The 72,089-nt window shown below is 35.8% G+C and overlaps 3 protein-coding genes across 4 annotated transcripts; 2 read left to right on the top strand and 1 right to left on the bottom strand.

Moving 5' to 3' along the window:
• Positions 1 to 44,014: 44,014 nt before the first annotated feature.
• On the top strand, positions 44,015 to 46,129 carry LOC133778480 (beta-carotene hydroxylase 2, chloroplastic-like). The gene is made up of 7 exons (XM_062218426.1): positions 44,015 to 44,619; positions 44,707 to 44,766; positions 44,878 to 44,949; positions 45,106 to 45,240; positions 45,390 to 45,515; positions 45,626 to 45,682; positions 45,798 to 46,129. Exons 1-7 carry the CDS (start codon positions 44,200 to 44,202, stop codon positions 45,873 to 45,875), a joined length of 948 nt encoding a protein of 315 aa, XP_062074410.1. The 5' UTR covers positions 44,015 to 44,199; the 3' UTR covers positions 45,876 to 46,129.
• An 8,133-nt stretch (positions 46,130 to 54,262) lies between these two features.
• LOC133780124 (uncharacterized) lies at positions 54,263 to 54,664 on the top strand. The gene is made up of 2 exons (XM_062219999.1): positions 54,263 to 54,448; positions 54,503 to 54,664. Exons 1-2 carry the CDS (start codon positions 54,263 to 54,265, stop codon positions 54,662 to 54,664), a joined length of 348 nt encoding a protein of 115 aa, XP_062075983.1.
• A 674-nt stretch (positions 54,665 to 55,338) lies between these two features.
• LOC133778479 (chaperone protein dnaJ 1, mitochondrial) lies at positions 55,339 to 68,757 on the bottom strand. 2 transcript variants are annotated; one of them, XR_009869109.1, is made up of 20 exons: positions 68,573 to 68,756; positions 68,378 to 68,483; positions 68,202 to 68,282; positions 67,790 to 67,881; positions 67,505 to 67,588; positions 66,983 to 67,021; positions 66,580 to 66,687; positions 66,433 to 66,474; positions 66,257 to 66,344; positions 65,533 to 65,597; positions 65,307 to 65,369; positions 65,146 to 65,218; positions 60,753 to 60,844; positions 59,973 to 60,044; positions 59,057 to 59,113; positions 58,377 to 58,425; positions 58,213 to 58,285; positions 56,667 to 56,756; positions 56,047 to 56,234; positions 55,339 to 55,716 (listed from the first exon to the last, which is right to left on the bottom strand). XR_009869109.1 is itself a non-coding variant. In XM_062218425.1 (19 exons), exons 1-19 carry the CDS (start codon positions 68,597 to 68,599, stop codon positions 56,243 to 56,245), a joined length of 1,329 nt encoding a protein of 442 aa, XP_062074409.1. In that variant the 5' UTR covers positions 68,600 to 68,757; the 3' UTR covers positions 56,128 to 56,242. The 2 variants fall into 2 exon arrangements, 1 of the variants encoding a protein (XP_062074409.1); XM_062218425.1 differs by lacking the exon at positions 55,339 to 55,716 and having other exon boundaries at positions 56,128 to 56,270; positions 68,573 to 68,757.
• Positions 68,758 to 72,089: the final 3,332 nt, after the last annotated feature.

Raw genomic sequence — 72,089 nt, 5'->3', positions numbered from 1 at the left:
GAGATCTCCAGCGTAAGTATTTCTTTGTTTCTCGAGTCTTTGTTTTTTCAGTTCTCGTGATGAGTCTTGACTTCTTTTTCGTTTACAGGCCTTACTTTCTGCCATTACTGCTCGTACCCGAGCCCAGGCCTACTTTGAGCAGATTGAGGTTAAAGTTCTCGAGAAACATCAGGTGAAGGCGGCTGAGGAGCTTTCGGCTGCTGAAGCCAAACATGCTAAGGAGTTGGGGACGGTGGTCCAAGAGCGGGATGCAGCGGTGACCAAACTGTCTGCGGCTGAAGCTGCTAAAGATGCAGCGGTTAAGCTGAGGGAAGAGTACCGGTCGTACAATAAAACTCATCTCCGCGAGATCAAGCATCTGGAGGGGGTAGTCAAGTCTAAGGACGAGACTATTGCCACTCTCGAGGGCAAGCTGCAGCAGTCGGAGCTCGACAACTCCAAGAATCTGGAAAAGTATAAGAGGGCGACACTCCGATGTTTCTATAACTTTTGGAAACATAATCGGGGTGCTGACTTTAGCTACCTTTCAGAGGAGGTCAGAGTTGCGGAGTTGGCTCGGTGCGCTGCTCAACTGGCTGAAGAGGAGGCGAGAGCTGCGACTCCTGCAACCCCAAGCGTCGTTGGTTTGGACGAAGAAACCATCGAGGAAGAGACTGACCAGGTTGTTGCCCAGGATCCTCCTGCCCCCCATGCCTCTTAATTTATTTAGCTGTTCTTCTTTCTTTTTAAACACGCGACCCACGGGTCGTAATGTAAAGACAATAATTTCTTTTTAAACTTTGCTGCACGGGCAGTAAGTCTTTTTGTTTGAACAATTACATCCAAGCAGCAATGCTTGCGGTGTAAAAGCTTAACTCTTGGTGTTATAATATTTTTACTTATTATAACGTTTGTCCGTATGACCGAACTTAGCATAGTACTTTGGCATCATATATTTTGAAAAAATACTCTAAGTACTTGAAGCATGCTTTCACTCATTTTGTTCATGTGTTTACATACCTTGGGAGTATGCTTTGCTATCGATGTGCCTTATATGCCCCCCAAGTGATCGAGGAGCTCTTAGGTCCTTGGTCACTTGCCTTGACCATGGCCTGTTCGAACATTACTGTTCGAGCGGAAAAATGATACTTGTAATACAGCAAAACAGCACACGTAATGAACAAATACTTGTAAATGTAAATTCACAAAGTTTGGCAAGAACGACTGGCTGAGCACAGTCCCTTATAATTTCGTATTAAAAATGGACTAATCATGTCTTTACGAATGATTCTGAAACAGAATCTTACATATACGAGCAGTTAGCCATACACCGTGGCTAACCCTCTTTGCAAAACTTGTAAAAATTAATGGGGAAAATTTGAACAAGCCAGTCCTTTAAGAAGGGCTGTTTATTGATAATACTTGCGCAGGTGTTCTCCATTCCAGTAACGTGGAACGAGATCTCCGTTTAAGCGTGCAAGTTTGTAGGTGCCTGGGTGAAGGACTTCTTCAATCTGGTAAGGTCCTTCCCAGTTAGGTCCGAGCACGCCGGCAGTGGGGTCGCGGGTGTTCAAGAAGACTCATCGTAACACCAAGTCTCCGACGTTGAATCTTCTTTCTTTAACTTTGGAGTTAAAGTACCGGGCGACTTTTTGTTGATAAGCAGCAACTCGAAGTTGAGACTTTTCTCGTATCTCATCAATTGAGTCTAAAGACTCCAGTATTAGCTGGCTGTTTTTCTCTTGATCATACGTTAAACGCCGATGTGAGGGGGGATCTATCTCGACGGGTATCATGGCCTCGTACCCATAGGCTAAGAAAAATGGGGTACGCCCTGTGGCTGTTCGATGAGATGTTCTATATGACCAGAGGACTTCCGGTAGTTGTTCTGGCCATGCTCCTTTCGCTTCTTCAAGTCTTTTCTTCAGGGTGTCTTTGAGGGTTTTGTTTACAGCTTCGACTTGCCCATTCGCTTGGGGGTGTGCGACTGAAGAAAAGCTCTTGATTACCCCATGCCTTTCGCAGAAATCGGTGAACAGGTCGCTGTCAAATTGGGTTCCGTTGTCTGAAACTATCTTTCTGGGCAAACCATACCGGCACACAATGTTTTTGATGACAAAGTCGAGAACTTTCTTGGTCGTTATGGTTGCGAGTGGTTCAGCTTCGACCCATTTTGTAAAGTAATCGACTGCCACAACTGCGTACTTTACTCCTCCTTTTCCTGTCGGTAGTGATCCAATTAAATCTATTCCCCATATTGCGAAAGGCCACGGGCTTTGCATCTGTTTTAGCTCGTTTGGAGCTGCTCGTGGGATTTTGGAGAACCTCTGACATTTATCACACCTTCGTACGTACTCCATTGAATCCTCGTTCATCGTTGGCCAAAAATAGCCCTGTCGAAGAATTTTTTTCGCCAAACTCTGCCCCCCAGCGTGATCTCCGCAGAAGCCCTCATGCTTCAAAATCTGATAAAAAAATCTGGATTCCTACATATCTGTGAGGGCTTCTGAGATTCAACAATATAGCTTCAAAATCTGATAAATACTACACAATCGGAGTAGAGTGAGAAAAAAACTCATTTAGAGAGAGTTAAATACAAAATAAAAGGAAATATATATATATATAAATATATACCTTGATTAGAACCTCTTGATAACTAAATCTTCTTTGGAGAGGAAGATTTCTCAAAAAACTATTGTTTGGGGGCGGAAATCCATGGAATACTTATTTGGGGGCGAAGAGAAAAAAAGTTTGGTGATTTTTACGTTTCAGAGGAAATAAATTCTACTGGAGAAGACGACTGATATAAAGGACTTCTAACGAGAACACTTGTTCTCGGTAGAAGTTCCAAAGTTCTTGGTATATCAACTTAAATGAAGAAAAAAAACCACGAAATCTTAGTGCAATTATGAGAATGTTTCTACCAAGAACAACGAAAATTGTTCTCGGTAGAGTATTCTCAGTATAGACATTGTTTTTTGTAATGTGCTTTTAACTCATCAAAAGCAAGTTTTGGTGATATCAACATAACCAATGACCAACACAAGAGGAGAAGTTCTTATTTTTTATTGTAGGACAAATATTTTTTTGCTTTTTGAATTATCAACTTCTCCAAATTATGTTCCCCGAATTTTTCGGTATTGCATGCATAAAATTTTATTGACTGCTTGTATACATTATTTTTCAAAAGTAATGTTACATCAGAATTTCATTTCATTTTTTTTAATAGAACATAATAAAAGGCTCTATTAATTGCTTGAAATAATTTGTGGGAGATTTATGCAATTCTAAAAAATTCGGAAGTACAATTCTTGAGAGATCAGTAATTTAAGGGGCAAAAAAAACTATTTGTTCTTTATTGGATTTAGAGAGATGAAAGAATGAGATTATGAGATGGAGTAAGGTTTAGAAAAGTATCTTGATTTTGCTGAGACAACACGTACGGGATTGAAGAGTTTGAAAAGAAAAGAAAAAATAGGCTAAAAAGCCATGATACCATAAAAAGATGAAAGAATTGAAAAGATGTTGTCTTTTTATTGAATAATATTAATCATATATATATATGCATTAATATAGTAGTAATCTTAGTCAAAATCCACTAAACTAAATATAATTGAAAAAATATAGCAAAAACTAGTAACCTGAATTGAAAGACATAATCAAAAGAATTCAAATTATACACATGACCCTTTTAACAAAGCCAAAACACCTCCCAAACTCAGCTACTATGAGAATAATTTGGAAAAGAAATATGATTAAAAAAATATTATATACATATACGTCATAAAAAAATAGTTATAAAGGTCATAAAGCGTTGGCTTTTATTATTTGGCACGTAGCTAGGAACAATTTGTACTTGTAGGACGTTATATCTTAAAATTATAATACATAATAATCATGTTCTTATAAGATATTAATATATAAGATAGTTGTTTGAGACAAAATAATTTTTGACACAAAATAATTTTTCACACGATGTATATATATTTTTTATTTTGTTAATTATTTTCAATTGTAAATATGTTAGCAAATTCAATTTTTATTCGAGCACTTTATTGTTTGAGCACAATTTTTGTATTAAATATTTTGTTTATGTGCAATACATCTATTAAAATCACAATTATAATATATGTATAAATTAATAAAACTTGTCTCTCTCTTTGAGTGAAATCGTTATGCTCCTTCTCCCCATTTGGTTGTTTTTATCTAATCCATCAGATAATAAGAAATTAAATTGATAAAATTACAAATAAAATATCCAACAAGTTAGACAATACTTAAAGAGCAGCAACCGATCACAGAAAAAAAATATGATCCTTACCAAGTATACTAATAGAACAAATCAATCAATCCGAGTACAATGAAAACTTATATCAATAAGACATAAAATAAGATCTAACCCCACAGCCAGAACATAAAGCACTGAGACGCTTTTTAAAAATATTACAATCTCTCGTGATGCTAAATACTAATTGGTACACAAAAAACAAGATGATGAGACACCATTATTCAATAAAAGAAACTCGAAACAAACCAAAACTACTACCCTAACAAACATAATAAACCAGGCAACAATAAATTGACTAAAAACTAGACCTAATCAAAACCACCGTAACCATGGCTAGAGAGGGATCCCAGGTGACCTGGACATGCCCAAACCCATCTCCATCGTCCAAGCAAAGAAGACAGCCACCTCATAGAGACGCCAGCTGAACCCAACACCAACGAGCACCACGCTTCTATTACAAATTATTACCAACCAAGTTTTTTTCTTTCCTTCTTTCTTGAAATTGCAGAGTTCATTATAAGTGGGACATAATAATAATAATAATAATAATAATAATAACGTCTTGTTATAACTTTACTTGGTTAAAAGCTTTCTGTCTGTCATCAATTACGATCAAACTTGCTTTTGTCTCATTGCTATTATTGGTCTTTCTTTTTCTTTTTGTTTCTGTGGCAAATGTTTTGTTTTAATAATTTATTTTGTTTATTTCGTTAATTTTAATTGAATATTTTTATATTTAACAAAATATTTTTATATTTAAAGATAGATAGTAAATATGACTTAAATTTAGATAAAATTAAATAAATTAATTAAAATAAAATATTTTTTCAATATTTTACAATGATAATTATTTAAAAATAATAAAATAACTTAAATAAAATTTAATTAAACTTAAACTTCACGTATTAGAATAATATCATATTAAATATATAATATAATATAATCTACTATCAACTAGCGACAAACTTACATTTATAATCTACATATAATATTAATATTATATTAAATATATATAATATATAATGTCTTGTTGTCACTATCAAATTCAAAAAGTAGAACAAACATAAACTTAAATAAAAATTAATTAATTAATTAAAACAATATATTTTTAAATACTACTTAAATATAAGATATACATTTTTTTTTTGGAAAAATCAGAAAGGCCTGACTGAATTCTATTACAATTTCTCAAACCAATCTCTATCCATCAACTGAATTTTGTTAGGCATAATACTTCTAATTCTATGCTTTACATTAAATTGAGTTCTTTGAACAAGTATAGTTACTGGATAGACTTTTTGATTCCACAGTACCTCATTTCTACACCACCAAACCTGGTATATCAAAGCTGTCAGTGACACAATAAAGAGCCAGCTCTTGATTTGCCTCAGGCAAGAAGAGCTCAAATGACAGTAAAAAAATACATGTTCTCTTGTTTCCCTGTAACTACCACATAAAAAACAGAGGTAATAAGTTGTTATGTTGAAACGAAACAATCTATCTTTCAGTTGTAACCTATCTAGAACCGCAAGCCATAAGATAAATCTATGCTTTGGTATGATGGTTCTATTCCAAACTTCCCTATGCCATGAGACCTTTTGATAAGTGAGAACAAGAGCTTCGTAACCTTCAGCTATCCTATAAACCCTGTTAGGACGGAGATGAGTCAAGTTAAGTTCCTTGTACTTCTCCTTAACTTTAACAATCTACTTCCAATACCAACTACTACCATTCGGAGCTTTATAGTCACACCAGTCTCCATCACCAATATACACAGCATCTATCCATCGAACCCATAAAGAGTCTTTTTTCGAAGCCACTGCCCATACATACTTACCAATAGCTGCTTCATTCCATTCCTTAATCCTCCTAAATCCTAGACCTCCTTCAGCTTTAGGCCTACATACTTCATCCCAAGAGACTTGCCCTGAACTATTAGACTCAGCCATTCCTTTCCATAAAAAATTCCTGCAAATTGTATTAATTTGCTGCAAAATCTTTGATGGAAGGACCATGATTTGAGCCCAATAAGTATGAATAGACAACAACACTAAATTCACCAAATTTACTTTGCCGGCGGCATAGGAAAGATTCCTGGTACTCCAGCTTCGTATCCGTTGGGTCATTTTCTCCAGTAAAACTTCACACGCCTTTGCTGAAATCCTCTTAGCACATATAGGAATCCCCAGATATTTAAATGGTAGTTGATTTCTTGTAAAGCCTGAAGAGTCCATTATTATTTGCACCTTCAAATCCTCCATATTACTACAGTTTATTGCTGACTTTGTATCACTTGGTATTAAACCAGAGGTTTGCGAAAATAGTTTCAGACCTTGCAGCAAAAGATATATCAATTTGAAGTCTCCATGGCAGAAGAGCAAGACATCATCTGCAAAACAGAGGTGATTTAATTTAAGAGGGCCACATCTATCATGAAACTGAAATCATCTGCAAAACAGAGGTGATTTAATTTAAGAGGGCCACATCTGTCATGAAACTGAAATCCCTCTATTTCACCAATTTTCCCCAAAATTCTGGAAAGGTATTCCATCCCTAATACAAACAGCAAAGGAGATAATGAATCCCCCTGCCGAAGACCTCTTCTAGCTTCAAATAAACCATGCAATGACCCATTGAACAGAAGGCTAAACCTTGGGGTTCTTACACAGGTCATAACCATCTAAACAAACTCAAGAGGAAATTTGAAGGCATATAACATTTCCACAATAAAGTCCCACTCTATTGTATCATATGTTTTCCTCAAGTCTAGTTTAATCATGCATTTTGGTTTAGACTTATTCCTGCCATAATGCTTGATCAAATCCTGACAGACCTTTATATTATATGCAATATATCTACCTTGAACAAAGCCACTTTGATTTTGAGCTATAAGACCCAGGAGTACCTTTATCAATCTGGAGCAAATTAGCTTAGTGGCAGTTTTGTATACAACATTACAGCAAGCTATGGGACGAAAATCCATAAGAGATTCGAGACATTTACCTTTAGGAATCAAAGTCAGCGTTGTGGAATTGATCTCATTTAGCAATTTCCCTTAGTGCAAAAGAGATAGAATAGCTTCACATACATTATCACCAACCACCTCTCAGTTATCTTGAAAAAAGAAACTGCTGAAACCATCTGGACCCGGAGATTTATTTCCAAGAATCTCAAACATGACAGTCTTCACCTCATCTTTGGAATATTCTGTTGTTAGTAGGCTAGTGTGAGCTGCTATTATTTTCGGTCCTTGCTTGATTACAGTGGCCAAAACTGATTTCCTGCTCTCCATTTTACTCCCCAAGAGTCTATAATAAAAATGCAAAAAAGCTTTAACTACTCCAGCTGGTTTGTCAACCCATACACCATCCATATCTTTGATTGAGTATATCCTATTGATAGCCCTTCTCTGCCGAATACTGGAATGAAAAAAAGATGTGTTATCATCTCCTTCCTTCATCCAATGCAATTTAGCTTTATGTTTAAGAAAGGAGATATAATTTCCATGTGTTTCATTGTATAGTGCTCTGGCCTCTTTTTCCTTAGAGATAAAGATATGATTGTACGCCCTGATTTTCCCACGGGCTGATTAGCAGGACGAGCCTCGGACTAATCAGGTTTAGCCCGAGGTGCCCACAGGACGAAGATCCTATTTCCAGGGCGGATCTTCTCAGCTCGAGAGGGGCCTCTGAAGGCCACGCCAGGAGAACAGCTCAGAATACGAGATGTTCGTGTCGCGAGGAGCCCAGGAAGCTCTGAGCCTTTATGAAGTCAACGCACGCAAGATAAACGTGCATATATCTGACATCACGTGTCTGATATCCCCTTGACTTCTCAGACACGCAGTAGGAACGTGCGTGTCAGACACCCACGGATGGGTTAGGCCGTGCGGCACATTATATCCTTCCATGCTGATTAGACCACACTTATGTGTCAGGTTTAGGAATTAATCATGAATGCCACAGAGTGGATATGACAAATGGTAAGGTCACGGGATGACCTCCCTACCAACTTCCAGGTGCATTCTCCTATAAATAGGGAGACCCTGGGAGTTGATAGGGGTTGGAAAAAATAGTCTTTGGAGGACTATATACTTTGTAAAAAAAATACCCAGAAAAAATGAATAATATTGACTAGTGGAGTAGAAGGATTTTAACTTTTGAACCACTTAAAAACGTGTCTTGAGTCACCTAGTTCATTATATAAGATTTCATATATGTGACGGTTCTACCTTGAGTGCTAATCTCTCTCTCTTCTTCTCTTAATTACCTGTTGCCGAAGAACCGCGTCAATAGTTTGGTGCTTTCATTGAGAGCAAGTTCGATTAGTACTACCGCAGACATCCAACTATGGTGACCACTCGATCCAGGCATGGTAACGAGACAAAACAGCATGATGGGCAGGAGGCCCACCAGGTTTCCATCCCTGATGAGCAAGCTCCTGAAGTCCAGCAGAGGTCGGGAAAGCAGCCGGCGGGCCAAGACGACACTGGTAGTTCAGCGCCCCGGCCGCCTAATCCGAATCCATGTTATTATTCTGCGGTGGAGATGGAGAATGTTCAGCAGAGGAGCCAGTTAGCAGCAGCTGGTCAGCAAATCCAGGATATTCTAAGCCGACTACCCCCTCTCACAACCAACGGTAACGTTGGAGAGAGGCAAGGCGAGGCTCCTAAGTCTCGCTGGAGTAATCGGTCCAGGCATAGCCGTTCGGGTAGACTTCCTGCAGCGAACTCCACCCCTTCATCACACCATCAGGAGGCAAACCTCAGGGAAATGCCTCGGACCGGACAGCAGCAGTACAGCCGTTCGGTTAGGACGTCAACCCCTAGCTCTCAGCCTTCCTCGAGAACGCCCAGAAGAGATCGAGGAAATTCCTGAAGAAGGGCCGAGGAAGGCCAGAGACATCAGCCCGTCCCCGAAGGACGTCCAGTTCCTCGTCAAGCTCGCCCAGCGCGGGACCAGCAAGCTGGCAGGGCGAGAGGCCCCCACCAAATTTTGTCCGTCTGGACGGCACCAGGATCGCCTCCCCGGTCAGGCATCCTCCTTCTCCCATCAGATATCCGTCTCCTCAGCCCGTCCGAGACATCCCGACCTACGGAAATAGCAGGAGAGGCCCGCCGTCAGCTGGACCCTCCTGGCGCGACGGGGTGCCTGAGGAAGGATCAGGTCATAGCCGCCAAAGACGCACCCCGAGCCTGTCCAACAGGAGTCACTGGACCGGTAGTGGACGAAGTGATCTCTCGGGAGGAGACCTGCGCCAGCGACTAAGTTCGGCACAAAGTCACCATACTACCCAGGGAGGCGACCTTCGAGATCGCCTCAATTCTCACAGAGAGGGTCGAGTTAGGGATGGTAGCCAGGCCCGCTCAGTGGGGGTCCGATCCGAAGTACGTAACGGTGGAAATGTCCCAAATAACCTATCTCAAGATAGGAGGGGCAACAACCCACCTAATATGTACAACGGGACCGGAGCTGTTGAACAGCCCCAGAATAACCCAGGATCTCAGGACAAAACCCTAGAGCGCCTAACTCAGATGGAGGAGCTGATGAAGAAGCTCCTATCGGAAAAAGAAAAAGACGAATATGATTCAGGGGACGAGATGGAACTCTTCGCCCCCAATATAGCAGCAACGGCATACCCTTCTGGTTTTCGTATGCCCCACCTGTCAAAGTTCAACGGGGATGGAGACCCGTCTGACCACTTAGGGATGTTCAACACCCTAATGATGGCCCATAACATCGGCCCGGAGCTGTGTTGCTTGATCTTTCCCTCCACCCTGATTGGACCTGCCAGGCAATGGTTCAAGCAGAGTAAAAGGCAGTCAATCAGCTCCTGGAAGACCTTCTCGGCGGACTTCAAGAGGGCATTCCGCGCCTCTCAGGCCGCCCGGGTCCAGGCCGATTCTTTAGCTAACGTGAGGCAGAAGCCCGGTGAGACGTTGAAAGCCTACTTGAGCAGATTCGCAAATGTCGCTGCTCGAGCAAGGGATGCTGACGATAGCTCCAAACTAATGGCCATGAGGACCGGGATCCTAGTCGGCGGAGACCTGTGGAAAGATATTCAAAGGAGGGGAGTCAGCTCGGTTAGCGAATTCCTTAACAGAGCCCAAGAGTGGATAAACTTGGAAGAAGCTAAAGCTTCGGCCGCCGGGACCAGCCAGGTCCCCGAGAAGACCGCTGGGACGGAGACGGAGATCGTAGTGGCGACTCCCGACGTCGCGCAGAATAACCAGCCCGATGGTAGCAAAAGAAAAGGACATGGTGAAAACAACCAGCACGGCCAGAAGAAGAATAAGTCTGTGGATAAGTTCAAGCCCGTGTTCACAACCTATGCCGAGCTCACCCAGACCAGGGAAAATATTTTCCTGGCCAACGCTACTCGGGTCCCCTGGAAGAGGCCGGAGCCATTGAAGCACCCTAAGGGAAGGAGAGACGCTTCCAAATTCTGCCGTTTTCATAACGACGTCGGGCACAATACCGATGACTGCAGGCACCTCAAAGATGAAATCGAGACTCTCATCCGAGCAGGTCCATTGGCGCAGTACTCGCGGAACCGGGTCTCGGCAAGTCAACCCATTCCGGAGGTCCCAGCCAGTCAGCCCGGGCGTCAGGCAGATTAGGACGTCCTTCCCCCCGTGGTCGAGGGAGAGATATCCACCATCTCTGGAGGACCACACATGGCCGGCACGAGTAGGGGCGCCCAGAAGAGGTATGTGAATGAATTATAGGCCCACAACGTAGCGGAGTTCGCCCCGGAACAGCGTCAATCAAAACAGCAACGATTAGAGAAACAACCGATAACTTTCACGGAGGAGGACGCAGGCCATGTCCAATTCCCTCATAATGATCCCTTGGTCGTAACAGTCCAGCTCGCCAACCGGAAAGTAAGGAGAGTGTTGGTGGACAATGGGAGCTCGGTGAACCTCCTGTTCCGATCCACCTTAGAAAAAATGGGTCTGACTGTTGCCGAGCTTAAGGCAACCTCGATGATGCTATATGGTTTTTCAGGAGAAGGATCAGCAGCGATAGGAACAATCGAGCTGGTGATCACCCTAGGACAGGAGTCTCGAACAGTGTCCAAACTACTCGAATTCGTGGTCATTGACTGCTCCGCTGCCTACAATGCCATTTTAGGCCGACCTACGCTCATAGCCTTCGAGGCTATCACTTCCATCCGGCACCTCGCCATGAAGTTCCCTACTTCAACAGGGGTCTGTACTATCAAGGGCGATCAGCTCGCTGCCAGGGAATGCTACAGCATTTCCATGAAGGGAAAATCTAAACCCGGGCAGGTGACGATGGCCATTCAGGATGAAGAGGAATCTCAGGGACCCAAGGCGGCACCTGAGATTGAAAAACCTCAGATTTCTGAAGACGAAAAGCCCGCCCTGAGTGAGGATATTGACCCCCGTGTAGGCGAGGACAGGTCCGAACTACAAGCTATTGAGGAGCTCAAGGAGGTGAGCATCGATAAAAAAAACCCATCACAGACGGTTAAGCTCAGAAAGAACCTCTGCGATAAAAGAAAGGCGGAGCTGACTACGTTTCTGCAGAAGAACCTAGACGTATTCGCATGGTCGCATGAGGACATGATAGGAATCAGCCCGAGCATCATCATGCACACGCTCCACCTGGATAAAAGCGTCCCTGCCAAGTCTCAAAAATAGAGGCGTCTGGGAACAACCCGAGCCGAAGCCCTCGAAGAAGAGGTGGCCCGGCTCAAAAAGTGTGGCTTTATTCGTGAAGCCAAGTTTCCAATTTGGGTCGCCAATCCCGTGCTAGTTCCAAAGCCCAACGGGAAGTGGCGGACCTGTATTGACTTCTCCGACCTGAATAAAGCCTGCCCCAAGGATTGCTTTCCATTGCCAAGGATCGATCAATTGGTGGATGCCACGGCGGGGCACGAGCTCATGTCCTTCATGGACGCGTACTCAGACTACAATCAGATCGCGATGAATTCGGCAGACCAGGAGCATACCAGCTTCATGACCCCGACAAGATCAGGTCACTACTCGAGCTTCCTTCCCCCAGGTCGCGGAAAGATGTCCAAGGCCTCACAGGAAGAGTGGCAGCACTGAACCCGTTTGTTTCCAAGTCGACCGATAAGTGTCTACCCTTCTACAACCTGCTCCGGGGAAACAAGAAATTCGAATGGACAGTGGAGTGCGAAAGCACATTCCTCGACCTGAAAGCGCATTTGGCTGAACCGCCTGTGCTATCAAAACCCAAGGTAGGAGAACCTCTTTTCCTCTACATGGCCGTCACTGAGGACGCAGCTAGTGCCGTTCTGGTGCGAGAAGAGGACCAGGCTCAGAAACCGGTCTATTACATCAGCAAGAGACTCCTCGGAGCTGAATCAAGATATCCAATGATGGAGAAAATGGCGTTCTGCCTAATCACGGTCTCGCGAAAGCTCAGGCCATACTTCCAGTCCCACTCTATACACGTCATGACCGATCAGCCTTTAAGGCAGGTTTTGCAAAAGCCTGAAGCATCGGGACGCTTGCTAAAGTGGGCGGTCGAACTCAGTCAGTTCGAGATTTTCTATACTCCCCAAACTACCATAAAAAGTTAGGCCTTGGCCGACTTTGTGGCGGAATGCACGGGATTCCAGGAGATTCCATCAGGAGACTCACCTCAGGTCGCCTCCCCCCACTCGTCGTGGAAGATCTTCGTTGATGGCTCATCTAACAAGAACGGCTCCGGGGCCGGGATCATTCTGATATCCCCAGAGGAACATAGATTCCACTCGGCGCTAAGGTTCGGGTTCAAGGCGTCTAACAACGAGGCAGAGTACGAGGCTTTGTTGGCTGGACTTAGGATAGCTAGTGAGCTAAAGGCGAGATCTGTCCAATGCTTCAGCGACTCCCAGCTCGTGGTGAATCAGGTTCTAGGCGAATATCAGGCGCGGGGACCCAAGATGGCCGCCTATTTGGCAAAAGTAAAGTCCGAACTGTCTGCGTTTGGGCGAGGGTCAGTCGAACAGATACCTCGGGAGCAGAACGCCAACGCAGATGCTCTCGCCAAGCTCGCCGCCTCGGGCGAGACAGAAACCCTGGGGTTGGTGCCAGTTGAGTTCTTGGAGAATCCTAGCATAGACGGGGATCGGGCAGAAATTGAAATGATTGACATCAGGCCGACCTGGATGACTCCCATTATTGAGTATCTCGTCGAGGGCAAGTTACCCGAAGGGCGCAACGACGCACGGCGAGTCCTTTATCAAGCTCCGAGATATACGCTAGTCGAAGGGGTGTTGTACCGACGTGGGCATTCCCTACCTCTCCTCCGGTGCGTTCTTCCAAGTGAAGCGAAGGCCATCCTGCAAGAAGTTCATGAAGGATTCTGTGGAGACCACACTGGGGGGCAAAGCCTGGCTTTTAAGGTTCTCAGGCAAGGTTATTACTGGCCGACTTTGTCCAAAGACTCGATCTCATATGTAAAAAGGTGTGACAAGTGTCAGCGATTCGCTACGGTTGCCCGAGCTCCTCCGGTCGAGCTAAAAATGATTTCGTCTCCCTGGCCATTTGCCGTTTGGGGGATAGATCTAGTAGGCACCCTGCCTACCGGAAAGGGCGGGGTCCGTTACGCCGTAGTAGCCATTGACTACTTCACCAAGTGGGCCGAGGCAGAGCCGTTGGCGACAATAACATCGAAAAAGGTGTTAGACTTCGTGGTTAAAAGCATCATATGTCGATTTGGCCTACCTAAGAAAATCGTCTCCGATAACGGCACTCAATTTGACAGCAATCTGTTCACCGAATTTTGCGAAAGGCACGAAATTGTGAAAAGCTTCTCATCCGTGGCCTATCCCCAGGCGAACGGCCAGGTCGAGGCTGTCAACAAAACTCTGAAGGCGAGCCTCAAGAAAAGGCTAGATGAGGCAAAGGGGATCTGGCCCGAACAGCTCCCCCAAGTCTTGTGGGCATACCGGACCTCACATCGGACTCCCACGGGTCACACGCCTTTCTCCCTAACCTTTGGGAGTGAAGCAGTCCTCCCCGTGGAGGTTAAAGTTCTGTCACATAGGTTCCAGCACTACGACCAAGACAGGAACTACGAGCTCCTATGCCATTCCCTAGACTTAGTGGATGAAAGGCGAGAAGATTCACAACTCCAGCTCGCCCATTATCAACAGAAGATCACTCGCTACTTCAACACTAAGGTCAAAAGACGTGCCTTTAGCGTCGGCGATTTGGTCCTAAGGAGAGTTTTCTTGGCCGGGAAAGATCCTAAAGATGGGCTTTTGGGACCAAACTGGGAATGACCGTACCAGGTCATCGAAGTCATCAAAGAGGGAACTTATAAGTTAGCTCGGCTTGGTGGAGGGGCGGTCCCGCGGACATGGAATGCCATCCACCTAAAGAAATATTATCAATGAGCCACTTGTAAGGCCTAGGAGGTCACTTTCCATGTATAAATAAAAATCAAATGTTTCTCTTTATTTGCAAGTGTGATTTTAAAGTAACCACGAAAGACCCTTTCCCAGTTACTTGGGGGGCATATGGTACCTGAATATAACCAGGTCTCCTTAACGACTTAGGTGTTAATTTTTATCCATGGATAAGAGTTATCACAAACTAAGCCCTATCCTGGTTTTAACCAGGTCATAAAACTTAGAAGTTAACTAAAATTTATTGACCGCGGTTCTTATTTAAAGAGCCCGGGATATGGATAAAAGTTGACGCGAACTAAGTTTTCAAAATAAGTTCCTGGTTTTAACCAGGTCATAAAACTTAGAAGTTAACTAAAATTTATTGACCGCGGTTCTTCTTTAAAGAGCCCGGGATATGGATAAAAGTTGACGCAAACTAAGTTTTCAAAATAAGTTCCTGGTTTTAACCAGGTCATAAAACTTAGAAGTTAACTAAAATTTATTGACCGCGGTTCTTCTTTAAAGAGCCTGGGATATGGATAAAAGTTGACGCGAACTAAGTTTTCAAAATAAGTTCCTGGTTTTAACCAGGTCATAAAACTTAGAAGTTAACTAAAATTTATTGACCACGGTTCCTCTTTAAAGAGCCCGGGATATGGATAAAATTTGACGCGAACTAAGTTTTCAAAATAAGTTCCTGGTTTTAACCAGGTCATGAAACTTAGGGGTTAACTTTAATTTTGATCGTGGCTCTTCTTTAAAAGCCCGGGATATAAATAACGGTTAACCCGAACTAAATTCATAAAAATGAAGAGATAAATTGTAGCCAAAAGCATAAATATATATATATATATATGTTAAAGTTGCTGAGCAAATTGTCTCAAGGTGGAAACACCTCATGAAAAATTACAACGGAAAATAAAATAGTTCAAAATGCCCAAAGAGAAGTATCCTAAGCCCCACCAGTTGGCCCTTTGGAGGTCGCGGTCTCGTCCTGCTCCGCCGCGACAGAGGCCTCTCCAGTCTCCGAGGGAGGTACCTCTTTATTTAGGCGGGCTTGGAGCTTCGGCAGCAAAAACGCCCAGAGGTCCGGCGGCATGAAAGAAAAGTCTGCATCTGGGTTGTGGGACCAGCAATGATAGAACAGGTCTTGCAAGGACTGCTCCGAGACGGCCCGTTCAGCTTCCATGGCGGCCTGGGCCTCGGTCTTCGCTACCTCGAGATCTGTCCGCGATGCGGCCAGGGAGTTTTTAAGCTCTCGGTTCTTGGAGCGGATCTTCTCTAGCTCGGCTTTAGAGGCCGCCAGCGCGGCTTTCGCCTCCTGGAGGGCGGTCTGGCGCTCAGCCTCCACACCCTCGAGCTGGGCCTTGGTCCTAGCGATGCCTCTGTATGCGGCAGCAATTCCCTGCAAGAAAGGAAGGATAAATTAGCTAACTGGAAGAAAAAAGGCGGCGTGTGAGTGTTAAAGCTCTAAAAGAATGGGGCAGTTTACCGTTAGGGTCATGTCCATCGAAGACTCCATAACTCGGACCGGGCTCGTTGTTTCGATGGCCCGGAGCTCCCTCTCCCTGAGCTTGTAGAAGTGGCTGACGGCATAGCTAGCCGACTCATACACCGTCCCTCGGAATGCTTCTGGCATCTTCTCCAGATCCTGGGGATCGACCGGGATACGCACATCCGGGGCTGCCGCGGCTGGATTCCCGATCTCTATTACCCCGTCCTGGGCGGCTAATGGAGATCATTGGGGTGGCGGGGGCATGGGCCCTGTCCTGGCAACAGGAAGGATCGCCCCCGCGACCTGGGATGGAGGGGCTTTCTCCTTCTCCTTAGCCGGGGATTTGGTGGAGGTCCCAGCCAAGCCCTTGGACTCTCGAAGCCTTTTCAACCTTGGCCCCGCTGGGGGGTTCCCGCCGAAGACCACGCCCCGCAGATTACCTCCGGGCTGAGACATCTCTTCTGCCAAAAACAAAAAACATGGTTATTACAAGGTAGCAATCATGCAGAAATAGAGGCAAAAGGTTTAAAGGCAATGAGTAAGCGAATACTAAGGGAGCCCTACCCCCCGAGCTGGAAGAGTCTAAGACGATTATCTCACGAACTGGCGCAGGTTCTAGGTCCGGTTCCGACTCGGGGCTGGACTCTTCTACATACTGCCTAATCCCCGGAGCATAGATGCCCCTCTGGAGCGCCGGCCACATGCGTAAGTTGGTCCCATACTCCTCAAAAAGGATCAACCTAAAAGCTAAGGTGTTATCTACTGCTACGGTACCCCTGGGCCGACTCTCTTGGTGATCCAGCACGAGCCGGTCAACACAATGGAGCAAGAGCGTGTCCAGGTCCGGATTCCTCGGGTAACGATGGACGAGCTGCCTAGGATTGAACCTAACCAGCCGGGGGTCTGCAGTGGCCCTATCTACATTCTTAAATAAGTAAGGATTACCTTGGCCGGAGGGACCCGCGGCTGCTCCGGATTGGACCCTCTCCTCGTCCATCCTCTGGGTGACCTCCAAGGTCCTCTTCCTACTCCTCACGAGAGGAACTTCGTCACTCTCTTCCTCACCTTCGTCATCTGCGATCTCCTCCGCGACGATCGGTCTGTTGTCGCGAGCTGGGGGCGGCCCCCGGGGCCTCTTCAAATTCAAAGTCTAATTTGGGAAAATCAGCTTGAAGAATACCATCGTCTCGTCGGTCACGAGCACGCGGTAGTCTTTCTCACTGGGGGGCAGGCTCGCCAGTGTGTCGTATTGACCCCCGAGGGTCACGGATTTCTCGGTCCTCGCGTAGATGGCTGCAAGATTGGTTGAAGTCAGAAGTGAGATAAGGAGGGAGCTAAAATAAGATAACCCTTAAAAGGCGGGCTAAGGTCAAGGACCACTTACGAGGGCGATTAAAGTAATGATGATCGCAGTTGCGGAACCCAGTTGACATGAAAAACTGGTCCTTGAAGTCATTCGGGTGGCTCGGCAGCTCGATGACCGCCGCTGTATTAGGGAAACGGGTTAAGTAATAGAACCCGTCGCCTCGCCCCCGCTGGTCCGGGCTGGCTTTGAGGCAAAAGAAGTATAGAATATCAGCAGGAGTGGGGACCTCCCACTCGTGCTTTTGAAATAAATACCTCAACCCCGCCAGCAGACGGTAGGAGTTGGGAGGGAGCTGAAATGGGGCCAACCCCACATAATTCAGGAAGTCGGCGAAGTACTGGTCCAGAGGGAGGAAGGCCCCTGCCTTGAAGTGTTCACCGCTCCAGGCCGCGAACGATTCATCGAGCGGCGTGCAGCTCCGCTCGCCCTCTGCAGCAGGTCGGGCAATCACTGAGGCTTTCCCCAAGGGAATGTTGTGGGTGATGAAGAGTTTGGTGATCTTGGCCTGCTCGGTTATCTTTGAGACGATTCTCTCCGCCTCGAAAAACGCATCAGGGCCCACCTCGGCCTGTTTCTCCACGGCCGGGCCAAAGTGGGGAATCAGCGAGCTGGGCATCACCGCCTTTCCTTTATCTTGTTGGGAGGTCGAGCTTCCCACGTTCTTCTGGGGCAGGTTCTTCTTCGGGGCCATCTGGTCGCCTATCGAACAAAAGAAAACACTTTAGAAAAGGTGACCCAAGCAGAAGGATGAAGCAAGTGTTAATTACACGAGCTGGGGTAAGCCCAGCCCGTGGAGAGTAGAACCACACGGTTCAATGAACACGCGCCTAGGCCCTCAACAGATCCCAGATTACTCGAAATTCGTGTGTCAAGGGGCTCAGAGTAAAAATTTTCCTTGGGGGGAAAGTTTCAATAGGCAAAACGTGCAAAACCGCTTTTGAGGCGTATTCCCTAAGCTACCCGGTTTTGCACCCAAAATTCCTAAAGGTCCTACCCAGAAATTGTCCCTGAAGAAACACCTTGAAACCCATATTCTAAAACGATTTCCTGCAACAGGCGTGCCCTAATCTAAGAAGGGACGTCACCCTCCATATCCACACAACCCAGAAAACCCCTGCATGTGGCTACAGTAAAAAAATTTCCCTAAGCTACAGTGGCATGCTTTCAAAGTAAACTGGGTCAGAAAACTTACAATGTATGGCTGGATGGTGAGCGAGATTGCTGCGCTGGTAAGAGCTTCGTTGGTACAGTAGCTTCAAAGGTTTTGAAGAAACTCGTATGCTTAGGCTTCGTGAACGGAGAAGATGAAAACAGCAGAGATGAGGGTTTCGTCCTTCGGAAAGTCAGAGAAGGAAGAAGGAAATTTGAGAAATTTTTGAATGATAGGGTGGCCCGTGCGTAGGGTGACCACCCCCTCTTTATACAAGGGAAGGATCACGTGTAAAAGGCTCTTGGAAGACCCTCCACTCGAAATGTGAAACGACGGCTGGTTAGTAGGCTAGGCCATTTAATGCGGTTCTCGTAGAATGTACCGTCGCCACCCACGACGCTCCACGTATCAGACGCCTGCAAGAAGAATGGAATGCGAAGGGTTGTGGGGGAAGTCTAAAAGCCCCTACTGTGGTCTCCTATACATGACGTCATATACCACGAGCAGGAGCTTGGGGGGCAGATGTACGCCCTGATTTTCCCACGGGCTGATTAGCAGGACGAGCCTCAAACTAATCAGGTTTAGCCCGAGGTGCCCACAGGACGAAGATCCTATTTCCAGGGCAGATCTTCTCAGCTCGAGAGGGGCCTCTGAAGGCCACGCCAGGAGAACAGCTCGGAATACGAGCTGTTCGTGTCGCGAGGAGCCCAGGAAGCTCTGAGCCTTTATGAAGTCAACGCACGCAAGATAAACGTGCATATATCTGACATCACGTGTCTGATATCCCCTTGACTTCTCAGACACGCAGTAGGAATGTGCGTGTCAGACACCCACGGATGGGTTGGGCCGTGCGGCCCATTATATCCTTCCATGCTGATTAGACCACACTTATGTGTCAGGTCTAGGAATTAATCATGAATGCCACAGAGTGGATATGACAAATGGTAAGGTCACGGGATGACCTCCCTACCAACTTCCAAGTGCCTTCTCCTATAAATAGGGAGACCCTAGGAGTTGATAGGGGTTGGAAAAAATAGTCTTTGGAGGACTATATACTTTGTAAACAAAATACCCAGAAAAAATGAATAATATTGACTAGTGGAGTAGAAGGATTTTAACATTTGAACCACTTAAAAACGTGTCTTGAGTCACCTAGTTCATTATATAAGATTTCATATCTGTGACGGTTCTACCTTGAGTGCTAATCTCTCTCTCTTCTTCTCTTAATTACCTGTTGCCGAAGAACCGCGTCAACAATGATCATGAGGTTTGATTTATGAGGCAGCTTGACAGTCAATTAGAGCCTGATATCTCATAGCATGTACAGTATAAATATCCCTAATCTCACTCTTATTAATCCCCTTCAGTAGCTTCTTTACCTCTTTTAACTTCTGAGTAAGTTGAAACATTGGTGCACCACCAAACTGGATCAGCCAAGTCTCTTCTAATCTCCTCTTGAAATCTGGAACATTTTTCCACATTCTAAAGTACCAAAATGGTTTCTGTCCTTCCACACCAGCCGGGTAAACAGAGAGAATAGCAGGACAGTGATCAAACACACCTTCAGACAAGAAAACAACCTCTGTATTTGGAAACTTGTCCAGCCATTGTTGATTTGCTAATACCCGATCTATTTTAGAATAGATCCGAGTATCCTTACCCTGTTTGTTGTTCCAAGTAAAAAATGAACCAGTAAATTTTACATCCTCAACCTGACAAAATTACACGCACTCTTTAAATGCACCATAAACTTTTGGTCTTTGATGTCCACCTATTCTCTCTTCAACACTAAGTATATTATTAAAATCCCCTAAAATGATCCAAGGACCTGACCCCTTAGATGCTATATCTTTTAGATCAGTCCAAAGAGAGATTCAACCATGATCTTCATTCATTGCATAAACATAAGTGACCAGAAAACTTTCCTTACCAACCAGTGAAATAACTTCCAAATGCATTAATTGACTTGAACATTGTAGTATATTGACTGTAAACATCCCTAGATTCCAGCTAACCATAATTCTACCCCCTTTATGCCAAGCATTATTCGTTGAGAAGCACCATCCCCTAAACATATTTACATATACAAAACCCAAATTGTGAGTATGTACCTTAGTTTCAAGGAGACCAACTAATACCACCTTCATTGAGAAGATCAAACGTTTGACCTCTTCCTGTTTATGGCGATTATTGATCCCCCTAACATTCCAACTTAGGATCCTATCCATGTTCCAGAGGAGGATCTCCCCCTCCCTGCCTATTTACTCCCATTCATTCTGAGTTTGAACATTCTCCTGTCTCCTCAAATAGCTTAAACATGTTTATTGTTGTTGGTGCCTTTGCTATCTCTTTAATCACTGTCCTGCCATTTTTTATTGGCACAAAATCCATGTCCTGTCCTTGGGCTTCCAAAGAAGACTTCTGTGTAGCTTCTTTCTTAACAGCCCATTCTTTCCTAACTTCTTCTTTCTTCCTGCAACTGTCAGTATAATGCCCCATGCCATGACACTTTCCACAAGAAATAGGAATCCATTCATATTTTACAGTGAGCATAACTTCCTGGTGTATTTCATTAGTGAATGAAATCACTTCAGGAAAAGCTTGATGTTGTAACGCCCTGGCTACCCCAGAACAGTTACGGTGAACGGTGGACCGGAAATTTGACTCATTGCCTGAGTCCTTTGGTCAAAAACGTGCTCTAAGTGTGATTAACAGGTTAAGGTACAAAACCAATAAAAAGGAAATGGAGATTTTATTACAAACTGCTCTGCAGAGCTAAGCAAAACATTTACAAGTGGTTCTCAGTACAAAATGGTCATTATAGTTGTAAAGTTATAGTCCCGCCGACCTAAGCGGAAAAAATAGGGTAAACCCCCTAGTTCCTCTGAGAACACCTTGACCGTGATGGTCAAGCGGCCGCATATGTACACATCACCACATCAGCTCTCCACTCAAGGCTAGGTGAGCTTCTCTTTCCCTTTACCTGCACCACATAGCACACATGAGCCAAAGCCTAGCAAGAAAACATAATACTTTTCATAACATCATCAAATGATTATCATTATAATCACACTGAGCATAAAGCTTTCAAACAATCGAATAACACATGATTTTAGCGGGAGAGTGGCTGTTAAGTAAGCCACTAGCCTCCAAGCTCTCTTTTCTAGCGGGAGAGTGGCTGATGGGTAAGCCACTAGCCTTCAAGCTCTGTTTTCTAGCAAGAGAGTGGCTGATAGGTAAGCCACTAGCCTTCAAGCTCTGTTTTGTAGCGGGAGAGTGGCTGATAGGTAAGCCACTAGCCTCCAGGCTCTGTTTGTTCATCGATCCTCAGGGTCGGTCAGGCATTAATGCTCCTTGAGTCATTCAATGCTAATGGTCGATTAGATCTAATCTCTGTTGGCTTGCGTGATTCACGCTATGGCCGTTCTGACAAGTAAGTCAGCGCTTCCTGACCTGTGTCCAGTAACACTGCCGAGCCTGACAAATAAGTCACAGCCTCACAGCTAATACTAACACTTTTGTCGATTCTGTATTCAATCCATGTCCATATTTATACAATCAACATGCCTCACAAATATCCATGCATGTCACACTTTGGGTGCAGTTTTCTTACCTTTGATTCGAGCTAGAATGAGCAAAAGAACAACCTTTGAGAACAGTTTAGCTTTTAGTCCTTTAGCGGTTACCTAATCACAACACATTTGGGATACCATTAATAATCAAGATAATCAAGGGTTCTCAAACCATTATCTAACCTCCAAGAGGTCAATCCAAACTAATCCAAGTAGCAAGGACACTCTCGAGGCCTAAAACTAGGTTTCCGGGGTCAAAACGAGCAAACGGGGCGAAAACAGGGCAAGGGCTGCGGCCCTAGCACCTTGGGCCGCGGCCCCCAGAATTTTCCAGAGGCAAGCGCCGCGGCGCCCCACACAAGGGCCGCGGCGCCCAGCGAAACAGAAAGGCCACCTGCTTCTTCAAAGAAGGGCCGCGGCGCTCCACCCTGGGCCATTCCCAACCGCGTTTCTAACACTTCAAAGCCTCCAAAATCATCCCTAAACATTCCCCAATCATCAAAACAAAGTTCCCAAGCTTCCCCATGCATCAAAACCCTCAATCCTTCGGTTAGAAACTCGGAAAAACTCAAAACTTAAACTTCGATTACCTTCAATTGGGTTGTTTTCCGTCGAATCCTTCGGTTAAGAAGCTTCTAATCTTCCCTAGGATCGCTATGCCTCGATCCTCACTCGATTCTGACTCCTAGAACTCAAGATTTCGTCAAAAAGGCTTAAACGGTAAAACGAACTTTGAAAAGGGAGAACGGAAGGTTTTCTTATCGTATGTTCTATCTGATAAGCTACTTCAACCTTAAGTAACCTCAAATAAAACCTAATGCTCGGGGTCCCGAAAACACCCCCGGGGACATTATAGTCAAAACCTCCAGAATTTCACCCTGATCTCAAATATTCCCAATGTATCATCAAATGAACAATTCTATTACCCCAAAATTGACCCCATTATGGTAAAACTGCTAATCCACTAAAAATAACCGTCTCATGTCAAATAACTCAAATATATCTCCATAATAATAGAATCTCATTCACAAATCACATCATGCACCCAAATACACAAATTACCCTCAACGGGCCAAATTATCATCATACCCCTGTAATTGTAAATATGGACTCATATGCATGCATTTCACATCATATCATAATATAATCAACATATACATGCATTTAATCAATTAATAACATAATTAAGCAAGTATGGCCCTCCCGGCCTACTATTCACGCCGTTAAACTCATCGAAGAATTCGGGGCATTATAAATGTAGCTCCACTTCCACCAGAACCCGAGGGAAGGTTAACCTTTCTCTATTTTGGGTAATTGAATCCATCATCAAAGGAGACCCAATCTGCCCCACTATCTTGAATAGAGTTTTCTCCCCCCAATACTTTAAGTCTAATCCATGAATCTGCAACCATATAGGAACCGAGCTAATTTTCTTTTCTTTGAAATCTGTATAAGCATCCCACGGTTTCATGACAACAAGCTTCTTATCAAAAAACATATATCCTCCATTCAAAATAGAATCCCTAACCTTCACATCCATAAACCGAAGTATGAACACTCCATGTGTTAACACTCCAATTTTATATATGCCTTTATCTCTCCAAACTCTCTTGGAAAATCCTTCAAAAACACTCAGAGGAGGGTTTGCCCCTAACACATAGCAAACCAGAGCAGATTTCCAGTATTCAATTTCACCTTCAATATCATCCATATCTATTTTAACCCCATCAGCTATTTTCACATCTCCACCACCAGATTCAACAAATTTTCCGTGTAAATTCTGTATGACATTCCCAGAACAAAGAATTGGGGAAGAACTAGAAATACCTGCCTTGATCTGCGATTCACACCGTTTCGCGGCTTCCAAATAGGTGGCAACCTCATTCCGTGTGCCCTACTCCTGGTTTAATCTTTGGGCCATCGATCTAGGAGTAAGAATATCCATGTCGTCCTCAATTTTGCTCCATCCTCCTCAAAAACATTCTCTTCCGAAAAAGCTATCGCATCGACACCTACCTCTGCCATTGATTTTGTCTTAATCACCTTATCAGATGAAGTCAGCCCTGATTTCCTGGTAGCCTTGACCACCGGAGTCTTGATTGTCCTTTTCTTTGTCTTCCTCTTTGCTATGGTGCCAGCATATGCTGAGAGAGAAAACTTTGACAATTTAACTCCTAATATAAGATATACATTAGAAACTAAAAATAGTTGATGCATGTATATTACTGTCTAGACTATGATCTTTTCTATTCTTATTTTATTTCTATTATTAATTTCTTTTTAAATATTATTGTAATATATATATGTCATGTAGTCATGTAAATATATATTTATGTCAATGTTGTGTTTAAATGTCTTATATATATATATATATTATTGATATAAATATTTATATATATTATAGAACTATAATTCATTCTATTAAAAAAAAAAATTTAACAGTGAACCAGTTTTTATTAAAATTATAGATAATGTTTACAACTTTAAAACCAAGCAAACGTTCATTGCACGTTGCTTCTACTTAGTATATATATGTATATGTTTTCTTTCATTTTCATTTTTGATAAATTTTCTCACCATGCCAGCTAGTGTATAGAGGTTACTAAAGTGCTACTATTTAGCACTTTAAGATGTTCAACGCCACATAAGGTGGCACTCTATGGTTGGTTAGCGACACTCCATAATATTTATTAAATTCAAATATGTGGGATCCGATATTGGATTGTACCAATAGCGATATATTATCTCCTTATGATGTTGGACACCAGTGATACTACTTAGCAATTCTTGCGGTTACTAATGTGAGCATTCATTAATTCTAATCATGTCTCCCGTTGACTATTAACAGCTGGGATTAAAGCCTTTTAATTTGATGATTAAGAATTTAAAATTATTATATATTTAACCATACTGCTTGCTTTCAAAATCAAGAGATCATCTTTCCCAAAAAACAAAAAAAAAACATATTAATTTGCGTGTGGAGACTGCATATTATTTTTAGGGCTTGGAGGAAATCTTTGAGACAAAGAATTCATGATGAGTAGTAACATGACCCGCAATGGTGTTTACACTCGATTTTTTTTTTTTTATAAAAAGATTATCTTGATTTTTTTTTTAGCATCTATATATGTGTGAACATATATATTCATATTATATCCTTACCTATCTTTATTCATCTCATTTTATTCCATGAATAATGTTGTTACTCATTTTATATATCTATACAAATTATTTATCACAATTTTAGTTATCTCTTACAGTACAATATCATTGGAAATCAATTTTTGAATAATATAAAATTTTGAAGTTAGAGACTTTAATTTTACTATTGTAATTTGAAGTTTTTATTATAATTGTGTTATATTTGGAAAGTACGACTAGATTGAATTAAAAAATATGATAGAAAAAAATATGGAAGAATTTAAATTAAGAAAAAACAAGTTGAATGCAAAAGTTATATTTTTCTTTTGTCTTGGATATATGAAGATGAAAATTAGATAGAATAAAATTAACACAAATTTTTTAATGGAATTAAGTTATATATAGAAACTAAAAAGATTAACTTAGGCTGTTTAATTAAATTTTTTCAATATATAAATAATTTTATAACAAAACTACGTGAAGAACATTATATTCAATCCTATAGGTGCAATATATGTGGATGAGTATTCTTCTATCACAATTATATATTGGATAAACATAACGTACACTACTGCTACTTTATTGTTTTTATTCCATTAAAAACAAATCCATGAATAATTACAGTATACTTTATCGTGGATATGGATCATGAGTCATAAATATATATATATATATATATGTAACTGCTATAATTATAGATATATATATCTCTTTAAAAAAAATCATTTTTTTTTATTTTCTTTAAACAAAATTATTATTATTTTTATTTATGCACCTACTTAAATTTAACATGTATGGTCATCCAAGTATTCATTTAATTATAGGTCCACCCCTGATCATAGGTATATGATAGCAGGTACAAGTTCTTTATATATTAGGTACTTCTTGCAATCCCTCTAGTTTTTAGTTTGGAAAATATTTTTTGCGTAATTTTTTTTTTATGATTATGTATATTTTAATTATTTAGAACATCCTGCAAATTTTTGAGAAATTTCGAATAATTTATACGGTAGAAAACAAAGTTCAAATAGTTTGTTGCACACGTAATTGTTTTGTATGCGCATGGAATGAAACATGTTTGAACCTTATTTTCAGCATTGTAAATTATTCGAAATTTTCTGAAAAATTGTAAGATGATCTAAATAACTACAATGTACACTGTCATAAAAAAATCGTCAAAAATACTTCCCGAGCCAAAAACACTAAAGGGGTGCACCCCCCAAAAAGGGGCACATCAGTACACCCTCTCTAGTTTTTGGCTCAGTAAGTATTTTTGACGCAATTTTTTTTATGGCCGTGTATATTGTAGTTATTTAGGGCATCCTGCAAATTTTCAAGAAATTTCGAATAATTTAAAGTGTAGAATACAAAGTTCAAAAATAGTTTGCTGCACTTGTGACTGTTTTTTTATGCTCGTGGAATGTAATATGTTTGAACCTTATTTTCGGCACTGTAAATTATTTAGAATTTTCTGAAAATTTAAAGGAAGTTCTAAATAATTACAATGTACATGATTATAAAAATTTTTTGCTAAAAATACTTCTTGAGCCAAAAACACTAAAGAATGCACCGGTATACCCTTTTTAGGAGGTGCCATGGAAAATCCTCCTCTATTAGATGTAGAAAGCAGTTTTTTTCTTGTTTTTTTGTTTTTGTATTTAATGAGAAGCAAAAACTATCGGGGCCTTACTTTAAGTCCTATTGGTGGGACTCTCAGTGTTTCTCGACCTGTGAACAATTTTCGGTGAGATTTTTTTTATGACCGTGTATATTGTAACTATTTAGAGCATCCTGCAAATTTTTAGAAAATTTCAAATAGTTTACAGTACCGAAAACTTGGTTCAAACATGTTGTTTTCCACTCGCATAAAAAAATTAGTCATTCGTGCAACAACATATTTGAACTTAGTTTTCGGTACTGTAAACTATTAGGAATTTTCTGAAAATTTGCAGGATGCTCTAAATAGCTACAATATACACGGTCATAAAAAAAATTGCGTCGAAAACTGTTCACGGGTTGAAAACACTGAGAGTCATACCGATAGAACTTAAAGTGAAGCCCCTATAGGAGAATTCCACTATATATATATTTATAGGACACTGTTTAGGTAGGGGCACCATTTTTGCTCCTACCTGTAGGGGCAAATTTTCACCCATTGATGTATAATCAGATGACTATGATATGTTTGTCTATGATAGTGTTGAGTGTATCTAATTATTTCCCTTAAGTTTTTCTATTTAAAATCACCACGTATTATTTTTGTGTTTTTCTCCATTTTGTTTGATCTATTTGATTATTAAATTATTTTCCGATGTATTACAATGGTTGTTCAAGGTTTTCTCTGTTATTCTGCTCCATCTCATCATTTCTCTATTTTTGGATTTGGTTTGGCTAACTATGTTTCTAAATTTATTATAGCTATTTGGTTTATGCATGAAAGGTATTTGAGAAAATAACTAAGAGCAGAAGCATAGTTTTAGATTGCTGCCCAAGCTTCAAACTTTCCTAAATACAAGATCTCTATCAATACACTACATATCTTAAATTCTAATCATAACATAAATATCCACTGATCAAACATAAGCCAATAAATATGTATTACACACCGACTTCAGTTGAGGCCAAAAGGTCTGCTGAAGAAGGTTGCCCAATGGACCCAAAGTATATGGAGAAATTTTATATTTTGTATGATACTGAGAAATAATTAATCGCTAAAACGGTGAGTCACCAACTCCATTAACCAATTCAAGAGGATCGTTATGCCCAACTGAAATAACATTAAGGCAAATAATTAGCCGCTTCACATCATATTTTAACCCCTTGTACCCTCACCATTCAACCAATCACAAGTAAGAAAAATTGCCCCCACGTCAAGGGGCAAAAACGTTGCCCCTACTTAAGAAATATCCTATATTTATATATATGCAATTCTTCTATAGGGGCTTCACTTTAAGTCCTACCGATGGGGCTCTCAGTATTTCTCGACTTGTGAATAGTTTTCGACGCGATCTTTTTTTATGACTGTGTATATTGTAGCTATTTAGGGCATCTTGCAAATTTTTAGAAAATTCCGAATAGTTTATAGTACTGAAAACTCACTACAAAAAAGGAGACTTTTGCCGGCGCAAATTTGCGCCGGCAAAAGTATGGTTTTGCGCCAGCAAAAACCATGGAGTTTTTGCCGACGCAATTTTGCGCCAGCAAAGAATCGCGTCGTATCTCCGTCGCTAATTTCACTTTTTCCGACGAAAATATAATGCGCCGGCAATGGCCTTTTTTGGCGACGAAAAAATACGCCGGTAAAAGTATGAATGCGCCGGTAAAAAAATATGTCACGATATTGTGGAAAACACTTTTAGCGGCGCAATAATGCGTCGGGAATAGTTTAATTTTTTAGTGGCGCATTTTTGCGCCGGTAAAGGTGTATATGTGAAGTTAAGATTGAAACTTTTTGCCGACGTAATTTTGCGCCGGTAAAAGTATTTTTAAAATAATAATTTTGATTAAATTACTAATATTATTTTCAATATATTAATATTAATTAATAATTTTCAATTTTAATATATTAATAATTATTTAATTTTTTAGTAATATTATTTAATTAGAAATAAAATTAAAATTAAAATTTTATAAATAAATAAATAAATAATTACAACTATTAATATTTATTGTCTCCACCAAACATGAAAATATAAAATTAATTTAGTAAAATAAATGTCTCATAAATTAAATTTTAAATAAATAGAAAAAAAGTTCTACAGATGAGTACTGGCCGCCTCATCATTCCCGCCCCCGTCAGCATCATCGTCCTCGTCCGAATCCTGGTCTGGTAAGTCAACAGTAAAACCAGGAGCCAATTGACCAACCTGCTTCAACAAAGCACTGAGCAGGAGATCTTGACGCCGTTGACGACTCTCAAGTTTAGTCGCATGCTTCTTTAGGTTCTGATTTTCTAGCATAATGTCCTGATTTTGCTGCAAAATGGTGTCCACTTCAGGTGGCAATTGCCCGGACATTTGAGAAGTTGACGAAGATGCTGCCCTCTTTGCGCCAATTGCCTTCAACCTAGGCAACCCCCCAAACCCTTTCTTATAACGCGAGCGGGGTCCAAGGACATCCGTGACAATATCCATATCAGGCGGGAAATGACCGTCGACATTATCGCCGACACAAGAAGCAGCAGATGATGCAGGGGCCGTACTCTGCGATGCTCGACGTTCGGTCATCTCATTCTGCACAATAAAAAGCACGTATTTCGAACTCCAATATAACATTATTTGAAAACCTAACTTATAAATTTTTAATATAACAACATATAAAATATAACTTTATTATCTATCTGCCAACATCCTATCATTAATGACTGCAGACCAGTGATTGAAAAAGAATGTAATTAATTTTGTTCCCGTATCAGGGAGCAAGTGGGCTAAAGTAAATTTGGTCATGAAAATCCATTTCTGATTGAAAATCATGAAGATATTATTGATATATACGGTAGGTGCAGTTAATTCCATTAATGGGGAATTTACGTCTCCAAACATATACATCAACTACATTTGCATGTTTTTCAGTCAGAAATGGATTTTCATGACCAAATTTACTTTAGCCCGCAAGCTCCCTGATACGGGGACAACATTAGTTACATTCTTTTTTTTTATCTTAGTCCACAATCATTAATCACAAAAATATTGGCACATAGATTATAAAGATTTCATTGTTAAAAATTTTATTAATAATTAATAAATAATTACTAATTGACAACAACCAATTAATAATTAATATTTATTAATTATTTACTAAACTTTTTTAAAGTTAAATGATCATAAATTAGTTAAAGTTATGCAACTTACATGTTTTGTCGCCGCTGCATCACTAATCCACTTATCCTTCTTCTTGTGCAGGTGCTCGAATGTGTCGATCATGCTCGGGAGCTGGCCAGTAGATGGGTCCATCTAAAAAAGCAAATTATTTAAACATTGTGACATTTATAATATTTTCGTAAATGTAAGGATATAAGTTATTATAATTTACGTGATCATAAACATGGGCAACGATGGATTTGGAACCGTGTCCTCCTGGTATGGTCATTTTAGCTCGAGCTTCTTTATTTTTCTTCGATATACGCTTCAAAAAGAAAACAGTATTCATTAATCTAAATTGTAATTTTATAATTAAAAATTAATGTAAAATCTACGGCATACCTGGTGAGAATCAGAAGCCCAAAAATCACACAGAATTGCCCAATCAGAAGAAGTAATCGACACAAAAGGTTTTGACTTCGCTCTCTCATTGTCCACCTCTCCTCCAACATCTACCCAGTGTTTCTTCATTGTGTGGCGCCAATCAGTCAGATGTTTTTGCATTTGTCTTACCATGGCATCGTTGATTACTGGATTGTCTTCTGGATAAATGAATTTTTCCTAAAATCACAATTAAAATTGGAATTTGTTAAAATATTATGAAGATAGACAAAATATTTAATAATGAGTTATTAAAGGTTTAAAGAATGCTTACAGATAGTCCCTTTCGAATAACTTCGATATCAGCTGGTTTTACTTGTTCCCAAGCTAGTGTAGTTGGGGGTACGGTGCTACGCAAATAACGAGCCATGGAATTGTTGAACCACTTGCCGTACTTTTGAATAGCTTTTCCAGTTTCTTTATCAAACTCTACTTTCAAATGAGTAACTTTTTTGATGGCCAGCTCCTTCTCGATATTGGCACCGTAATAAGCTCCCCTGCCTCTCTTGGAGCCACCACCTATGTCATTACTTGTTTCGGCCATTCTACATTAAAATATTCATTAATTAACTAATTCAAATTATGTATGTCTGTTGTTTTTTGTTATAAAATTAAGATTTATTCATTATGGTATTTCCAAACCTACCCTATTCCGACCTAGTGGATCCCTTGGAGATAGTAAGGAGTCATGTACTTCTCCTCAGTTTTTTAAAATGTTTCTCAAACATTTTTAAAAAATGAGGAGCAGTACATGAATACATTGTCTATCCCCAAGGCATCCACTAGGTGCATCACTATTATTTTTTGTTATTGAATTAACATTTTATTACTTATTGTCTTTCCCAACCTACCCTATTCCGACTTAGTAGATCCCTTGGAGATAGTAAGCAGACATGTGCGACTACACACTTTTTCAAAATATTTCATCAAATATTTTGAAAAAATGAGTAGCAGTACATGAATACATTGTCTATCCCCAAGGCATCCACTAGGTGCATCACTATTATTTTTTGTTATTGAATTAACATTTTATTACTTATTGTCTTTCCCAACCTACCCTATTCCGACCTAGTAGATCCCTTGGAGATAGTAAGCAGACATGTGCGACTACCCATTTTTTCAATATATTTCATCAAATATATTGAAAAAATGAGTACCAGTACATGAATACATTGACTATCCCCAAGGCATCCACTAGGTGCATCACTATTGTTTTTTGTTATTGAATTAACATTTTATTACTCATTGTCTTTCCCAACCTACCCTATTCCGACCTAATAGATCCCTTGGAGATAGTAAGCAGACATGTGCGACTACCCATTTTTTCAACATATTTCATCAAATATATTGAAAAAATGAGTACCAGTACATGAATACATTGACTATCCCCAAAGCATCCAATAGGTGCGTGTGTACCTATATCTGATACTATCATTAATTAATGATAATAAATAAAGTTTTCATTGAATTAAATAAAAAGTTACATACACTTGTTTAAATTACATATCACTGTCCTCATCATCACTAACTACAACATCATTACGAACATCACTATCACTATCACTATCAACTAGAGCATTATCGTCATCCTCATCGTCTTCATACTCGGCCAACGTGTCGTCTTCAAATTGAACGTCATCATCGACAACAAATTCATCTGAACCTTCGCCAACCAAATCATCAACGTTGTGCACTTCAGTGGCATTGACATCAACCCGATCATACTGAAGATTATCAAAAATTGGAAGTTCTACCCACAACTGAAATGAAGAAGAATTAACTTCTTGCAATATTGGTATATCATTTGTGGTCTCAGTATCATCAACATCGGAATTTGTGAAATCCCATACATTCCTTGGAATGTATTCATTAACGAGCCTCCAATCATCCCCATTTTTCACATCTCGAAGATAATACACCAACTTCGCTTGAGATGCGAGAACGAAAGGATCATCTTTATAACATTCTTCTTTCACATATACGCTCGTAAAATTGGATTCCACTTTAATTCTACTTGTATTGAACCATCTACACTTGAATAGGACAACACTGTAACCCATCAAGTAGGACAATTCAATTACTTCTTCCAAAACTCCATAGTAGTTCACTCCTTCCTCACTTGGCACCATTACACCGCAATTTTGTGTTTTAAGCTTCATATCACGACCACGAGTCACAAATTTCACACCATTCACTATCATCCCTGGATATGAATACACGGTGCCGCTTGATTTGTTTGCGAGAGCATACAATTCAGTATTCACTTCAGTAGGTGTTGACTCATGCAAACCGTTCACCTATCAACATTAACATTGAAAGTTAGTTTTGGATTGACTAAGTGGGGTTTCAGAAAATAATTGACTAATATACATACTCTTTCTTTGAACCACTGAGGAAAATCAGTTTCTTGTTGAACTTCAAGATTCGAGCCCCCCCCCCCGTCTTCTTAATTCATCCATATGCTCACTACAAATGAACAAAAAAAATATGATTTTGGCATTTACTCGGTATATAAACCAAACATCATTATTGAAAAAATACTAGAAAACACACCTAAGGTACTCCTTAATTTCGGCACAATTGTTCAAGATATACCACTCAGCCTTTTGCTTTAACTGCGGATTGAGGAGCATACTTGATTTCTTACCAAATGGACGACCAACAGCCTTATAAATAGAATATTCCCGATTTGGTTGGGATTCAACGCGATCGTCATTCCTCTCAGGTCGATTGAATCGAGTCTCAACCCCCCGCAGGTACATTGAGCAAAAGGTTAAAGCCTCGTTCACCACGTAAGCTTCTGCGATTGAACCTTCGGGACGTGCACGATTTCTTACATACTGTTTATAAACTCCCATCGAACGTTCAATGGGATACATCCACCTAAAGTGCACGGGACCGCCAAGAATTGCCTCTTTCGGAAGGTGCAAAACCAAATGCACCATAATGTCGAAAAATGCCGGAGGAAATATCATTTCCAACTTGCATAAAATGGTGATAATGTCTGTCTCCATCTTCTCAAGGTCTTTCACATTCAAAGTCCGTGCACAAAGTTTTTTGAAAAAACCGCACAACTCAATAATTGGCTTCCGAACTTCCGGAACCAAAAACGACCTAATTGCGGCGGGCAACAACTGCTGAAAAAACACGTGGCAATCGTGTGATTTCAACCCAGTTATCTTGCCATCATTGACATTGACATTCTTCGAAAGGTTTGCAGCAAAACCGTCCGGGAATTCAACTGACTTCACAAATTCACAGAAAACTCGACGCTCCGGGACACTGAGGGTATAACTGGCGTGCGGTTTCTTCCACTTGTTTCCCTCTTTGCGGAGGTGGAGTTTTTCCCTAATTTTCATGTCTGTTAGATCAAGTCTTGCCTTGTCAGTGTCTTTAGATTTTCCCTCTAAGTTCAACAAAGTTCCCAAGACACTGTCGCAAACATCCTTCTCAATGTGCATTACGTTCAAATTATGCCTCAACAATAACTCCTTCCAATAATCAAGCTCGAAAAATATGCTCTTCTTCGACCAATTAAGTTCAATCGGAGCCCTTTTGCGTTTCACACCACCAAATTCTTTGTGTTTCCCAGGATGTCTATTCAGCAAATTCTCTAATTGCTTCAACACATCATTACCGGAGTAATTCGGTGGTGGCCTGAGTTCCTTGTTACCGTCGAATAGTGCTCGTTTGCTCCTCCATTCATGATCCATATCAAGAAATCTTCTATGGCCAATGTATGCAATTTTACTTCTAATCCCTACAGAGGGAGTTTCTTCATTGCATGTGGGACACGCCTTGTACCCTTTTGTGCTCCACCCAGACATCATAGCATAAGCTGGGTAGTCGTTAATGGTCCACAAGATTGCTGCACGCATATTGAACAAGGTACTATTGTATGCATCTCTTGTCTCGACACCATTCATCCATAACTCCTTCAACTCGTCAACCAAAGGTCTCATATAGACATTGATATCTTTTCCAGGTGAAGAAGGACCTGGAATAAGAATAGACAACATTAATGACTGTGGTTTCATGCACTTCCACGGCGGCAAGTTGTATGGGACAAGTATCACAGGCCACATGCTGTAAGAGTTGCTCATGTTCCCAAAAGGATTGAAACCATCTGTAGCCAACCCAAGCCTAACATTTCGAGGTTCGGCTGCGAAAGATGGGTACAACTCATCAAGGTGCTTCCACGCCTTACTGTCAGCGGGGTGCCTCATCACACCATCTTCCCTTGGCCTTTTAGAATAGTGCCATCTCATATCCTCTGCAGTATATCTGGAACTGTACAGCCTTTTCAATCTCGGCGTCAACGGAAAGTACCGCATGACCTTATGGGCCACTTTCTTCCCGTTCCCACGATTATCTTGCCAGCGACACTCACCACAAACCGGACAGAATTCCAAATTCGCATTCTCCTTCCAAAACAGTGCACAGTCATGCTTGCAAGCATCGATGGACTCATATCCCAATCCAATACTCCGCAACTTTGCCTTCGCCTCATAGTTAGACTTAGGTAAAATTGTTCCGTCAGGCATAGCGTCGACTAACAATTCCAGCAAACCATCAAAGTAATGATTGCTGCACTTGTTAATTACTTTGAGATGCATCAGCTTCACCAAGAAGTTCAACGCGGAATACTTTCGGCAACCCGGGTACAGTTCACTTGACATCTCCTTATGGTGGCGACGGCAGCGCCTCTCCATGGTAATGCCACACTTTGAAGGACTGTACGATGTCATTGTTGAATAAATGCATCGAAATTGCATTTATAGGCTGGAACTTAACATTCCCACATTTCTTGCACGGACAGCGAACCAAACCCCGATCGTTCAACTGATTTTTGGCGATATCGAAGAACTCCTTAACACCATTTCTATACTCCAGAGACCAACGATTCCTCGCACTCATCCAGCTCCTGTCGCTCGCCATCTTTAAGCGAAATAATTAAGAAAATATTAATAATTGTCTTAAAATGAGGGAAATAATAGTCAAAGTATTTCATGACTGTTTGTCTCCCTAATTATCACTAACTGATAATAATATCCTATCCCTGGCAAAAATAATTATTTATAGAGATATTTGCGGCTAAATTACTCAAACTTACAACTTACTAACACTTACATGACACGTGACACCACATGATTGGTACACATTATTATTATTATTTTAAATAATTTTTCATAAAAAAAATCATTTTATATTTTTATTTTTTTTAAAAAATCCAATTTATTGTTTTCCAATTTAAAGGTAACAAAAAATAAATTTTTTTTTTTCATTTTTTACAAAAAAAAAACAAAAAAAAATCAAATTTGCTGCTTTTAATCAATTATTTAGGATTAAGTAAAAAAAATATTTAATCTTAAATTATTGCTTAGATTTTAAACAAAATTACTTAATCTTTAATTGCAAACAAGTAGACAAAATGATAAATAGGAAGATTTTAATAATAATAATAATAATAATAATAATAAATTAAAAAATTTGATGATATTAACAATATAAAATTAAATTTAAAAAAAGATGTATTTTTCATACTTAATCTTAAGTTGAATTTTTGAATTTAAATTAAAAAAACAAAAAATTTGAATTTTTTTTTAAAAAATGTAAATTTTACTTTTTTGTTAAATTAAAAAATAAATTAAAAATTATTTTAAGAATAATAACAATGTAAATCAATCATGTACTGTCACGTGTCCGTTGACTAGTCTACTTTAACATTTACTTATTTATTACTTTTAATTTAAAATTAATTTAATTATACATTAATCTCCATTTTGTAATTTTTTATTAAACTCTTCAATTTGTATTGGATTATTTACTTAATCAATAATAATTTTATTATATTTATATTTTATTAAATCATTTATATTTTTAACTTTTTCAATTACAAAACATCTAATATTAATGTTAAAATTAATTATTAATTATTATGATTGGTAATTTTATTTTATTTAAATTATAGTTAAAAATTATTTTTCTGATGAATTTTTAATTATACTTAAATTTTTATTTAATTAATTATTAAACTTTTATTAATTTTACTAACTCCAACAAAATTTGGGCAGCATAACGACTATATTTCAAACTATCCCAAAAATTGAAAAACCTACAAATTAAACACATATATAACCAGAATATTCCCAGAGCAATATACAGAACATTCTCATAACATGCACAACATAAACCAAGATTAATAACATATATCAAATATTTTTATATCATTTTATATCAGTAACATCAAAACAATTTATTTAATAAATATTTATAAACAAATAATATTTAATATAAAAAATATAATATATATATTTTTTAATATACATAATCTAATCTATTTTTTAATATACATATTAAGCATTAAAATTAAAAAATATACATACTCCAATCAAATTTTTTTAATAAATACTAAAATCGTATTTTATTTTTCATTATTAATCTCATTTTTATAAAACTACACATATTTATTTATTTTTTTAAAAGAAAAATATAACTATAATACCAAATATCACACACATACATTTATATTAATCAATTTTCTAAAAAAATTTAACATTAAATAAACATATATACACACACATTTACACATATACATAAACATATATATAAACACATTTACACATATACATAAACATATATCATATGCATATATATAAATATATATATTCAGATATATAAATATATACATATACTCGGATATAAAAACATATACCTATACTGATATATATAAATATATACATATATATATAAACTGATAAATATAAATATATATATATAATCAGATATATATAAATATATATATATATATATAAACCGAAACATATATATAAACATATATATATATATAAACTAACATTTTTAGTCTTATTTTACCGAGAGGAGCTACACACCTGTTTATATTAGGGAGAGAATAACAAAAAAAATACAATTACAAAACAAAATATAGAGAAAAAAATCCAAAAATGTTAAAAATACCGAATACTAGCCATGAGAGATAAGCTTCACTAACCTTGAGAGAGAAGCCACGGTGGGATTATGGCTCACGGTGGTCGGAGAGATTATCACAGAGGAGAGAGAGAGAGAGAAGCTTGGTTTCGAAACTGTAAAACTGAAATGGGGAAGAAGGAGGCTCGAGTGGCTGGGTATATCGTTATAACTTTTGCCGGCGCGTTTCGTTGCGCCGGCAAAAGTCTAAAACTGCGCCGGCAAAAGTGTTTAAGTAAACCTTAAAATAAAACGACGTCGTTTTAATTATCTCGACTTTTGCCGGCGCGTTTTTGCACTTTTGCCGGCGCAACGAAACGCGCCGGCAAAAGTAAGCCCACCTACCTTTATTTCAAACGTGTGAAAATTTAAAAACACGTTGACTTTTGCCGGAGCGTTAGGTGAAATGCGCCGGCAAAAGTTTGTATGTTTTATTTTGAAAAATCTGGCATTACTTTTGCCGGCGCAACCCTGAATTGCGCCGGCAAAAGTCATCTTTACCGGCGTTAAATTGCGCCGGCAAAGGGTTTGATTTTTGCCGGCGCAATTCACGAATTGCGCCGGTGAAAGTGATTTTTGCCGGCGCAATTCCGAATTGCGCCGGCAAAGAACTGGTTTCTTGTAGTGACTAGGTTCAAACATGTTGTTTTCCACGCACATAAAAAAAAATAGTCACACGTGCAACAACATGTTTGAACCTAGTTTTTGGTATTGTATACTATTCGGAATTTTCTGAAAATTTGCAGGCTGCTCTAAATAGCTACAATATACAGTGTCATAGAAAAAATCAAGCCGAAAACTGTTCATGGGTCGAGAACACTGAAAATCCTACTAATAAGACTTAAAGTGAAACCCCTACCCGAATTCTCATTTATATATATATATATATATACTACAAAAGAAAAAGGCAAATTTGATTGATAAAAATTGACCTAATAATTTATATATATCCAACGTACCAAATTGAATCACTAATAGAATCATACCTTTATGGAAAAAAACGATACACACATGCATGGCCCTAATGCCCGAATCCTTATCTCCTCTACAAATTTCTTCTTTATATAGCAATTTTTTATTTTATTTTGTAAGAGCATGATCGAATTTGAATTAATAATAATATCTATCACTTTTATCGATTGAAAAGTCTAATTTAATTGGACCGATATTCGTCTTGTCACTAATTTTTGTTACATAATTTACTTTTTAGCTAATAAAATACTCAATGTTTATTCTCTCTCTCTTTTTTTTTTCCTTCTGTTCAACGGATGAACAATAACCTGAGCTATGAATCTGAACTATAAAGGATTCATTTTATTTATTTAATTTTTTTTTATGAAGGAGAGATCTCATTTTGTCCATTTAATTGTTGATATTAAATTGAAGTATTTCAAAATTAGTTGCTTTTTAAATATAATTTGTATTGATTTTAATTGTTTTATAATAGTGAAGTAATCATTTTATTACTTGTCAACATAATTATTGATGAAATATTTTCACAATTTAGAACAGTTACGATTATTTCATGGCATATATCAAGAAAAAAAATATTTTATTTCATGGCATAATTATTGATGAAAAAATGTTTTATTTATATATATATATATAAATAGTAGGATATAGAATCATTTGGTACCAAATGTTTAATCGAAATACAAACTTGATACTTTATATTTTCAATAATACTTATTTGGTACTCTTAAATTTGAAATTGTACATATTTAGTACTCTAAACTCAAATTTGAACAATAAAATTTTATCAATATGACCAAACAACCATTAGTTTATATATATGTAATTAAATTTAAATTTAAAACTCATATAATTGATAGCAATTTGGTCATATTGATAAAATTTTATTAATCGAATTTGAGTCTAAGGTATCAAATATGTATGATTTCAAATTATAGATTACCAAAAGAGTATTATTGAAAATATTAGGTACCAAGTATGTATTTCGATAAAACATAGACTATCAAATAAGTATTTACCTTAAATATATTCATCTTTTGAAGATATAGAATTGTATCTTTAAACTACCCATAATAATATGAGTTCATTATTTTACACAGTAATTTTGGTAAAAAAAAATATATTATGAAATAAAAAAATATATATGTATAAAAAAAACCATTATATTTTTTTAGTAACTAAGGATTTTTGGATAGTGTTAAAATTAGAGAAACACATACTTATTTTGTCATTTAGGGAATAATAGAATAGTAAGTAAAAAATAAAGGATAAACAACACTACTAATTATTGTTCTATTTTTAATAAGAAAACGAAATTATACAACGCATACAAATGTTGATATTTAAGTTCTATTGAAATTTGAAGATGATTCTAGTGTTTTGGTATCTTGGATCTCGAAGTTCAGTGAGACTCGTGTGTTTAGTCATGTTTTATTAGATGTTATTCATTTATTAAATGTTGTAGATAGTAGTTCTTGTTGTCATGATATTTCACTCGTAATTTCTATTACTAATTCAATATAATAGTTTATTTAGATTAATTCTTGTCCTAGATTTATAAATTCTCCAGTAAGAATTAATTTACATTAATAAATAATTTCATTTTAAAAAAAAAAGAATTGAAGATGATGTAACTAATTTTTTCCTAACAAAAAAAGGTTGGTCTATATAGACTAAGAACCACTTGAAGTCTTTATCAACTATTCATGAAATATATAAACTATATATATAGGGCAACTTTATAGGCCTATTTTCCTTGGTGCTTTTGGGATCTTTGTCTCAGTCAACCATATATAATTTATAATTAATGATCCCTCGTGCATATACTTTGTAATATTAAATATACGATCATGCGTGGAACCAATTATTTGTATTTTGTATAATTATCTTATAATAAACTATAACGATATCTTCAGACAACAAATAACATACTTTCATGGGCAACCAAGCTTTTCATTTAAATAGTTTTCTTGTATTATTATGTTTTTTCTTTTCTTTTTAAGATTAGTATTCTTATGTTATTTGACAAATAAAATTGACTAAACCTAGAGCCACAAAAATCAAAACTTTGTAATCCCCAGTCCCAAATATAGTGCTATTTTTACAACACATACAAATGTACATATTTAAGTGTGTAACTTATTTTATTTGTACAATTACTTTAATTTTTTTAAACTAACTTGTGCTTGGATGATTACACAAGTTATTTGTGTATTGATGTATATATGATTATTAAATGATTACAAATAGTAACCATAGTAACTTATTAGTAAAATATTATTTTTATTTAAATTTTGTAACTCATTAGTATCTAAATGGGATATTTAATTATTTGGTTATTAATTGATTACAATGATTTACTATTTTTTTTATCTGTAACAAAATAATAGCACATTGCTTTTATCTATGGTATACAATATATTTATTTACTAGTCAAGTTATTCAAAATAAAACAAATTGACACATTAGCGAAGAAAATAAAAAAAATGGTATTTTGGAAAGAAATCAAGTATTTTTTAGATCATTAAAGTTGGTTACCTTTTAAAAAATGAAGTTCCCAATTATTATATGGATTCATGTTTAAGAAATTGGAAACCCAAAAGCAGGTGAGTTTTACAATAACCAGACCAAGATTAAATAAGCCCCAAATGTACTTGTACTTCTTAGCCAGTTGAAGCTTCTAGATTCAAGTGATGATCATGATTCTTTAATTGATGAAACTTTAGTTGCTATATATGTGTTGCGATTGAGGTAGACATATTTTTAAGGGTAGTGTTCATCCAATTGAATTTAATAACCAATATTATACTCTCTTTTTTTATAATAAATTTAATATTTAATAGACACACTAAATTTGATATTTATTATAGTATTATTGCCAACTAATTATATGTTAGAGCACTTTCAATCGATATTCTATTTTATTTTTTAAATGTCTTACCACAATATCACTTTTTTTTATCTTTAATTTTTACATTACACCATACATGAGTTATTTTATATTTCTTTTTTACATAATTTAAATATTATATTGTTATTATTTAAAATAATTAAAAATGTTTGAAAGAGAAATAAACCCTAGTTACATTATTTAGAGCAGTCCAATGGATGCTTTATATATGTCAATATGTAAAAAAAAAATTAGCTAAATAGGTCAAAATCCTTCTACATTGGATGCTCTAGATGCTTAGTTAAAATACATTTGCACAAACACCCATAATTATAAAACTAAATGTAGCTAAGCATTAAAGGTGAATGTAAATATTTTTTTAATGTATTTTTTTCATCTTTTTTCCTTTCTCTCTTCCATTAGCTATTTTTTATGTTTCAATTTTTTTATTTGACTTTAACTAATATATAATATTTAAATGATGTAAAAGAAAATATAAAAAAGTTGATGTATGGTGTAATGTAAAAATGTGAGGTAAAATAGAAAAAGTTGAAATTTGATTAGATATTTTGATATATAGAGTAAATCACCGATTGGGAGTGCTCTTAGCTACATGTGGACGGTAGCTAAAATAAGCAGAGAAGTTTCTTTTATGATTTTGAGCTAAATTTTATAGATTTAGCTATTATACCTCACTTGTTCTAAGTGCTCTTAATTATGACATTTATGGCCTCTAGTAAAAGTAAATATAAAAGCCTATATTTCTTTAAATTTTAATAAATTATATAGTTTTATTTATTTTTCTTTTAAAATTTTAAACAAATTCGTATAAAGGCCTATCTTAACTAAGGAACACCTCTAACTAATTCAATTAGTTACATTCAAGAATCCCACCACTTCTTGTATGGGAAATTTGGTGAACCAAGATGAAAATTGAAAGCATATTCCTCTTTTTTTTATATATAAAAATAGAAAAAGAAAAATCGATCAATTTTTACAAAGTTTGGAGGAGGAAGAATAACCTAAGCGACTGATACCATGAAATAATATGATCCCTGCCTTTTGTCTTCATTAGTTGATAATATATACAGAGTATATACAACTGTTATGCCTACAAGTTAGGCTAAGAAAGAGGAAATAGTTTGATTTTAAAACTGAATGATTTTGTTAATTAAATATACAATATGTACAATAATAAAAATAATAATTACATATATTCTATCATTATCATTAGACTGTTTTTTTTTTTTGTAAAACTTTGATGAACTGGTAGATATTCTCTTTTTTTTTGTTGTATTCAATATGAATAAGGTTTATTCTCCTTTTTCTCCCCCTATTATTAAATGTTGTTCTTCTGTGCATTTCTTTTTAGGCAAACCAAACTTATCCAAAAAAAAAGGCAATAAATTTTAGAAGTTGGACATTGGTATTTTTCCTCTACCTGTACAAAGATGGCATTTCTGAAAGTTGAGAGAAAGAGATGATAGTTGAAAATGGGTTTGAATGGGATACCCATCCTTGATTCCGGCCCAAGTTGAGGAATTCTCCAAACTCGTTCTATTTGTTTTTTTTTTTTAAAAACAAAAACTATTTACATCTGTAAAGCTAAAATGGTAATAGGAATAGGAAGATTAATAGAATGAAATAAGTATGATAATGTGAATCAAAAATTATATTGTGTGGTTGACCATGTAATCAATATTAATTGTTTGGTTCCGGAAAAAACATGTTTGGTTAGGTGTGAGAATGGAATTTAATAAGTATAATATTATTTATTATTTATTAGATTAAAACATTTATAATACTATCAAATAACTTTGATTTGGAGAAGAGATTGAAATAGCTTCTGAATAAGAATGACAGATCCTTTTCAAAGTCAAATTACCTTATTCTAAAATAGATAACAATAAAATACATATGAGAGTATTTCAACTGAATGTATCATCTAACTTATAATAGCACAAACTATTTTTGTGACAATTAATTATATATAAAGAAAAGATTGCTTACTTGTTTGGCCAAAGCCGCTATCAAATTCATTGACATTTGTAATTTAATTTTACAATTAGCATAGTTGGTGACCAAATGAATAATTGTCAAATTGACTTGAATCACATATTATTTTCAGATAGCAAAATAAAAATCAATTTGTGTTTCAATTTAGATCCAATATTGGTCCAAAATTAGAGGGGTTATTAGCATGATATATTGTTGCTATTTTTTTTTTTTTTTTGGCAAATTGATAAAGTTATTTTTTTAGTAAATTACATCTTTAAATTTTACATAATTAATAATTAATTCTGATTTTTTAAATTTTGACTTAAAGACTGTATTTCAAACGTGGGAAGATTGCAAGAGAGGAAATTATCAAAAATTTGTTATGAATTTATTTATACTAAGTTAATAATTATTATTTATAAATTTAGGGACTTAGTTGCTAATAAAAAAACCTCACAGATGACTTTGCTAATTCTAATGAATTCAAAGGACTAAAAACGAAAATCAGAGGGCTATTACTTACAGTAACATCACTGCAATAAGAGAAAATTTTGGACAACAATGGAGGCGGTCTGAAAACACTTCAGAATCTATATAATAAATATTCACCATCATTTGATTACATTTCCAAGCCCAAAGTATCTCTTTCACGCAAATATTTTTATTTCCTTCAAAACTTTCTATTATTCAGAAAAATCTCTGATACTTCATAATAACCAGCTGAGTTGACTCGAGCTTCCAATCAAGTCCATGGCTTCCGGTGTTTGGACCGGTTCAGGAGCTGTAATCTACAGTTTCGGGCGAAAGCTCATTCCATCTCCAAAACCCATCTCGGAATCAATCTCCTTGTCGTTCTCAGCTCAAAAAACCAATCTCAATCGAACTGATTGTAATCATTCGAGAAAACAGAGCAAAGGAATACGTATAGTAGTTTTGAACCAGAAAACAGAGGATTATCACGCCATGCAAGTTTCCGACGAAATAAGCCCCAGAAAATTAGACGAATCCAAGTCCGAAACTCAAATTATAGTTCCAAGAATATCAGAAGATAGATTGGCAAGAAAGAAAATAGAGAGACATGCTTATCTTGTTGCTGCAATTATGTCCAGCCTCGGAGTTTCTTCGGCCGCCATTATAGCCGTTTATTATAGATTCTCATGGCAAATGGAGGTGAACTTTTTGTTTTCGTTTCTGTTTTCAAATTCAAATACCCTTTTCCGTTTTTAAAAACGGGGTTTTGTTTATTTTCTCGATCAGGGTGGAGAATTCCCAGTTGTTGAAATGTTGGGTACAATTCTCCTCGCTATTGGCTCTGCTGTAAGAACTTTTAATTATCTTTCATATTCAATAATAAGTTATTAAACTTCCAATAATTACTTCATCAATCAATAATTGAAAACCAAAAAAAATACAAAATTTAAATTTCAGATTGGGATGGAATTCTGGGCAAGGTGGGCCCATAGAGCACTGTGGCACGCTTCATTGTGGCAAATGCACAAGGTTTAATTCTCTTCTTGTGTTGTATGGACTGTGGAATGTGATTGGTTAAAGTTGTTTTTAAGTTTGGATGAACTGAGTTTAGTAATAGTACGTCTTTGAATTCAAAGAAAGTTGTTGTGTTTGGGCTTGTGCTTAAAACGATTGGTCGTTTTTCAGTCCCACCACAGACCGAGAGATGGTCCTTTTGAGCACAACGATGTGTTCGCCTTAATCAACGGCGTCCCAGCCATTGCTCTTTTGCATTATGGCTTCTTCAACAATGGTCTTCTTCCTGGACTCTGTTTTGGTGCTGTGAGTTCCTTTATTTTCAAGTCTTACATTTATTTTTACAATTTAAATTCTTAATAATAGGATATTGTCTAATATGTATGTCCAACCAAAATTCGAATTAGTAGTATAGTATATATGAATATGTTTGGCAATATATGTAATTAATACAGGGATTAGGAATTACAGTGTTTGGGATGGCTTATATGTTTGTCCACGACGGTCTAGTCCACCGTCGTTTCCCGGTTGGTCCCATTGCAAACGTTCCTTACTTGAGAAAAGTTGCTGCAGCACATCAAGTAATTATAACTTCACTCTCTTTATTTTCATTTTTATTTTTTATTTTAAAAGTTATTAATTAATTCCTGTGACGTGTGTAATAATTTTCATTTTTATAAAATGCTTTTAGTTTCATCATTCTGACAAATTTGGAGGAGTCCCATACGGCTTGTTCTTAGGACCAAATGTGAGTCTCTATCTAATTAATCAACTTTTATGTCTTATTATTATTATTATTATTATTATTATTATTATAGTCAAATTTGGAATTGTGTGCTGAGAATTTTCTTGATTGTGTGTAGGAATTAGAGAATGTTGGGGGAATTGAAGAATTGGATAAAGAGATTCAACGGAGGATTAAATCAACCAAAAGTTCATAATTTTTCATTATTTATTACCCATGCATTCTCTATTTTTGTTCTTTTGATGGATATATTTATAAAATATAAATTTCCATTAAGAGAAAAACAAAGAAAATTGATTTAATTGGTAAAGAAAAAATATATAAAGCATTGTTTTCGTTTGCAGCTCGAAGAGTGTGCTTTTTTTTGTACACATAATGTATTTGACGATTATTAGTCAAGAATTGCTAATGGCTACAGTAATATCCAATACTAGGTGATGATGTCATATATTTATTAGTATAATTTATTGTCAAGTCTCACATATTTGAGCTAATAAATAATATGAAAAATCTGTCAACTCATATGGTTCCTAATAACAATAATCTTACTATAGTTAACTTTTGTTATAGATTTTATTAAGGGTAAGTAACCATTTAGTACCTTGTATTTTTGCAAAGTATCATTTTGGTACCATTTGTTTTCAATAATGCTTATATGGTACCCTGTATTTTAAAATCGTACATATTTGGTACCCTAAACTCAAATTTAATTAATAAAATTTTATCAATTTAATCAAACTGCTGTCAATTATGTAAGTTCCAAATTTAAATTTAAGTACCTAATTATATATAACTGATGACAGTTTGATCATATTGACAAAATTTTATCTATTAAATCTGAGTCTAGAGTATCAAATATGTATAATTTTAAAATACATGGTACCATATAAATATTATTGAAAACAGAAGGTACCAAATGAATAAATTCTCTTTTATTAATAATAAGTCAAATATGTAAACATAAAGTATTGAGTATAATTTTGTTATAGATATTTTTAATAATAAGTCAAATATGTAAACATTAATTATGATTGAATTTATTGATACATATGTATCATGCTTGTCGAGTTTTTATTTCCTTTTCCAACCATACGTAAATCAGTATTATATATCTTTAATTATCTATATTTAAATATTTTTACCTATCTACTAATTTTTTTTTCAGCAAAAATACAAAATCTTTGTTAATAGATTCACTTAAGTATCAATTCTTTTATTTTGGCGACAATAATACTAAATTTTTATTAATAATTTTACTTAAGTACTAAATCTTTTTAAATAATTTTTTGTTAGAAATAAAATTGATTTTATATACTTTAAAAAAAACTATTTAAGAAATATATATGTGGCAATAATACTAAATTTTTATCAATAGTGACACTTAAATATAAATTCAATTTTTTTTTAATTTTTAAATTTTATTAGTTTTTTATATGCTTTTATAAATAAAAATTGATTTTATATATTTTTTCAAAATAATTTAAGGAATATTTACAATAATAATATCAAATCTCTACTAATATTTACTCTTAAATATAAATTCAATTTTTTTTATTCTTTTTTTTCCATTTAATTTTTAAATTTTAATAATTTAAAATTTGTTTTATACATTTTAAAAATTATTCAAAGAATATTTGAAATAATTATCCTTTAAAATTAGCAAATATTTGGTATTATTTATGTGACAAAAAAATTAGTACTTTAGTGCAATTATTAATAAAAATTTGGTATTATTGTGGTCAAAATAAAAAAATTGGTACTTAAGTGAAACTATCAACAAAATTTTAATATTTTTATCACAAAAAAAAAAAATATAAATGAAAATATTTAAAAATATTTGATATTTTTGCAGCCAATATCCTATTTATTTGTAGAGTGTACATAAGAAAGTGAGTGTTTACTTGCTTACAAATTTTAAATACATTGCAGCTACGTTACGTTTCCTAATTAGTGAAGTAGACTGACTATAGATATATCAATTAGAAAGACTCGGTCTTTTTGTAACGTTGTGCATCTACAATTTGACTCGTACAAGCCAAATACAACTTTATTTAGTTGTGTAATCCATATATAAGGCCTGCCTTTAATGTCTCAAATGACATGTACTTTATTATATTGTTGTCTTTAGATAAGAATTTGCAATCAATAAAGAGGTTTAGATCTTTCTAATTCAAAGAGAAACTAATACAAGTTAGGAAGAATGAATTAAGTTTGAGACACATGCATGGAATTTTGCCTTGCTTTAAATTGGAAGACTTTTTGAATTTGATTGATTTTGTTTGGTAGTACCAACTTAAAACTATTTACGAGCATTGTTATAAGGGACCCAATGTTAGTTATTTCACCACTATGTATTGGTTTAAATAATAGGGGCGTGATGCAAAATGATTCTAAATTGTATGTGAAAGTATGTAAATATTATGTTTTTAATTTTGTAGTAAAATAGTCTAATCACCTTCTTAATATTATATATTACCAAATATGTCATTTAGCAAATTACTATTTTATGTTAAATATTTTAATATTATGGTATATGTATATTAGTTTTGTTTAATTAACCTTTATTTTAAAGTTATTTTGATTTATTTTCATTTTTTATGGATTGTTGAATGATTTATCATACCACAAAATATATATACTAAGTTGAAAAATAATATACCAACAAAACTTACAAAATTATTACTAAAAAATGTATATACTATGCTAACAAAATTATATACTACCATTAAAATGTATATAGCATCACACAAAATTGTAAAATACCATTATGTATAATAAGATAGAAACTAAAATAAAAAAAAAATGATATATCATACCACAAAAAATATATACACTAGTTGGAAAATAATATACCAACAACCCATAAAAAACTTAAAAAATCAATATAACTTTAAAATAAAAACTAATTAAACAAAACTAATATACATATACCACTATATTAAAGTCATACGCTCCTAAATAAATAAATAAACTATAAAAAAAAAGAGAATTTAGATAATCAACAATGTAAAATGGTCATTTCTCTATAATTTTAAAAATGAGGATATTAGCTTATTAATGTCATTATTTTGGGTCAATTCCTATAATTTCTCTAAATAATACTATGTACAAGTTTTAAGTCTTTGCATTTACGAGTGTAGTTACTTGCGATGTCATCTCATCTAAAGCTATAATGACAACGATAAGTTCATAAAATAATAAAACGTACAAATCATAATCAAGTATGATTCACTAATACAACTGATAAGATAGTTAAAATCACAACAACAACAAAATTCCCTTCTTTTTAGAAAATGAGACATGCAACACATGGTATATTCGATGCTAGAGTGGGTCTAGTTCGATTCCAGACAAGGTACATTCGATGTCAGACTGATCTAGTTCGATGCCAGACTGTCTCCATTTGATTTGTGACTTATTATTATTCGATGACAGACTAGGTCCATTAGATGCAAAACTCTGTCTAGTTCGATTCAAAATGGATTCATTCATTGCCAGACTAGGTCTAGTTCGATGTCAGACTAGGTCCATTCGATGCTCGAGTAGGTCTAGTTCAATTCCAGACAGGGAACATTCGATGCTAGATTGGTCTTGTTCAACCAGATTGGGTTCATTCAATGACTGGCTTATTATTGTTTGACGCCAGACTAAGTCCATTCAATGCCAAACTGGTATAATTCGATTCTATACTTAGTCTATTTCAATGCCAGACTGGGTCCATTCGATGCCAAACTCGGTCTAGTCCGATGCCATACTCGGTTTGTTCGATGCTAGACTGGGTGCATTCAATGCGAGACTGAATCTATTTCAATGTCAGACTGGGTCCATTCGATGCTTGACTAGGTCTAGTTTGATGACATACTGGGTTTATTCGATGAATAACTTATTCTAGTTCGATGCCAGACTAGGTCAAATAGATGCCAGACTAGGTCATTTGATGTTATACTCGATCTAGTTTGTTGTTAGACTTGGTCTAGTTCGATGCCAAACTCGGTCTAGTTCGATGCCAAACTCGATTTGTTCGATGCTAGACTCAGTATAGTTCGATGCCAGGCTGTGTACATTCGTTGCCAGACTGATCAATTCGATTTCAGAATGGGTCCATTCAATGCCAGACTAGGCCAATTCGATGTCAGAGTGGGTTCATTTGATGCAAGACTAGGTTTAGTTCGATGTAAGACTAGGTGCATTCGATGCCAGACTGGATCCATTTCATGCTAGATTGGATCTAGTTCAATGACATACTAGGTATACTCGATGCCAAACTGGGTCTAGTTTAATACAAGACTGGGTCCATTCGATGCCAAACTCAGTCTAGTTTAATGCAAACTTAGTATGTTCAATGCCAGACTAGGTGCATTCAATGCCAGACTAAAACCATTCGATAACAGACTGAATCTAATTCAATGGGAGACTGGGCCCATTCGATGCAAGACTAGATCCATTCGATGCTATAATTAATCTATTTCGATGTAGACTAGGTCAAATCATTGCCAAACTTAGTCCATTCGATGCCAGACTGGGTCTAGTTTGTTGCAAAAATATATCTATTTTGATGCCAAATTGGGTCTATTTAATGCTAGACTGGGTCCATTCGATGCCAAACTTGGTCTAGTTTGATGCCAGACTAGGTCTATTCGATGAATGACTTATTCTAGTTCGATGCTAAACTGGGTCCAATCGATGCCAGAATAGATCCATTCGATGTCAGACTGGGTTCATTTGATGTGTTGACTGATGATGTGTTGCGAATCCAAGCATTGAATAACAGAGTGTTGGAAGGAGAGGGTTTAGGAATGAAGCCATCAAATAATCCTAATTCGTTTTTAACAGAGAAGGCAAGATTCATAGCTCTGCTCCATGAGGTGTAATTATGTTGCCCATTATCAACGTGATGAAGGTAGTACGGGTCAGATGGATCTTCAAGAACAGATCTTGAAGTGGTGGAATTCGGAGGCACCGTTACAGTACTAATGGCTTGAGCCAGAGTGGGAGGCGAATGAGGAATAGAAGCATCGGTGGTCTCCATTAAGAACCAAAGAAAAAAAACACAGGTCGTCAGAGATAGGAGGGAAAGAAAACACAGCTCGCCGAAGGAGAAAACGGAAAATGGAAGAGGATCGAAGAAATATCCTAGGTGTTCCTCTCTGATACCATATTGAAGAAGAAGAAAATATTTTATTGATTATATCTGTGCCAGCAAGAATCCCATGATCCGCAAGGGGAAAGACCGAGTAAAAACTGTGCAATCCCACATCGCCTAGGGAAATTCAAGTGTGATGATTCTAAAACTGTGTAGGTATGGGACTACACAATTGAAGATGACTTAAATGGATTGATGGGTACTACCTATGCCAACAAGATGCATCTTCTTTTCGGTAGCCCATCACTTGAGAACTCCAAAGCTAAGCGTGCTTGACCTGGAGTAGTCTCATGATGGTTGACCTCTTGGGAAGTTTTCCCAGGAAACGTGCGAGTGAGGACAAAGCATGCTAGAAAGACTCATGTTGATTTACAGGGCCAGTCGTCAGTCCAGGAAGCAGTCATACTGACGTGGGGCGTTACAAATGGTATCAGAGCCTTAACCCAGCCAGAAATGTGGCCGACGGGGACGTCGGACCCCTAAGGGGTGATTATGACAGTCAGAATCCCGTGATCTGCAAGGGGAAAGACCGGGTAAAAGCTGTGCAATCCTACATCGCCTGGGGAAGGTCAAGTGTTATGATTCTAAGACTGTGTAGGTATGTGACTGCACAGTTGAAGATGACTTAAATGAATTGATGGGTACTACCTATGCCAACAAGAAGCATCTTCTTTTCGGTAGCCCATCACTTGAGAACTCCAAAGTTAAGCGTGCTTGACCTGGAGTAGTCTCATGATGGGTGATCTCTTGGGAAGTTTTCCCAATAAGCGTGCGAGTGAGGACAAAGCACGCTGGAAAGACTCGTGTTGGTTTACAGGGTCAGTCGCCAGTCCAGGAAGCACCCATAGTGACGTGGGGCATTACAATATCATAGTACCATTACAAAAGTAAACTAAGGCTTATATATAGTCGTATAACCAAAATAGACTAAAACTAACAAACCCTAAATGTAACAAACTATAACAAATAAATAACTAAATAATTTAAATTGTTATCTTTATTTAAGATTTTGGAATTAATAAAGAAGTTTAGATCTTTTTAATTTAAAGAAAAACTAATGCTAGTTAATTAGGATGGATGAATTAAGTTTGATACGCATGCATGAAATTTTGCCTTCCTTTAAATTGGAAGAGTTTTTTAATTTGATTAGTGTTGTTTGGTAGGACAACTTAAAACTATTTATGAGTATTAGTAGGGTAAATAATTATTTGGTACCCTGTGTTTTATCAAAATACAAATTTCATACCATATGTTTCTAATAATTATCAATCGATATATTCTATTTGCAAAAACTACATAGTTGGGTACCTCCATACATTTAAATTTTTAATATTATCAGATTATCTTTCATTCTAGTGATTTATTTGATTTTTAATTGTTTTATTATTTTTATGATTTAAATATATTTCTAGAATTCATAAAATAAAATACATGTTTAATTAAAACTTCAAAATAATTTCAATAAAAAAATTTAATTAATTAAAAACAAACAAAAATTGGAATTAAAATATTAAAAAACTAATTAAAATCTTATTAATTTATTTTAAATAAACCTAAATTTTAATTTAATTAATGAAGAAAAAAAAACTCATATTTCACCAAATCTCACCCTCACCATCTCAGTTCCCCACCCTCCCAATCTTACCCACATTTTTTTGTATCAAAGTTGGATTTATTTATTAATTAAATTAAAATTTAGATTTATTTAAAGTTAATTAATAAGATTTTAATTAGTTTTTTAATTTTTTAATTAATTAAATTTATTTTAAAGTTTTAATTAAAAATTTATTTTATTTTATGTATTCTGAAAATATATTTAAATCATTTAGAAATAATAAAACAATTGAAAATCAAATAAATCATTAAAATGAGGAGTATTATGAGAATCTTAAAAATTTAAATGAATTGTGAGTACCAAACTTTGTAGTTTTTGCAAACAGAGAGTATCAAATAATAATTATCAGAAACAAAGAATATCAAATTTGTATTTCGATAAAATACACAGTACTCAATGAGTATTTACCCGTATTAGTATAAGTAAGGTTAGTATAAGTCTATGCATTTATGACTAGTGACTTGCGATGCCATACCTAAGACTATAATCACACCGATTAATTCGTAAATTAATACAACATAATAGGCACAACCCATAATACAACTATAAATTAACAATAGGCACAACTCATAATAAGTATGACTCATTAATACAACTAATAATGAGACATGCAACATAACGCATGTGTTTAAGAAAAATTCAAAAATAATAATCTATACTTAAAATTTATATAAAATATATTTCAGAATGGCTATTTCTCCATCAATATGTAATGTGTTTTACCTGTGAACTTTTGTCTTCACGAAAACATTCTCACAAAAGCTTTTTGTTCTTTACAAAAAATGCATTGACATAAACCTCATTTTTTGTAGTATATATATAGATCACCTTATTAAAATATCAATACAAATATAAAAACAATTAAATTTTTAGTATTACTATATACAAGTGCTATGAAATATGCATGTTTGCTTAGTTTTATTTATAGAGTTTATTAATTATTTTTATTAAATTTATAATAATGTCATATCAATTTTAAATAAATATTCTATTTTAATTAAATAATTTATTTATTTTTGTTTAAGTTTATGTCTGTTCTAGTTTTTGAATTTTGGAGTGACAACAAGAAATTATATATTATATGTTTAATGTAACATTAAATATTATAAGTAGATTTTAAATTTAAGTTTCTTGCTAGTTTTTTAAAAAAAAAAGTAATTTGTTGCTAATTTACAGTAGATTATATTATATGTTTAATATGGTATTATTCTAATAAGTGAGTTTAAGTTTAATTAAATTTGATTTAATTTATAAAATGTATGATTTTAGTATTTTTAAATAATTATCATTATAAAATATCTCAAAAATATTCTATTTTAATTTATTTAATTATTTATTATTCTAAATAATTATCATGGTAAAATATCTAAAAAAATATCATAATTTAATTTGTTTAATTATTTATTATTTTTAAATAATTATCATTGTAAAATATCTCAAAAATATCATATTTTAATTTTTTAATTATTTATTTTATTTAAGTTTAAATGATGTTTACAAACTACAATTAAATATAAGAATATTCCATTCAAATTAACAAAAAATTTCAGTTAGATCAAATTAACTCATTTATCATAAAAATCATAATGTAAATTTAAATTCAAATTACACTCCTAGTATATAAATATCTCTATTTGAATTAAATCAAATTAATTCATTTATAAGAAAAATCATAATTTAAATTTCAATGCAAACTATCTCTACATAAATATCTAATGAATGCGGACTAATATATATATTTATATACAAACGGTGAATTCTTTATCTATTTTCTTCATTTGCTTCAAGTCAATTTTTGTTTTTTTTTTCCTTATTAGAACAGAAAATGAGTGTAGAATTAATAGATAGTAGAATTATTAATAATTTTATCGAAGATGAGGAAGCTTTTACTGCCGCATTACAATGTCGTTATGCTGAATTAGACAGCGACCATGATGGAGTTCTTTGCTACGCTGAAATACTAAAAGAATTTCAGTCTCTTAGAATACTGGACACAGATTTTGGTAGCGATGTGAAGACGAATCCATAAGAGGTTTCTAATGTTTATTGCTCACTGTTTGCACAGTTCGATCACGATAAGGATGGCGTTGTGAGCTTGAAGGAGTACATGGCAGAGACGAAGGAGATGATGATGGCCATAGCCAATGAAATAGGGTTCATGCCAATCCAGATGGTGTTGGAAAAAGATAGTCTTCTCATGAAAGCTGTGGAGCGAGAACACTCATAAAGACTACGTAGTAATTATTAGTAACATTAGTTTGTTATTCTTTATTTTATTTTTTAGTGTAACGATGAACCAAACAAATGTTATTAGTTTGATATTTTATTTTCGACTTTGATATTTTTTAGTAAAACAATGAGTAATTTTTTTTTTTTTTTGTTATTTTAAGTGAAACTATTACGTACTGCAAAATGTTTATAAAATATTTTTATTTCGGGGAAAAAAAAAGTTGAAGCACTTGTCTGTTATGTGGTGCTAGCATGGAGTGCAATCGTTTGGCAAGACTTTTTCTTGGGAGGTGAAGAAGCACGAAAAATCAATTAGCAATAAGCTCTACCAGTTAGAGGTTAAATTTCTCACATGTTGTATTTTAACAAACAAAAATATATATATTTGTATATTTATAAATACCACTTTGAGGGCCAACATGCTAATATATGACAAAAAATTCAAAGGGCAAATGTGTTGAGAACATATAACAAAATTATATTGCGAATTTAGACTTGATTGCAGAACTTTTTATAATGACTACTTAGCAGATCACAACAAATTCAAACACGCTAAAAAGGGAAACCAAAATGTAACAAAAGAGAAAGAACTATAAATATATAAATAAATTATAATGAAACATTAAGTGCACAGAAGTTGCTGTGCAGAGGTTCCCACGGAGCCTCTGAGCGTTTTTATATGGTGACACAAATTTTGCAGCACTATATATAAAAGTGAACACTGAGTTTGGAAATGGTTGACATGGATTTCTCGAGCTTCCAAAATGGTTTACTGTGAAACTGTATTGGCCGCTACAAAAATTGAATATACATATGGTCTATTTCTCCTTAAAAAGAAACGACTCTAGAATTTAAACGACCCCTGAGATCTCTTTATCAAATCACTCCCAGCCTGCATTTATCATCTATTATTTACTAGATCTTAATCTGTGACCTACCTGAAAAATCAATATGCTTTCGAGCAAAATAATGATTCGACTAAAAATTCTTCCAAGCATCCTTTGCCTCTCCCAGACACTGGGACAAATGCAATACTTCTGACAATGGACCCTGTAACACCATACGATGAAGCTATCAGTGTATACGAAACTCTCTTTAATTCAGTGCAAAATAAAGGCACAACACCATGATCTACTTCTAATAACATTACATTGAAACTGAGAAGCATATCTTAACCATTCATATTATAAATTTCACTGTAAGGTTGAGATTGAAAAGAAACAGGGTAAAAATACTGAATCAACATTCTTATGGGAATTAAAACTAGAAAGTGACCAGTTCTAGATAGGACCATCTCAGAAACCAAAACAAAAAGCACTACAAGTAGACAACAAATTGCTGTGATGAATTTAAGAAGGGGGAAAGAAAAAACATTGATACCTTGTGTCAGTACAATTCTGAAGTATGAACATGAAGCAATCCTTCTTTCATTGACCATTGGCCCCAGAAGTCTCCGTTAGAACTGCTTTCATCCCACAGTTTTGCTCAGGAAGAAAATAATCAATACGAACATAGATAGTTCAAGCACAAACTTAGGACCCGCCAAATGTTCAAAAAACTTCTGCAACCTGTAAGTTCAACCAGTACAGAGCTGCTGATAAAGCCTGTTATCCATTTAAAAACCTTTATTACAATCAGAAGAGAGAATGAGGGACCGAAAGGAAATCTCTCAAAGATTCCTCTACAATGTATGGAGGAAGATGACTTTGGAATTTCTAGACTAAAAGAAATCCTAAAAACCTTAACCTTATTATTAATAAAAAACTATATGTATAAGTGACGCATTTTTTTTTTCAATATATTTCCATGATTCTCCTTTCTCAGATGTTGACACACCAATAAGAATACAAACAAGAGAAAGCAAAGCATCACAAATATCATGTTTTGTTCATGCCTAAAGCACAATCCAAAAAAATTAAATTTATTAAAATTTACACAGGTCAAAATCACTCTCACATATAATAAGATAAACACGTATTTAGTAACAGGCGGTGCCTTACCAGTTTCCCTCATTCAAACTGTTATCTCCATGATTTATTTCCTCCTTTGCAAATTCCTCTAAAAGAGCACGTTGCCGTTCATTTAATTCACTGAAAATGGGATAAAAGAATATAAAAAAGGGGTAAATGCATTTACTCTATCTCTCAGATTTGAATATATCACAATTGTAAAGCAGAGTTGGCCATGACTTTGTTCTTCATTCAAAGCCCAGTAAAAGAGAATGCATAGTTTTCTTCTTATGTTAAATCTTATAAACACAGCATTAGCAACTGTGGTGACAGCAATGCCGAGGGTGAACTAAAACCTGTAGCTCATGGGATTTGAGTGTCACTATGGCCAAAGTTGCAACTAAAAGAACTGAAGATATTCTTAAAAGTCAACCTACAATAATCTACTGTGATAAGAATCAAGATTCTCTCAAACTTTCATATCTCAATTTGTGTCTAACTAATAGCATTGAAACACATTATTTAAAACAGTTCGAAAACAGAGTGAACATACCAAGAGAGGCAACTTAAATTATGAGGCATGTGGTTTTCTCTCACAAGGTTTGAGATTCGAATCCCTCTTACATACCTATATAGCAATTCCTGTTTCTCAAATATTGTCGGATAAGGTGAGGAGCCAAGTTTTTTTTTTAAAAAAAAATGTTTCTCAAATGTATACTCCCCCATTTTAAATGTCGTGTCTAAATGCTATTGACTTGACACAATTTGGGAAAGCTGTTTTGACAAGAGAATCTTGATTCAACGCTAAAGTTGACACACTTTAGTATAGAAAAATAGAAGTCATAATATCACTTCTCCACAGTTATCCAATCATGATTTAGACCTGCTTACAAATAGGCTCTTCAAACTAGTTTTTGAAAGAAGAGTAGACAAGCTGGAAATGATTAAATTAATGAGTGTCAGCTTGAGAGGGAGCTTAGGAGTTTCACAGTTTGGGGTTAGTTTAATGTTTGAATATTTTGTTGTTAAATTTATATGTAAAATTTGTATCTTGATCAGTGTGTTAGATTGTGAAATGGTTGAAGAATCCCTTTGATTTTCTTCAACCAGGTTAAGGTTGTCTTTCTAGTCCTAGAATAAAGGACCGGTCGAAATCCGAATCTATAAGATAGACTAACACTTCAAATTAGAATAATCTAAGAAAGCTAGTTTTCTTCCTTTTTCCTCCTCTAGCCGGGGGTTCCACATATTATCAGCACATTTGAATTGGGAACACCATTGAGACAAAACCTCTCTACGTCTGAGGGATTAGTGAGAATATGGTGAAACGTCACCATGGTCCCCCTGACCATAGTTCTAGATTGAGAGGACACTATGACCCCACTGGTCATGGTAAGAAAAAGTTCCATAACCCTCTGGTTATGGACGAAATGAGGGATATGGCATCTTTGGCCATGGTGGAAGGATCGGGAAGGATCTGTTATAGGACCAGACTTTCTGGTTATGAGATCATGGTGCCAATGATGCGGTCTTTCGTATACTAGAATCTATTGACATGATGCAAAAAAAAAACTCTATTGAGACTAAGAGAGCTTACATGGGAAATTTGATACAAAAGCGCACATATTGATCTCCATGGTGGTTAATAAGAAGACCAGGCTTTGGAAGTCCTGCAGCATTACAAAGTTGTTCAGATTGGAGAATGAAGGGAAAAAAATAATTAGCAAGCTTTCAAGCACAGTAGGAGATTAGTTTGGTAACCTTTGCCTCTTAGTACTAGAAGTTGTCCAGGCTGAACTCCCATAGGTATCTGAGTGGTCAATAATTACAAGCAATGAAGAGTAAGTGAAAAGCTGAATTTAAGAAAAATTTATTTTAATAACATAAAGCAAACGCAGGTAAGCCAATTTCTATCATAAGTTGATCTTGACTAGTAACTTGGCACATTTTTAGCACCAGTCCATGAAAAGTTAGGGTACTGATGCAAGGAACAGCACTAATGTGCCTAACTTTCATAATATAGTCTTCATGATTTAAAGGGGAAACACATTAATTTAATTTGCTAAGGCATAAGAGGTATACAAGGATGGAAGGAGATCCCTAGGCTACAAAACTTTGTAATATTTTATTTCCAAAGTTCTTTAAGCATAATAAATCTTCAAAATCGCTTATATATGCAATTGGTCTTTTTTATCAAAAATAAATAAATAAATCTTCAAAAAAAAAAAGTAAACATTTCATTAAATATGAAAATCTTGCCTACATCCACATTCATGCCATTACGTTGCACACATACAGAGAATTTGGTACTCATATTGGGGAAATTTGTTAAATATCCAGATTGCTTGTACGCTAGTGAGAGCACTCATTTAACTCATCAAACTATGCACAACATAAATGAGAAAATCAATAAGAAAACTCGGATAGCGGCAACATCTTACATTGACTTGTGTCTTCCCAGACAAAGTAGGCACCTCAACCTTACCACCAAGGATTGCCTGAAATAAGTCAAAAAATCTCTACAGAATTAAATATAACTTAGTCATATATGCAGATGAGTAACTTCTGGAAGTATATTAAAGGTATTTGATCATATAATTCCAAATTAAATATATTAATAAATCATTTTCAAAAAATATAATAACAATTATCAACGAACCTTTGGAAAATTTAATATGTAAGCAAGCATACAAAACAAAAAAACTGAATATATACCTACAGAGAAGGAAACCTGGTACTTGATCTTGACACTGACCACAAGAACATATAAACGTCTTTGGATAAGATATGGAAGTTTGCACAATAATCAGCCATCTTATAAGGGTTAATTATATTTTCACCTACTTTTATTGGATGTTCGCAAAGAAATGTAGTTATATTTTCTTCTAACTTCTGAATGAAATACTCTTCTGATCAAATGCAAACCTTTGTGATAATTATATAAGGTTGACTAGTTATATTGGTAAACGAAATAAACTATATTACAAAATCAGGTCAGTAATGATTTTGTAATTATGCCTCAAACTAAGATTTGCCCCCACTTACAATACATGGACTTGCCATTTCAAACTGAGTATTATAAATGGTATATTAAGCTAGCGAAGTCATACTCATATTGCTTGTAAAGTGACCAGAGCGCCTCAATCTAGGAACCTATTTTTTTTCTTTAAAAAATATCGAGGCAAAATGACAGGCATCACATTATTACACCAAAACTATATCGAAATATTCTTTGAATGTACTTCCTGTCAAGATTACGAATAAAGGAGATGCAACAAACTTTCCAAAAGAGTCATCTATCTAGTCAAATGGAGCAGCAGGTAAATGTTACAGATTACATGTAAAGTAAAATGTCACCTGTGTAAAGCTGATATTAGAGTCCACATAAACATCTGCTCCGTCTCTAGCAAATATAGGATCTTTGGCAACCTACAGGACCAAAAGCAAGGAAGGCTTCTGATCAAGCTTGAATAAGAATAACAGATTAATCATAGCCCCAAAAAGTTCTGTATTTCAGGAGACGGAGTTGGGGAATTGTGGATGAGGAAAATAGACAAGGATTCCAAATACTTTACAAGGAAAAGATTGTAGGTATCAAAAAGAGTATATATCTATATTTTGAATGTGACATAATGGGCCATATCGTCAATAGTTTCATATTTAAAGGCCGAACTGGGCAGAAATTCCTTGACCAGGAACAATAGTCTCATTTCTGGACTTCTGGAGGCAAAATAAAAGAAAGCGGTTTGCAAAGAAGAAAAAAAAATGCCACTTCCAGTGCATTGGACCCACTTATGAATTAATTTAGACCTTTACTCATTGATCCCTCAAACCATATGGAGGTGTGAGAGAGGTATCCAAGTCAATATAGCAAGGATGGACCTATAATATGATATGCTAATAACAAGGTGACCCAACCTAAAAATAAGAGAGAACCTCAGAGCATTCTGTATCTCTGTTTTTTTTTTTTCATTTTTCCCCTTTTTTTCTTGTAATTGCATGTCGTCCCCACAACCAAAAAATCTCTAATGATGGTTCCATGCATTGAAGCATCAGAGCCCAACATAGCAGATCAAACTCCACCAAACAGTCTTAAAGACTAGTAATTGTAAGAAAATAAAAGATATGAAATCAGACCTTCAGTTTAATATATAAGGTACCAGGTTCACTTCCTTGTCCACCCGTATTTCCAGCCCCTGGTACACGTATTGTATCTCCAGAATCTACACCTGATCCAAAAAAAATTATAACAGATACTTAGAACTAATTATATATATAGGAAATAATGCTTTACTATTATTATTATACGGTATCCCTTTTAGAATGAGAAATCAAGCTGTATGAAATATTTAGTTTCTATATTTAGCTAATTATAGGCTGATTTATTTCTTACTAGAACTTCTGTAATTATGATAGGATATTTTGTATTCATTACCAAAAATCCTCATTCTCTATGCCTATTTAAAAGCATAGCTCTCATTCAATAAAATATAGAAGTCTAATTTCCACATGGTATCATAGCCACGTTTCTAAACCTAAAAATTTTGAATTTTTTTTCAGGCTCCTTCCGATGCCTCTCCCACATCATTTGATTATCAAAACTCCCTCCAAATCACTATCCATAAATTGAATGGCCTGTATTTTCTGCAATGGTCCCAATCTGTGAAGATGTATCTCTGTGGTCGTGGTCGCTTGGGGTATCTCACTGGTGCTATCGCTACTCCTGCTGCTACCGATCCTTCCTATGCCAAATGGGAATCTGAAAACTCCCTCATCATGGCTTGGCTCATCACCTCCATAGAGGTTGATATTGGTAAGACCTATTTATTCCTTTCTACTGCTCGTGAGGTGTGGGAAACAGTTCAGGAGGCCCTCTCGGATTTGGACAATTCGGCTCAAGTCCTTGAACTCAAATCAAGGCTTCGGGACCAGCGACAAAATTCCCTTACGTTAACTGAATATTACAGTATCCTTTATAATCTTTGGCAAGAGATAGACATTTTTTATGTTCCTGAATGGAAATGTTATGCTAATGCTTCTTTTTATAAAAAAAATGCTTAATCGAGAGACTTTTGGATTTTCTCCATGGCCTAAACCGAGACGTTGATGAGGTGTGTGGTCGTCTCTTGGGAAAAAAATCTTCTTCCCACCATCCGAGAGGCTTTTGCTGAGGTTCGAAGGGAGGAGAGTAGGAAAAGAGTCATGATGGGACCTCCAATCGCTACTGAAAATGACCAATCTGCTCTTGCTGCCCGACGCTCTAATGATGGTGATGACCCTCGTGGGAATCGTCGTGCACGCCCCTGGTGTTCCCACTGCAATAAGGTTGGTCATACCAAGGAGAAGTGTTGGGTCATTCATGGTAAACATGCTGATTGGAAGCCTCGTTCATCAACTCGTTCCAATTCCAACAGCTAGGCCTTGATTGCTACACCACCCGAGCCCTTTCCATTTACTCCAGCTCAGATTACTCAACTCCATCAGCTTTTGAACACTGCTTACGCATTTGATCCTTCATCCTCCTCCAATCCAGGTACTTCTGTTGCCTTCAATGTTCAAAATTTTGCTTGGATTGTGGATTCAGGGACCTCGGATCACATGACTGGTCAATCCAATCAGTTCATCACTTACACACCTTGCCCAGGTACTCAAAAAATTAAAATTGTTGATGGTTCCCTCTCTTCTGTGGCTGGTGAAGGGTCTATTCAGTTATCACCTTCTATTGTCCTTCGTGATGTTCTTCATGTTCCCAACTTATCTTGTAATCTTCTTTCTGTTAATAAAATTACCCATGATCAGCAGTGTTTCGCCTCTTTCTCACCACTTTACTGTACTTTTCAGAATATGTCATCGAGGAAGACGATTAGGAATGCAAAGGCATGTAGTGGGTTGTATTACTTTGATCCATTTCCTCCTGCTCAAGTGAATAAAGCTTCTGTTTCTTGTTCGTATTTCTTCTAGTGACAATGATATTATGCGGTGGCATTATAGTTTAGGCCACCCTAGTTTTTTATATTTTAAATATTTATTTCCTAAGTCATTTCGAAATAAAAACTTGAGCTTATTTAAATGTGAAATTTGTCAATTTGCTAAGCATACAAGTGCTGTTTTTCGCCCTATACCCTACAAATCAACACTACATGGACAATAATCAATAAGCCCCTAGAAATAAACATGTTGTGGGCAGTAAGTGGGTGTTTACAGTTAAACACAAGGCTGATGGAACAATGATGACTGATACAAAGCAAGACCAGTTGCAAAAGGGTTCACTCAGATATATGGTGTAGACTACAATGAGACATTTGCTCATGTTGCCAAATTAAACAAAGTAAGGGTTCTCCTATCAATTGCTGCCAATCTTGATTGATTGGCCCTTACAGCAACTAGACATTAAAAATGCTTTCCTTAATGGACATTTGGAAGAAGAAGTGTTCATGAAAATTCCTCCAGGGTTCGAAGGAAGATATGGAACAGAGAGTCTGTCATTTGAAAAAAAATCTTTCTATGGCCTAAGCAATCCCCAAGGGCGTGGTTTGAAAGATTTGATCAGGTGATAAGAAAGCATGGGTATAAACAGACTCAGTCGGATCACACCTTGTTCTTCAAACACTCACAAGAGGGTAAAGATTGAAAGGTGTGCTAGCCCAAGAGTTTGAAGTAAAAGATCTTGGACCAATGAAGTACTTTCTCGGAATGGAGGTTGCAAGAACAAAACAAGGTATTTCAGTATCTCAGATAAAAAATATATTATGGATCTTCTCAAAGAAACTGGAATGAGTGGCTGTAAACCAGTGGCAACACTGATTGAACCGAAAGGCATGTACAAACAGGTGACAAAAGAAAACACAGTTGGCAAAGGAATGTATCAATGATTAGTAGGCAAACTGATCTATCTCACACGAGACCTGACATTGCGTTTGCTGTGAGCTTAGTCAATCAATATATGCACAATCCTTAGAAGAACACTTGGAAGTTGTGTACAGAATCCTGCGCTATTTGAAGAAAACACCAGGGACTAGATTATTGTTCAAGAAGAACGAAGAAAGAGGTGTCGAGGCCTTCACAGATGCGAATTGAGCAGGATCAATTGAGGATAGAAGGTCAACTATTGGGTATTGTACTAAAGTTTGGGGAAACTTAGTGACTTGGAGAAGTAGCTGGTAGTAGCTCGATGTAGTGCCGAAGCAAAACTTAGAGCTCTCTCTAAGGGAGTATGTGAACTGATCTGGATCAAGCGCATACTTGAAGAGTTAAAACCCCAAAGAACTGAGCTCTGAAGCTGTATAGTGACAACAAATCAGCAATCAACATAGCACATAATCCAGTTCATCACGACAAAACCAAGCATGCAGAAGTGGACAGACACTTTATTAAAGAAAAAATTGATGGAAGGGAATTATGTGTTATTTACATTCCCAGCAAGCAACAACAGGCAGATATACTGACTAAGGGTTTATCTTATTAGAATGGGCCAAGTTTTTAAGCCAACTTGCAAGCTTGGCATGTGGAATCTCTATGCACCGGCTTGAGGGAGGGTGTAGGAAATAATGTTTTATTATTATTATACGGCATCCCTTATAGAATGGGAAATCAAGTTGTATAAAATATTTAGTTTCTATATTTAGCTAATTATAGGCTGATTTATTTCTTACTAGAATTTCTGTAATTATGCTAGGATATTTTGTATTCATTACCAAAAATCCTTACCGTGCCTATTTAAAGGCATAGCTCTCATTCAATAAAATATAGAAGTCTAATTTCCACAATATACATAAAGCCACAATAGCAAATACACGAAAATAAAAAGGGAAGGTGGGGATCCTACTTTGCAATAACATTAATATTTCTCCTCTACACCCTCTGGGAACTCTTATAAATGCATAAGAAATCACTTTTCAATTGCTAAAACATTTTATCTGAATGCCAAAATCATAGACTGTAACTACTTTTGGTGTAAAGAAGATATTATAAAAGTAAAGTTAAAAACAAAAAAAAATCACTAATTCTAATTATGGAGCCAAAAAAAAAACATCACTGAAGCATGCATAGTCCATGGAAGATTCGCAAAATTTCATCAACAAATTGATAGACATCCCATTACAATTTCCTACACCAGGTGGCTGACTAAGATGATCAGTAGGCAAAGAGTGTAACGGTTTGTATGGGATTCGGGAAGTTGTAGAAAAGGGAAATAAGCAGGTTGTTAAAGGAAGGGATGGGACATAAGCAAATGTGAGAGCACGTAAGGTGCCATTGGGAAATTTGTATGAGCTGTTCTCTTTGGTTCAACCAGGACTCTCAGATAACCGACATTATTTTGGTTTCTCTTTCATTTCTATAAAACACTTCCTTTTTCTCTCATTTTTCTATTGAATATCATTTGAGTATATCACGAGTCATTAGTGAAATTGCAAATTCTGACTCATGTAAAAAGATTTCCAGTGACAAACTACTCTTGTGACTTCATTCCATAAACAAATAAACATTTTTATACCAAACAGCTTTCAAGAAAGCATAATGTATAACCAACCTGCAGGTATTGTAACTTTAACCTCTCTAACACCTTCAACTACACCTGATCCTTGGCATGACACACAATACTCCTGCAAGAGACAAATAGTAGACTGCCATTATATATTATATTCGGTAAGTAAAGCTCAACAGAACATTTTCCTGGAATTAACAGTCAACCTTTATTACTCGGCCTGATCCTTTGCAAGTATTACAAGTGGATGAAAACGGAGGAATGGTTACCTGGGGGAAGAGATATAAAGCATTTGGCACAAATTTCTGAATTATTAATTTTTCAAACTTTGAAAACGACAGGAAAAGATAAAAAGAAGAAACTATCCTCAGAAAGTGGCAAATTCCAGTAGGATTATCCAATCTCATCACTGTATATCCTTCAAGCACTTACTCTCCCAATACCTCTGCAAGTCGGACAAACTTTTGTCTTGGCATCAACAGCATAACCTTGCCCATCTACGTCATCATATGCAAAGAAGAAAAGAAATATCACCTTTTGAAGTAAGAGAACAATATTGGTGAACAAAATTGTCTAAAACGCAAGAACAATATAAGACAGCGTTTGTAAGAAAATATTTAGGGGCTCTTAACAATGCCCAAATTTTGGGCCTCAAATGAAAGGAATGTCTGTCTTTCAAACTTTATAGTGAAGTGATTAATATATCAGCAGTACCAAGTCTAAAATCAGAAATATCCAGTTCAAAAAATAGTTATATTCAGCATATAACTAAAGAATACACATGGATATGGATACATCTATGAATATAACGAGTATAAACCAATATACTTGTCGTTTAGCTATAAAATTATATTATATATAAAAAAAAGGACAGAGACTAAAATGACGTGTAGAAAAGAGACACCCATCTTAAATTCTAGAATTCCATGATAGTATATATTGTTGGGGAGAGGGAGTTTGGGAGACTACACATTTGATGTGACCTCACATAATTGTGCTATCTTTTTCATCTCATAAACTGAGGAATGACCATCAAAACAAGTTGTATACTATACTTAAGGCAGTTAATCTGCATGTTTCAGCTTCGCTGTGAATAAAGCATCATTGAAAGCTGATATTTTAAATATAATAGGACAAAAGATCTAGATCAACTTACAGCAAATATCACAGGGAACATAAGCATCAACAGAGAGATGTCTTATGCATCCCTTAGCAGCTTCTAGAAAAGAGAGTGATAACTCCACCTGTGAAGATACATATGAAACATATCATAGTCAATCAAGCTATGGAATTAATTTGACAGCTAGAAGCTAGAGGCAACATTTTGCTAACCTGAATATCAGATGCAAAACGATCAATATTGTGTTCAAAGATCTGCAGTGTCAAGTCAAGTAAATATAAGTATTTCAAAGATGCTAAATGTTAACAAGACATAACAAGATTATGAGGTGAGGAGTTTAAAAATAAAAAATATAGTACCTCGGAGAATACTTTATGGAATGAACTAGAGAAATTAGTCTGATAACTGTATCGAAACCCCTCAGTATTACCAGCATCTTCCATATTTTTTGAGCCCTTTGTGCGCATCTTCATTGAAAACAAGCATATGCAGAGTCCAATTAACTAATTGACGCATGTTATAGGAGCAACAATCTTTCAATAGCAAAACCTTTTGTAATGACAAAGTCTCAGCATCCTAAAATCATTCTATTATGTATATTGACTTCACATCAACAGTGATCACAACGGCTCACACATAGAAGATATTATAAAATACCAGAAATGGGGAGTGGAACAAGTTAAATACATATGCATATCACTAACGAACATAAGCAATAAAACCCTGATAAGGGGGAAGAATGAAAAATGAAAAGAGTTTTACCCAGTCATATTTTTCCCTCTTCTCTGAATCTTGCAGAGTCTGGAATTCACCAAAGAGTAAATTAAATAGTCATTCACATTGTTCAGGAAAATGATTGCAGATATGCACACATATTTACATGCAAAGAAGCAAACATCACAATATTGAATGATTTTCAAATAACAAAGGATAACCTTAAAAGCTAATATCGTTTTTTCATCTTGTAGGCATCATTACATACACATAACAATTCTTCTCTTGCCTCTAGATGTGCATATATATATATATATATATATATATATATACATGAATGTATATATGGAAACGTCTTCAAAAAAATTCTTCCAACAAACAAAACTGCATTCAACTTCTTGTTTAACGTTTTTACCTTCTTTTGGTCATTTTCTAAACAAATAAAACCTTATTACTTGAATCACTTGAATTACTTTTTCAATATTCACAACAAAATAAAGGAGACCAATACGTATAAAAAATACATATAAATACATAATAAAAGGAAGCATGAAAAGCACAACGTCGGACCTCATAAGCGTCTCTTATCTCTTGAAATTTTTTCTTAGCAGAAGGATTGTTTTTATTGGCATCTGGATGGTATTTCTTCGCAAGCTGCACAAAATGTTAAACACAACTACCTTGAAAAAAAAAATATTACCGCAAACAATATTTGTAATACATATTACAGATAATTATCCTCAAGTCCTTGACATGCCAATAGAACAAATCACCAATTTAAACTAGCAAAAGGTATAGAACATCAATATAAACCCTTTTCTTGCAACTACATGAGTCTCACTTTATCGAACTTACTGCATGAAAAGCCTTTTTTATCTCATCCCGACTTGCATTTTGAGGAACACCCAGAATTTCGTAGTAGTCTCGTTCTGGGGAGCAATAGAACCCTACAAACAGAGGCAAAAGTAGAGAATTAAGTAAGGTATAGCAAATATAATTAGGATTTTTTTTTTACAAAAACTAATTGAAAGCTACTTGATTAAAATAGACCAAATCCAAAGCATAAGTTATTTAAAAAAATTTATAAAAGCTAATTAAAATTAAAACTATTAATTCATCCAATTTTTTTCTAAATAATAAGATTAAATTGAGGGTCTGTACATAGGCTATGGCTACCAATAAACAAAAAAAAAAAACACAAAACTTGATACAGATGAAACCGAGTAGAATCTATAAAAAAGAGTGTCCATAATTACAGAACAAAAACCTGAGGCGTGAAAATAACGCTTCCGAAATGAAGAACCCAAACCCACAGTTCCCGCAAACGCAGAACCACAATAGTGCAGAGCTAAAATAAGACCCAAAAAGCATGTTAACAAAAATTGTCACTCCCAAGTAATTCATTAGCTAATAATTGAAAAGACAAGAAAAATAGCTTGATACCTCGACTGCGAAACAAACTGTGGGGCAAGGAGGCATATTTTCCGAGCCAAATTCCTAGTTCAGTACGCGGCTCCACAACCATGGACGACAGAAAATGCCGCCGACACTGCATCAAATTCAATGCATTACTGAAAGCTTTTCATTGAACATTTTAAAAGAAAAGAGATTAATCGCCGAAGCCCATTTGGTTCTCACCAGGCCGAGCCACCTCAATTTGCTCATTACGAACAACTCAGTTTGCTAGTTTTGGAAGATACGAATTTCTGCTAAGTAATATATAAATTTATATAGTGATAGTTATGAACTCGATCAAAATATGAAGAAGTGAAATAAATAACGATTGATTCTATTCCTGGTTTCTTCCTTCTGCCATTTCTAGTTGCTTATTGAGAAAGGGTTTATGTGGGATTTTACATTTCTGTCCCTAATATTACATGAGTGCGGGTTATGCGAGAGAGGGTTTAGGGGTGGACATGGGTTGGGCCATATTGAGAGAGCATTTTAGTGGGCCAACCCAATCACGTTTGGCCCAAATTAATGGGTTTTGAATTAAATAAAATATTATATATGACAAAATATAATTTTACCAATATTTTATGATGAAATTGAAATTTAGATCATTCGTTACTTAATAATGCAATCATTATAATATACAACTTATAGTCATTCATAAATCAAATAGTAACTAATAACTATTTTAAAAAAAATAGTAACTAATAACTATTGACATGTAAGCCTTCCATAATAATAAAAAAGTTCAAAGAGTTGAAAGGTGGATCCACTCAACTCCAAAAGATTCATGCACATAAATTGAAGAACCAAACAAGTAACCTATACGATGTGGGGTAAATTTAGACATAGGCTCATCATGGACTTTACAATAAGAAAAAATACAACATACAAAATCAACTAATAACTTATATAAAACACAAAAAATCACAACATACAAATTCATTTAACTATAATTTTTTACAGTAATATACACAATATTTATAAAACGTGTATCTTTATTGGCATAATAGAACTGATCTACCTTTGTCATGATTTAAAATTTAACTAATTAATTTAAATCATTTTTAACTAATTTTAATTTTAAAATTTGAAATGAATTTTATTAATCTTTGATTTTAAAATAATTATGTGCGATTACCTGACAAAAATCAATCAGCTCTATTAGACTACGTGTACACCACATAAGCACCACTAATTATGTTATACATAAATACACGTTTTTGAGATATTGGGTTAAAAAAGAATATTAAGTATAAAAGTATATCATTTTAAAAATATTAAGTATATTTATGTAAAAAAAAAAAGCATAAAAGTATAACATTTTGAAAATATTGAGTATATTTACTGCAAAAAAAAATGTATAAAAGTACAATATTTTAGAAAAATTAAGTATTTTAACTGTTATTTACTTAATATAATATGTAAACAAACAAATATCTTCATTTGAATATATTTGTTGGGGGTATTACTCAAATTTATTGTGGTTTTTATTTGAGAATTTATAGCAAATGGCCCAAATTAATTGCATTTGAAGCCCAATGTCCCTATTTTAAAAAGGGATAAGTTGAAAATTAGCCAGTTTAATGAGTTCTTAACTAAAATTACCTCCTAAATATTTTTATTTAGTTCTACCCATTTTTTTCACAGACAATTCCAAAAATACCCTTAACCACATGGTTCTCTTCTAAAAACAGTATTCACAAATTATAGGGGTATAATAGGTATATTGATTGAAATAGTGGGTATTATACCAAAACTTAGAAATTGTAGATAAAAAATAAAGAGATTACCTAAAAATGGCTACTGGATCTAATTTCTACTACTTTTAAAAAATGGTAGAAAAATGACCTTTTTAGATGATTAATTTACTAAATTACCCCTACTGTATCATTTATATCATGTTTCTCAGTAACACCACGTGAATGATGAGAGTGATACAACCAAAAAAAATTCTCAGCAAAAAAAAAAAAAAGAGACAACGAGAAGGAGAGCGAGAAGTCGATTTACAGCATTTATTCCTCCATTTTTTCCAGTAAAGAAGAATTTTGGTTAACTTTTACTTGTTTCATATTGCCTTCTCCATCTTTACAGCATTTTCCATTTTCTTTTCAGTGTTTTGAAACAAAAATTAAAGTATATTTGCTTTCTTTAGGCCATCATCCAATATTTCAAATCATTCTTCCATTTTTCCACAAATCTAAAGGTATTTCTCTTCCTTTTCATTATTTTTTGTTTTTCTTTTTGATTAGTATACTCATTTTCTTATGTAAATGGGTTAGAGACTATTTGCAATATTATATAAACTGAAGTGTTCTTGCTAAATTAATTGCTCAAATATATATAACTTGATTGGTGATATTATATAAATTGAAATAAACATTTTTTTCTCTTCCTTATATTCTGAATTGCTTATTCCCATTCATGTGATATTATATATACTGAATTGCTTAATGACATTCATGCGATATTATATTGAATTGTTTATTCTCATTCATGCGATATTATACAAATTGAAATGAACAATTATTTCTCTTCCATATATTCTTTGTACGGTTCAGGAACATTTCTGTTTTAGGTGGCCATCAATCTAGCATTAATTGATTTTGTCTCTGGTATTGTTTCTGTGAAACCATTGTGGCCTAGAACTAAATGCATTTTCAGAATTGTATATTTCTCTTCCATATATTCTTTGTACGGTTCAGGAACATTTCTGTTTTAGGTGGCCATCAATCTAGCTTTGATTGATTTTGTCTCTGGTATTGTTTCTGTGAAACCATTGTAGCCTAGAACTAAATGCATTTTCAGAATTGTATATTTCTCTTCCATATATTCTTTGTACGGTTCAGTAACATTTCTGTTTTAGGTGGCCATCAATCTAGCATTGATTGATTTTGTCTCTGGTGTTGTTTCTGTGAAACCATTGTGGCCTAGAACTAAATGCATTTTCAGAATTGTATATTTCTCTTCCATATATTCTTTGTACGGTTCAGGAACATTTCTGTTTTAAGTGGCCATCAATCTAGCATTGATTGATTTTGTCTCTGGTATTGTTTCTGTGAAACCATTGTGGCCTAGAACTAAATGCATTTTCAAAATTGTATATTTTTAATTTATCTCTACATATGTTGCATGTAGACAATAAGTGATAGCATACAACCCATTATGGATAGCAATTTTGATGAGGTTCAACAAATTTGGTTTTAACTTTGTATTATTGTTATAGCCAAAGACTTAGATGTGTTTGCAATGAACCCTCCAAGGAGAGTTTAAAAGAAGTTCTTATAGCTCTTCAAGCATTTAGTTTGCATCTCAAAGCTAAATGAATAAGGCTTTAATTTATGTGCAATTTTAATATTTTGTCATTTGGAGTTACTATTTAGGATTCTTATAATTTTCTCTTGGAATCTGCATTGAGATATACTAATGAATGATTTCTGGTTATTTTTTTTGTTCCCTCTGCATCTATGTTAGCATATGTATTTTATATCCTAGCATCTAATACAAATGGACTGATTTCTTGTGCCACCATTAGCTTTTTTGTTATTATTATTAATTTTAAAAGTTTTATGTGTTAAATATTAATGGAGTCTTCATTACAAATTGGCAATTTAAGTCACCTGGCTTGAAGTCTTTTGCACTCCCAGCTGTCCATTTTTTACTGATTTGCTTCTAAATACAAGACTATTAATTTTGCCTCACA

Source organism: Humulus lupulus, chromosome 5 (genome assembly GCF_963169125.1).
Source record: "Humulus lupulus chromosome 5, drHumLupu1.1, whole genome shotgun sequence".
NCBI lineage: Eukaryota > Viridiplantae > Streptophyta > Magnoliopsida > Rosales > Cannabaceae > Humulus > Humulus lupulus.
Note: the sequence above shows the minus strand (reverse complement) of the source record. Positions and strands in the feature narration are given on the sequence as shown.

Bases quoted from the DNA above. Each gene is read 5' to 3' on its own strand.
- LOC133778480 (XM_062218426.1), top strand. From the start codon at position 44,200: ATGGCTTCCGGTGTTTGGACCGGTTCAGGAGCTGTAATCTACAGTTTC. The intron at 44,767-44,877 runs GTAAGAACTTTT...TTTAAATTTCAG, and splicing joins TCCTCGCTATTGGCTCTGCT to ATTGGGATGGAATTCTGGGC. The intron at 44,950-45,105 runs GTTTAATTCTCT...GTCGTTTTTCAG, and splicing joins CATTGTGGCAAATGCACAAG to TCCCACCACAGACCGAGAGA.
- LOC133780124 (XM_062219999.1), top strand. From the start codon at position 54,263: ATGAGTGTAGAATTAATAGATAGTAGAATTATTAATAATTTTATCGAA. The intron at 54,449-54,502 runs GTGAAGACGAAT...CTGTTTGCACAG, and splicing joins ACACAGATTTTGGTAGCGAT to TTCGATCACGATAAGGATGG.
- LOC133778479 (XM_062218425.1), bottom strand. From the start codon at position 68,599: ATGAGCAAATTGAGGTGGCTCGGCCTG. The intron at 67,022-67,504 runs GTCCGACGTTGT...GGTGAATTCCAG, and splicing joins AGATAAGAGACGCTTATGAG to ACTCTGCAAGATTCAGAGAA. The intron at 60,045-60,752 runs GTCTGATTTCAT...TTGGTCCTGTAG, and splicing joins CCTTATATATTAAACTGAAG to GTTGCCAAAGATCCTATATT.